The 72,089-nt window shown below is 39.4% G+C and overlaps 2 protein-coding genes across 2 annotated transcripts; one reads left to right on the top strand and one right to left on the bottom strand.

Moving 5' to 3' along the window:
* The first annotated feature begins 19,222 nt into the window (after window positions 1-19,222).
* Window positions 19,223-46,504, top strand: LOC134292171 (uncharacterized). The gene is made up of 2 exons (XM_062861061.1): window positions 19,223-21,732; window positions 34,225-46,504. The coding sequence occupies exon 2, from the start codon at window positions 43,786-43,788 to the stop codon at window positions 46,492-46,494; it is 2,709 nt and encodes a 902-aa protein (XP_062717045.1). The 5' UTR covers window positions 19,223-21,732; window positions 34,225-43,785; the 3' UTR covers window positions 46,495-46,504.
* Window positions 46,505-49,406: 2,902 nt separating this feature from the next.
* Window positions 49,407-62,154, bottom strand: LOC134292172 (uncharacterized). The gene is made up of 3 exons (XM_062861062.1): window positions 62,088-62,154; window positions 60,662-61,233; window positions 49,407-53,973 (listed from the first exon to the last, which is right to left on the bottom strand). Exon 3 carries the CDS (start codon window positions 51,790-51,792, stop codon window positions 49,408-49,410), a length of 2,385 nt encoding a protein of 794 aa, XP_062717046.1. The 5' UTR covers window positions 51,793-53,973; window positions 60,662-61,233; window positions 62,088-62,154; the 3' UTR covers window position 49,407.
* Between the last annotated feature and the right edge of the window lie 9,935 nt (window positions 62,155-72,089).

Raw genomic sequence — 72,089 nt, 5'->3', positions numbered from 1 at the left:
CAACCAAGCTTTTTTTTTTGAATTTACTAAAATTTAAATATCTCAAGTTACAATTCACAAATTTTCAATATCTTTTTGCAATAATAGGAAGCTGAATGTAATATGTTTTGAACATCTGATTTTTTTTTCGTCAGATTGGATATTGATAAGTGTAAGGAGCAATCGTCTTAAATTTTAGCAAAATATTCAATAAATCAAGATTTGTATTTTCTTTCAAAAAAAAAAATCTTTATCAGTTGTAGCAATGTTGATTCAAAATCGCCAGCTTTGTACGGGATATCGAAAATATTTTCAGCTCTACTGTATTTTTCTTTCCTTATCCTTTCAAACTTAGGGCATAATTTTACACTAAACATGATGTTCAGATGTAAACTAGCATTACAATGGAATGGAATCAATTAAAAGTTGAAAAAAAATTGTAACTATGCAGCAGACCTACAATAAATAGGTCGTGTTAATTTGAATTAAAAAAAAAATCAGTAAAAATATCAACATAAAAATGACCACGAATACAATGGATGAAATAGGCAACAATAGTGGAGCGAACAACGCTAGATTTGAATTTCCAATAAATTTGGCTATACAGTGTATTCCAGAATTTCATGGTAGTGCGTGTGAATTAGATGCTTTTATATATCAAATAAATTGTTTTTTGAAATCCATAAAACGGATAACTGATGCTAGTGAAAGGAAAAATGCAGAAACCATACTCATTCAAATTGCACTGTCTAAACTTAAAGGCCCAGCAGCGTTAAAATTTAAAAACATTCTTGCAAATACTTGGGATAAAGTGAAAGATAATCTCCAAAAAGTATTCGGAATTAGTTTACAATTGGAAGAACTGTTTAACAAAATAGAGACCCTTGAGCAAGGCAAGTGTGAAAGTTTTAAAAGCTACAAAGATCGCGTTCTTCAACTTAAGAAAAATATTGATGAATTTGAAAAAGATTATGTTAAAGATCCTACAATTGAGTCATACGCTCAAAGACATTTAAGAATACATTTTCTAGCGGGGTTGAAAGATAGAAATTTGAAATTTTTTGCAAAAACGAAAAAAGAAGAGTCATTGGAGGATTTGGTAGATTACCTACAAGAAGAATGCATCGAGGTAGAACAACAAGAGCGCGTCGAACAGAGATTGAGGGATTCACACATTGCAGAATCTTACAGGCAACAAAATGAAGAACAGAGATTCAGTAATCCACTAGGTATCGACCACAACTTTCATTACGATAAAAGTAGATTCAACCAGTCCCAAATTTTGCATGAGGGAAATTTCAACAATTATAGAAATCTGGGACAACAAGAAATTTATCGTGGTGATTACCAGACAAGTTTTAATGAAATAACACCTTATTGGACCAACAGAACTTTTGATGAACGCGACATGGGAATTCAAAACAACAACATTTACTATAATGAGCGAAAAAACTAAATAGCCGGAGGTTCGTTAATTGCGTCCGATCACTCCGTCAATCAGAAAATAATTTAGAAAGGCGCTTATATGCTGCAAGTAATAAGAAAATGATGCCCATGAACATAAATAAGAGTTATAACATACCACAAAAACAATTGGTTCAATTTGATAAATGCATTCCAGCACAAGAAAAAGCATTTATACATTGGACGGGCAACAATCAATTTATGTTAAATATACCCACTGTAGAAAGACCATACACAAAAATCAATTACATGATAGACACAGGCTCACAACTAAACATATTAAGATGGGATGCAGCCCCTAGAATCGGAGCAACAGACATAGATTATTCTGAATCTGAAAAGTTTTTGATTTCGGGATTCAATGAAAGTCAAACAAGAACGCTCGGATCTACTGAAGTTAGTTTAATAATTGGGAAGTCTAAGTATAAGATAAAATTTTATTTAGTTCACCACTTAAATGTACATGGTATCATAGGAGCAGAATTTTTGAAACAGCATACATTATATATTAGCCAGAACTTTGATTACATAGCCCTACGCAAGCCAGATAGTGTAGAATATAATATTAACAATATTACAACAACAAAGTACGTAATGGTATCAGATAAATCTTGTCAGACTGATTTACAAGATAATAGTAATTGTATACAATATGATAACAATGACAAAAGCTGTCAAGTAAATTTTGATATTGATGAAGTCATACATGATGAAATAGTTACACAGCCAATCGTACCGAAAAAAGATTATTCATGCAATATGTGCCTTTATGAGAAGTATTATGAAGACGAGGAATGCATAAATCAACATTTTGATGAAGAATATTATAATAATGGATGTTACAATAAGAATGTAGAGGCCGGGAATCAATATACGCCGGAGGATTTAGAATTAAACACAAGATCTAAGTCTCGTTACAGGTATCCATCCATAAACCTTATTCGGTAAGGGGGAGAAGTCGTAGCAATAAGGCGATCAAGCCGAGCCTGCGAAAGGAAACGGAGCAAACAGGAATTGAAAGAAAACGCACTGGAAAGAATTCTGTAGTGAGATTTTTTTGGAATTGGTAATACAGATGTTTATAGTGACCCTACAGAGGCTTTCCATTGCTACAACTCACATTTTAATATTTTACGGTTTTTGAGTAAAAAAATAACAGTTTATGACTATTAAGAAAGGTAACGGTAACAGAGCATGATTAATGTAATGGTGCAGTTTTATTTAAATACTATTGTAAAGGTTATATTTTGCACATACAAGAAAAAACAAATAATAATAACATGAAGACTAAAAGTTCAGTTTGCCATGGTAGATCAATATTTTACAAATTGATGGTTTCGATAGAATTTAAATACAACTTCCTCGAGAGATGACGGGGGAGGACAAGACGAGAAGGCAACACCTGGCGAGAGCAATCAGAGGAGCAGTTCAACAGTACCTCTATGAAAACGTTCCACAGCCAATTGGTACGATGACGAGAAATAACAGATCGGATGGAAAGTTGAAGGTCAAAGGTGCTGGTATGGCGGAGGAGAGAATTCAGCGAAAATAATTTTATCACCGGAGACGATTCAAGGTCAACTCGGGTGGCACATCGAGACAAATATTATCGTACATCTGCGAATCTGCTAATATGAACCAACACAATGCAGAGCATCGGGAAAAACAACAACAACAACGACAACAACAACAAAACAACAACAACAACAACAACAACAATTCATACAGACATATGATGAGAGAAGGACGTCTTCAAAGTTTTCCAAATTAACCGATATAATGTAATGTTCACCAACCGCATTACATTCACCATTGAAAAAGCACTTACTCTGTGCTTCATACAACAACAACAACAATTAACAGTAACCATAACCAGGAATGCAACATTTCGACATCATCAAAAGCTTTGGAATTTAAGTCAACTAATTACAAATTCTTTAAAGAGTGTGCAACACACTATGGGGAAAGTGGTGGCCAAAAATCGAAAAATTTACTTGCTTTGAATAACGTGTGTTATATACCATTTGATAGCCAGATAGTTCAAACCTAGATTCCCAAAATTTTAGCCCTCTGTGATGGAAACTCATTGCGCCACAGATATCAGACTTAGAAAAATAGTGAAAATTGTAGAAAAAATGCATTTTAAACAAATACAATTTTCTCAGTGAAAAAACGGTTTAATTTCGGAATTTAATCCACCGTTGGAAATGTTATTGTCTGAACTTTAAAATGGGTGTGTTGTTGGGGTTACACGGTTAATTTAAATGAGTAAAAAATGGGTAATTATTGACAAAAACAACATTTTTTGCCTAAGTTGGTCTATATCTAACAAGCAGGGTCGAGCAGTCTCAAGAGACCGCCTCCACAGCTTAGTTTGGGGTTCATACTATCTGCAGAACGCGAATCCAGCTGCGGATAGCTGCGGATGAGCATCATTTTGACACAAGCCCGAAAAATGGATTTTTTCTATTTTTTTTTTTGTTAATTACGATCATTGATTATGCGAGCACATACAAAAAAGTCGTACAAATTAAACAGTGCTTCAAGGGTGAAACTGTTAATTGTCAAATTAAGTCTTTAAAATGTTATACACTTAATTATTTTTATGTTAAAAATGGGTAAAACTGACCGAAAATTATCTTTCCATACACAAACTGTATTAACTCATCTGGACTGAAATGCTTCTTTTGTTCACGAAAATCTTGTTTATATTTTGAATACATATTTACCAACGGGGGAAGAAAAACCACATCTTATATATTTGTTTTACTTAAAATACCTACTTGTATTTAAAAGACGAGGGCAATATGTTCAAATCATAAGTTTGTTTTGAACTTAAACGCTAGCAACCTGAACATCGCACAGTAGTTAATTAAACGTAAACAAATCTAAAAATAATTGTTTGTGGTAATATTGAACATAGGAACATCGTGTTACCACAGACAAACAGACGTATCACTTGGAACAAAATGCGATAAAAATCATCGCTACGAAAACATAATCGCCCAATGCTTATTACGTTAAAAAGGGAAACGATCTGAGTACAGTGGGACGTCTGTTTGTCTGCGGTGTTACTTTAGATCTAAAAAAAATCTCAAATAGTCAATGCAACAAAAGCATTTGAATATATCAAGGCAAAATATAATTTTGTTCTTCCTAAAGGAGAACGACTACAGTAGACGATCGCTCGGTGCAAACGCTTTAACTGCAATGCTTTTTAAGTCCGCTAAGTGCAACAATTTTGCAGTTATTGCACCGCTATCCGTCATAATGAAATGTCAACATGCACATTGGCTGCATTCTGCAGCAACTGACAGTTCTATGACATCTACTAGTTTTTGCAGTTATTGAATTTTATTCGTTAAGTGAAACGTAAACATGTTGCAATTATCGAACGTCTACTGTACTTCAAAAGTTGAAGTACGTAGCACAATATTTTAACAATGCATAGAAAAAGGCTCACGCAAAAAAAAGCTTTGAAAAATACAATAACGATTGGCGCGACGCTTATTCGGAACTTGGAAACGATGTTATGTTTGGTGGTAATGTGGGCACTTTACAAAAATAGCATATAGACATAACGATTCGAATATGGTGAATTTGATTGACCATGTTCTCAAAAATCGTGAAATTGATATTGCTTGTGAATTTGATTAAGTTTCTAGAGACAGTGAAAATTATGTTCTATTTAGCACTTAGCAATATATTCATTTATATTCATTCCTGCAGTATAAAAAATGGAGACATATCATCAACTTTGTGAATGATGTTGATATGTGTTCAGTAAAATAATAGAAGCATATTAAAAAAATATCCAATCGACGAGTTTGAGCTTATATTACTGCCTATTGGACGCAGTGGCTTAATTTCCCCAACAGGGGAGGAAAAAAAGGGGGGAGGGGAGGGGAGGAGGCAAATTGGAGAGGGGGGGTGGGCTTCTGGTTGATAAACAATTCTTTACCATTATACCTGATTAACATTAAAAACATGGGGGGGGGCTGATTTACCTCGAAGGGGGGGGGGGGGGTGAGGGGAGTGCTTCCACCTCCGTCTCTCCTTATTTTATCTTATGCATGGCAATCTTATTCTAGTTTTGATTTGCCTTTGAACTGTCTTAAAAATTAAAAACAAACGTTTAAGTTTATGTTCACGAATAAGTAGTTCCTAACTGGGTTAAATACTAGTTACACCTTCCAGATGTGATGAAAATACATAATTTCGACTAATTTAATGCTAATCTTACTAGAATACTTTAAAATAATGCGGAAAAACCAAAAAAATATTTTTGGCCACCACTTTGTATGGAGCCGCCCCATAGTGCAACAGTCCCACAATTTGCACCAGGTCAAAGACAACAATATTCGCATCACTATTGAGATTGATCCAATACCAACAAAATTCAGAAGGAGGGCGATAATTAATCAACCACAACACCGTAAACGACAATGATAAACAATCCAGTTCGGAAGGCAACTTGAGACATTTTTCCGAGAAACAACAGAAACAACAGTAAATCTATTTTTTTTGTGTACGCAAACGATAACGCGGGAATTACAAGCATGAAATACGATTCGATCGAGGTAATATCCGGACACCAAAAATTTCATGGCCACCACAGGAGACAACATCAACTAAACCAACTACATCATCTCCAAGACAAACCAGAGAGCAACGATACCACTCATCTGAGACCTGAGACTAACCAAGCGATCTGGGCATTTAACAAGCAGAGGCACATATCAATGGCAGACGAACAACCCCTACGACGAATCAAGAGGAGCAACAGCGAGTACCAATGAAGTCAATCTCTTGAGGAAGAAGGTAAGGAAGTTAATGCGGTAAATTTACGATTCTTTTGGAAGTTGAAAAACTGTAACTTAAAACATTTTGAGACACTTACAGGGAAGATGAAGATTAGTATAGCAATTTCAGATTATATATTAACAATCATCGTTAGCATCGTCATTTAAATGCTGAGTTTTTTTTACGGGGGATACGTTTTACCCACATACTTACATTTGAACGTTAAATTTTATACACGTTCAAACTCCGCTAAGTGGGAGGGCATGCATAGACCTAAATATTCCCACACACTCCGATATTCAAAGTTCAAATATTCAACTGAAACAAAAATGCATTTTCACCCCACATTCCCAACAGCTACCCAGGGGATTTTAGATTCAATTTTCATCGTAGGCGCGGCATACTGGAAGCAACGAAAATCGCACCATTCGTTATTGACCTAGTTTTTATAACCCATCATCGTCCGGTGGTGGCCGGGTGCGATCGTGTTGCAACGCGTTAGGTCCGGTCGGTGTGATGCAATTTCAATTACGCTTGGGACAACGATGGGTAATGAACCCGAAAGAATGATATGGAACCGCGACATCCTATTGATCGCGCTGGAACAAAGATTGTTTTCACTTGGTTCGATTTTTTGAACCCCGGTGAACCGTAAAAGGAATGTTGAAAATCGAAACCGTATTGGCGGCATAGGGGCGCCGGAATTGTTTTGTACTCGATTTTGTTTTGACTTCGAGTAAAAGAATGTGGGGTATAATTTCAACGAACATCCGAGGCGGGGCTCGGCTAGGGTTCACTGTGCCCAAGTAAGGTACACTTCAATAACAAAGCGGGTGCTTTGTTTTGGAGACTTTGGTGCCAAATTCCAAAGACGATGAGGATGATGATGGTGACGATGATGATGATGGGGGGAATGATAATGACGTCGATGGTGGGGTTCAATTCTTTCACACACCCAAGCCTTGTATACGCTCAAGTGAGGCGGGGCTAGAAGATGTAGGCCTTGGTGTAAAGATTCTCAGTAGGTTTTGTGCGAACACGCCCAAGTCAGGCGTGGTTAGGAGATTTAAGTTTTTCGTTGGCATTAATATTCTTGGTAGGGCTTGGGATACGCCCAAGATAGAAGAGTCGTGATGTTTTCAAGAAGAAAAGGATTTTAATCACGATGAGGACAAGTAGGATAGGTAGAGGTCTAGGTTTTGGACTTATTAGTATTTTCATTTGGTAGGGTTTTGGATACGCCCAAGTTGGTTCGGGCATTGTTAGGAATTATCATGACATCTTCGGCAAGACGAGAATGATCGTAGGAATTTTAGACACGCCCAAGCTGGTTCGGGTATTGCTAGGAAATTTAGGCTATAAATACGGAGGCTTTGGCTTCAGTCGGGGCCAGTAGTCGGGGAGTTCGGTGACAACGTTAACGCAGGCAGCACATCGGATAAGTCTTGAGCTCCCATGTGGGACACCTCTAGATACTGTCCAAATAAAGGCTGTAGGTAGGACGTAGTAGTCGGGTCAAGAAGAAGCTGGAAGTGTCTCTAGTAGTTCGGTGAAGAAATACAGAAAATGTTAAGGTGATATAAGAAAAAGTGAATCGTTGTAATATAAGATAAGTGATGGTTTGTGATACTTCAATATAATTTATTAAAACTGTGTCGGACTGTAATGAAATGAAAGATATCACATTCCGTGTAGTGTTTAATGCAGCCCCTGGACGGTACAGGGCGCTTCAATACAATCGATCGAGAACAGTTATGGCAGATTATGCATGAATACGGATTCCCGGATAAACTGATACGGTTGATCAAGGCGACGATGGATCGAGTGATGTGCGTAGTTCGAGTATCAGGGACACTCTCGAGTCCCTTCGAATTTCGCAGAGGGTTACGGCAAGGTGATGGTCTTTCGTGCTTGCTGTTCAACATTGCTTTGGAGGGTGTAATAAGAAGAGCGGGAATAAACACGAGTGGTACGATTTTCACGAAGTCCGTTCAGCTGCTTGGTTTCGTTGATGATATTGATATTATTGCTCGTAAATTTGAGACGATGGCGGAAACGTACATCCGACTAAAGAGTGAAGCCAGGCGAATCGGATTAGTCATTAATGTGTCGAAGACAAAGTTCATGATGGCAAAGGGCTCCAGGAAGGAATCACCGCGCCCGCCACCCCGAATTCATATCGACGGTGATGAAATCGAGGCGGTTGAAGAATTCGTGTACCTGGGCTCACTGGTGACCGACGACACCAGCAGAGAAATTCAGAGGCGCATTGTGGCAGTAAATCGTGCCTACTTTGGACTCCGCAGAACTCTACGATCGAATAAAGTTCGCCGTAACACGAAGTTAACCATCTACAAAACGTTGATTAGACCGGTCGTCCTCTATGGGCACGAAACATGGACCCTACGTGCAGAGGACCAACGCGCCCTTGGAGTTTTCGAACGGAAGGTGTTGCGTACCATCTACGGCGGAGTGCAGATGGAAGACGGGACTTGGAGAAAGCGAATGAACCACGAGCTGCATCAGCTGCTGGGAGAACCAACCATCGTCCATACCGCGAAAATCGGGAGGCTACGGTGGGCGGGTCAAGTCATCAGGATGTCGGATAGCAACCCGACTAAAATGGTTCTCGAGAGTCATCCGACCGGTAAAAGAAGACGTGGAGCGCAGCGAGCTGGGTGGGTCGACCAAGTGGAGGACAATCTGCGGACCCTACGCAGAGTGTGGAACTGGAGACAAACAGCCATGGACCGAGTGGAATGGAGGCGGCTACTATGTACAGCAGAGGCCACCCCGGCCTTAGCCTGACCGGTAAGGTAAGTCGCCTGAACCATACTTTGACTTTAGAAATGCAAACTATGATCTACTGAAATATGAAGTGAACGGTGTAGATTGGCAAAACTTATTGCGTGATTATGAAATAGAGCAAGCTGTCAATATTTTCTATAGGACCATATACGGCACTCTTGAAAACACAGTTCCTTTGAAGCATAAGAAAAAATCAAATGCTAAGACGCCCGTGTGGTATGATAGGCAGATCATCAATCTCCGAAATGGAAAACAAAAGGCTCTCAGGCCCGGATTAAGGATTGTGGGGGCCCGGGGCCCCTCGGAGAGATGACCAAAAATGTTTTTCCTTATTTTCAAAACAGTACTTGAGTAATATGAAAAATAAAGCTAATGTTAGCAACCAAAAAAGGTTTTTGTGGGGGCCCCTAAAACGTGGGGGCTCGGGGCCCGGGCCCCCCCGGCCCCCCGCCCCCCCCCTTAGATCCGGCCCTGAAGGTATATGCCTATATGAAATAATACATATGAAAATCTTGCGACCTATATGGATACATGCAATCAGCTTAACTTAGAAATGAAAAAAGCTTACGAAGAGCATAATGCGTTGGTAGAAAATAATATTAAAACAGATCCTAAGCGATTCTTCGATTATGTTAAAGGTAAACAAAAGTCAAATAAATTACTATCAAAAATGAGTCTCGACAATAGAACTTGCAATACATCAAGTGAGATTGGCAACTTATTTGCTGACTTTTTTCAGAATAATTACACATCGCATAGTAACGCTGAGCGTGATTTTCAATATTTTTCATATTTACCTGATTTCGACAAAGATATTACTGTATCCAATATATCCTTAACAGAAATTATGAATGCGTTAGGATCTTTGGATGTTTCAAAAGGTGCTGGGCCTGATGGCTTACCACCTTTATTCTTAAAGAATCTATCAAATGAATTAGTAAAACCTTTATTTTGGCTGTTTAATTCATCTTTGGAAACGGGTATTCTCCCACCAGTTTGAAGGCAATCTTTCCTAATCCCAATTTTCAAAAACGGTAAAAAATCTGAAATAAGTACCTATCGTGAGATTGCTAGTATCAAGTATTCCACAGCTTTTTGAGTCCCTAATTAATGACAATTTATTTTCTCAGGTCAAGTCTTTAATAACTAGTCACCAAAATGGCTTTGTGAAAGGACGATCAACAACAACTAATTTACTTAATTTTATATCATTTACTCTAAACGTAATGGACAAAGGAAATTACATTGAAGCTTTATATACTGATTTTAGTAAAGCATTTGATAGAATTGACATTCACTTGATGCTTTTTAAATTATCTAAATAAGGTTTTAATCCTATGCTTCTGAGATGGATTGAGTCATACTTAACAAATAGAACGCAAAATGTAAGAATTGAGGAGAGTTTATCCAAAACAGTAAATATATCATCCGGAGTTCCACAAGGTTCGCATCTTGGTCCATTATTATTTATTTTGTTTGTGAACGATGTTGAATACGTTGTTAAGCGAATTCGCCTTTCCATATACGCTGACGATATGAAACTATTCATGGAAATACGTAAACCATCTGACATCAGTATATTCCAAAATGAAATTAACATTTTCTTAACTGGTGTAACAAAAATCTTTTAGAACTTAATGTTAAAAAATGTAATTCAATTGCGTACACAAGAAAATTGAATTTAACTCTTGAAACAATAACCCTAGGTGAAAAAAAGTGTAGAACGATGCAACCAGATTAGAGCTTTAGGTGTTATTCTGAACTCAAAACTAACTCAAAACTAACTATAATAATATTATATATAAGGCAAAAAAACATGCTTGGGTTCATCAAACGTTTTAGTTTGCTCTTTAACGACCCTTACACAATTAAAACGCTTTATGTTACGTATGTAAGACCTTTACTTTAATACTGTAGTATTGTGTGGGCTCCACATGAAAGAACTCATATAAACCGTATAGAGTCGGTACAAAAACAGTGTTTATTGTTTGCTTTGAGAAAACTAGGTTGGGCGGCGAACTCACCACTAACATCTTATGAGTCACGATGTGCATTGATTGATCTAAGTGCCCTTGAAAAACGAAGAAAGTTTGCAATGGTTGCATTTTTTTAAATAAAGTATGCTCTCCGGAAATTCTTGAAAACATAAACTTAGCCTCTTCATTAAGCACAGCCTATGACTAGGGATGATATAGGGTGGGGCGGGGCAAGATGGGTCACCTAAGCATGGATCACCATAACTTTGTAAGTACAAATAATATGGGTTTGTATTCGTCCGCTACTCTTTAATACACTAGTTAGCTATGCTAAAAGTCGATAAAAAAAAATTATTAAATACAAAATATGATGCTAAACAAATAGTTTTAAAATATGATCGATTTTGCGCCGTGAAAAAAGTGCGGGGCAAGATGGGTCACCTTTTAAGTAATTCACATTTTCTCAACGAAAAACGTCAAAATATAAGATTTGTTCCGCATTCACATATGCATCATATCTATACTGAGTAAACAAGAGCAACTAGTAAACATTTTATAAATTTATTTGGAATATAAAAAAACTTTACAATTTGAGTGGTCATAAAGCGACTTGAAAATCGATGTTTTCACTAAAAAAATATCGTAATTTTATATTATAATTTTAAGCGTTCATTCCGCTTGATTGAAGTCATTTATGAGATAGTCTTGTAATAAAAAAAAAATAACTTTTGAATGTTCCAAAAATACATTCAAAATTGAAGATGACCCATCTTGCCCGAGGCCGTTTATATGGAGAACACAATCAGGTTTTTTTACGCGGGGAATACGTACCGCGTAAAAAAGTCTCACCATTTCTCGACGAATCATGCAAAAATAAGACGATGATTTTTTTTTTGTATGGAGTTTAAGAAAAATGGCTAAAACCCATTTTATTTAATATTTCCAATGGGAGTGAATATTTTTTCAATCAAAGCCCCAAACTTTTGTTTATTCATGCTGGTCATCTATCAAAATTATTAACCTAATCAAAACATGAGTAATGCGCCCGAAAATGGCACTGACCCATCTTGCCCCGCCCCACCCTATGTAGCCGATGTGGTTAGCGAACGGGTAGTCATGGTGAGAGTGATAGGTTCGATTCTTGCTCGGACCAGGAACTTTTTGTAATGGAAAATTCCTTAACTACTGCGGGCATAAAGTATCTTCTTGCCTGTCACACGATATACAAATGCAAAGTGGTCATTGGCAGAGAAGGCTCTCAATTAATAACTGCAGAAATGCGTAAAGAAGCTGAGAAACAGGCTTTGTCTCAGATGGGACGTTACGCCATAAAATAGAAGAAGTACCGTCGATGGGGGTGACAATGGGTCTGGGGGGTGAGATTGGGTCAAAACGGAGAAGCATAAAAATTGAAATAGCTAATCTACTATCCCTAATTTATATTGAAAACTTTATATTATTTCAAAGAGGAGATGTTTTTACACGTCATGATGCAGAATAAGATTTTTTGCAATAATCGTTTTTTGTTAAATTTGTGGCTAAACTTATACGATGAAACTACTAATAAATCACTCTGAAAAAGTTTCTCCTCCGTAATGTTTCGCACAAGTACCTAACCATAAATTTTCTTATAAGTGGTTAGCTGTGGGTATTGCCTAGTTGATGCAACGAAAAAAGCGGGCTGTCATTGCTCTTTTTATTTAAAAATTCAATATTTTCGACCCTGTGTCTAAATATTAAGAATGGGGGTAAGATTGGGTCAAGCAAGTTATCGAGTGCACATAACCTTAACTAAAAATTCAACTTGTTTTCCAGTCCCCATTTGACGTTAGAGTGGTGTCATGTTTACCGTATCTTCATTAAATCACGCTTTTTTCGAAAATATGTCGAACAAGTGTCAAGCGAGTGTGTTCATACGCTTAGTGCCTAAAATCATTTATAACAATAAACCCATGCGTCTGGACAGTTCTCTAATCATCAGCTAATATTTAGTGTACTGCAATATCGTAAGCTCACATAACAGACTTAATGGCGTTCTTCTTTTCCACTCATTTTTGAAATTTTAGGGAAATATCGTGAAACTGTCAGTCGGTAGTGGAATCCAGGAAATGCCAGGGTTATAAAATCGGTAACATAGCACAATGTCGGAATGCGAACGAACGTTGAATTCCGGCATACGAGGTTGGTTATTGAGTATTTAACTTGAACTTTATGAATTAAGAGTGACATATACTGCCCCTATTCGCATAACAGTCCCATATTTGCTGAGTTTCCTATTCACATGGGACTGTTGTGCGAATGGGGGCAGTATAAGGGTCATTCAAAAATACATAAAAATACTAAAGATAGAAGAATAAGTCTACCGTTGTGCTAGGACTCGCTAGGAAATTTATTTAAAAATCCGTTTAAATATTATTGCGGGAGAGGATCTAACAATGTGAGCTGTTGCGTAACATAATATTTGAACGACCCTCTATCTTGAGATGGAGTGATTTGCTTTGGCAATATAGAGGCCAATGATCATATACATAAGAGTTTTTACCCTCCGTTATAAACATTTCTTATGCAGTAGGGTGACGGTCGAATTTTGGATCCCTAGAGGACATTAGTTTGAATATAAGCTAAAATCAAACAAATTTAGAGGGTGTTACAAATAATGATGATGTTGGTATGACCTTAAAAGCCTCCACTGTCCATCAAAAATACACACAAGGTCATTTCTGCCTGAAAATTTGATGAAAACAACTGATTTTTGAAGCATCAGTTTTCACTGTTTTGGACACCCCAATGTATTTTGGACCCTCTTAAGTATATATTTTGGACAGCCGGTGTTTAAACCAGCTTGAAACTGTTATCGAAGAATTTGCTACTTGGATATGCGGGTTCATATCCTAATTACTTGATTGACAAAGGCTGATTAGACGAATTTTGCGAATTTAATGCGCTAGAATGATAAACGTTTTTGTTTACATCTGCAAGTTTTCCCAGCACCACATTCTCTTTCCGTAAACAAACCGCGACCATCACACGGATGACGAGATTGACAAAAAATAATTTCAAGGCAAATAATGATATTTCCCGCGAGGAAATGATTGCTGCTCGGGCAGGACAATCTAATTTAGCGAATGATTCTAAAAAGTTTCGTCATCTCTTTATTTAATCTGTGAAAATTATGATAATACGACTCAGGGGGTCCAAAATATATGGGGGTCCAAATTATATTGGTTACCCTATACTAAAAATATCTGTATTTAATCAATCTTTCAATGCACCCCCCCCCCCCCCCCTCCTTGTAATCCCCCCACCACTCATGGAGGTTGAAACTTTAAATGAGGATGATTATGGTGGCTAAAAATGACGATACAGCATACAAATGTTATTTTATCAAATTTCAACCATTTTTTCGGTTGTGTTAGCCATTTTAGGTGGATTAATCATCTCTTAAAATTGCCTAAGTTTTTTTCATCGTGGTTACATTGTATTTTAAGTAGGTTTACTAGACTAGTTATTGATCATAAAATTAACTTATATTCTTAGATAGGCGATTTCAAATACTTTGACCCATTCTCACCCCCTATAAGGGGTGAGATTGGGTCAATTTTCAATCATTTGTAGTTTAGTAAGCAATTCATATAATGTGATACTTTCTTGCTAAACTATCGTTACCACATGGGAGAGTATGCATACCAAATAAAAAAATATTCCGACTTCAATTGCATTTGTTATTTAACAAACAATCTTTGAGTATCCTTTTTTGACCCATTCTCACCCCCAACGACGGTACTATAACTCCTTTCCTGCGTTTTCGCAAATTCAGCCTTTTGTGCATTTAGCCTTTTGAAATTCAGCCTTATGTTACTTTCAGCCTTTTGTGTTCAGCCTTTTGTGCATTCAGCCTTCTGAAATTCAGCCTTATGTTAGCATCCCGAGTCTTTCATTCCTGCGGACTAGATTTCTATCGCTACACTTTTTCTATCCCACAGTGACACTAATAAGCGTAACATCAGCGAACTCTACTGCTACAAGAATCAATACCATTGCACAATGGGAAAAATAGGTATAAAACGCGAATAAATTCAATATCTCTGCTTGGAGTGGATGGATTCAAACGAAATTTGAAACAAACGGCGAAAATCTCTACAGTTTCAGATAAGTAGGGCGTCATTCACCGCACGATGCTGGAAATCAGTGTTTCGGGCCCATTTTAACCCACTCTCTCTCATTTTCACCTTTTTGGAAAAATCCTGGAGTGCAAAATAAATGATTTATTCAATTCGTGTCTGTGTTAAAACCTCCGTAGTATCAAATGGAGCTGGTTTGGCTCACCGCACGGCATTAAAAATTTGAATATTATCAAATAACCCCGATATACCCTATTTCTTTAAATTTTCACAATCGATAAGATAAGGAGCAATCTTATGTCATATTTCCGATACTATGGAAGATTCTACATAAACACGAGTTAACACTTATGTGGCCGGTAGGGTACTCGGGTACCTTTTTCAATTTCAAATCTCGATATTTTAATGGTTATTGTGACTAGGATGTTGGAACTCTGTTAGATCTTAGAACTCGTGAATATACATCTAGTAATGGGGTTAACCGAATTTTAAAGTAAGGAGGGGCAGGGGGAGGGGCTCCTGCCTTTTTTATTACGTGTCTCGTGATACCGGTGGACATACGAGTAATGGTACAGGTGGCTTGCCCGAGAGAGTGCCCGATTTCCGAGAGATCAGAGAATATGTCACCTCATTTGATCCAAAAGTGCCATCGTGTCCCAGTGCTGAGGTATGGGTGAATAATATAGATGAAATCGGTGACGTGTATGCGTGGACTGCTGCATTGCGCCTTCATTGTGCCCGGTTGAGTTTGACCGGTTGTGCGAAATTATGGTTTGAGGGCTGCCATACAACCATCAAGAGCTGGACGGATTTCAAGAGGGAAATTGTCAACGGTTTTCCATCGACAAAAAATCCAATCTATTATCATAACTTACTCTCATCTCGTAAATGGAAGAGTGGTGAAACAGTAGAGGAGTACGTATACGAGATGCTGGCGATGGCCCGGAAAGGAGGGTTCACTGAAGAGACGATCGTGATGTACAACACCAGTGGGCTCAAGGCGTACATTAAATTAAATTAAATCGGTGACGTGTATGCGTGGACTGCTGCATTGCGCCTTCATTGTGCCCGTTTGAGTTTGACCGGTTGTGCGAAATTATGGTTTGAGGGCTGCCATACAACCATCAAGAGCTGGACGGATTTCAAGAGGGAAATTGTCAACGGTTTTCCATCGACAAAAAATCCAATCTATTATCATAATTTACTCTCATCTCGTAAATGGAAGAGTGGTGAAACAGTAGAGGAGTACGTATACGAGATGCTGGCGATGGCCCGGAAAGGAGGGTTCACTGAAGAGACGATCGTGATGTACATAACCAGTGGGCTCAAGGCGTACATTAAACGATCTGGAATGACGATTGGTAAAGTGGCTACAGTGCAGGGATTATTGGAAGAACTACGTTGGGTTGACAGTGTAGATGCTGTAGCGGTTAGCCGGTGCTGCAGCATTCATGAGTGAGGGACGTCGTAAAATTGAAGCTGTGGGAGAATCTTGCTTTTATTGCCGCGAGTCGAGGCATATTGCCAGAAATTGCCCGAAAGTGAAGTGCCATTTGTGTAAACGAGAAGGATACATGAAGAGGGACTGTAGAAGCCAAAGTAGCAAAAGGGAGCTCGTGAACAAAACCCGAATATGATGCGAGTGGTAGATCAGAAGAGTATGTTCGTGAAAGATGTAGTGGTAGCTGGGCTCACGCTGAAGGCCCTGGTGGACACCGGCGGAAAAGTCTCGACTATCCAGGAGAAATTCGCCAAAAGGGTTGGCGAACTAAAGCCAAGTCATAAGGTGCTACGAGGTTTTGGAAAAAAAGGAACCCACATGGGTTCAGGATACGGCTATCATACTTGGAGAAGATGCAATTCAGCAGAATCGGTTGGTAATGATGAAGCGAAGAGGTGATGTATCGTTCGAGTGGGAAAGAGAGTCGGAGCCTAGGCCGGAGCTGACACCCGTTGTGCGTGATTCGGAGAGCAGAGAAGGTTCATCGGTAGCCCGGATGTATTCGATTGCAGTTGATTCGAAGGAGAAGTTTGATCATCAATGTGTTAACGACGCGTAGTGCGTCATCAGCATCATTGAAATCTCGCTCGAAATTTCAAAGTGATAAAACTCAGTTACCAAAGCGCAAATTTGGATGAAAATGTATCATCCCATATGCTCACTCATGGTGAGTGTGATGATACTTTTTCTACTGCGTGACTGTAGAATTGCCCGTTTTTTATCACTTCAAAAACGCGAGGCAAACAATCATTGAAAATTGAAAAGTCAATGATTCCTATGAAAATTCTGTGATGCACCAAGTCACCTTAATAGCGATGGAGAGGACTCACACAACCAGAAGCTGCTTCGGCTAATAGAAGAGTACAGAGTATGCTTCGCCCTCAATCTGAAAGAGATGGGATATGCCAAGTCTACGGAGATGGAGATCAACCTGTCGAGTGAAGAACCACTGTATGTGAAACCGAGAAAATTGGAATATGCTAGAGAAAATGTGTTGGGCGAAATCGGTAGTGAGTTACTGGATGCTGGAATAATCGCTGAAACGGAGTCACCTTATAATAGCCAGGTGGTGCTTGCCCCGAAGAAAAACAATCAGTTCCGAATGGCCATCCCGCTGATTGTTTTTCTTCGGTTTTTTCATACCGGCTGTTAAATGCGAAGACAATTAAGGATAAATACCCAATGCCGGATATCGAATCGTGCTTGCAGAAGCTGTCCGGGGCTCGATTGTTCATCACAATCGATTTATACAGTGGCTACTATCAAATCCCGCTAGATACGGAAAGCCAGCATTACATGGCGTTTTCTACCACCGATGGCCATTACCGATTTCTACGGATGCCGTTTGGTCTAGCAAATGGTTGTGCAGTTTTCCAACGGGCCATGAACAGAGTGGTGCAAGTACTAAAGAAGAAGAAAATTGTGATAGTCGCGTATATTGATGACCTGATCATTCCTGGTGAAAATGAAGAAGATTTGCTGGTGAAGTTCGAAGAGCTACGGGACGAAGGCTTTACCATCAATTTGAGCAAAAGTTATTTTTTCAAACAATCGGTATGCTTCCTGGGATTTGAAGTGAGTGCGAATGGTGTTCGGCCTGGTGAGCTGAAGACCAAAGCTGTGTCAGAGTTTCCTACTCCAAACTCCGTGCATTCAGTGCAACAGTTTCTGGGGCTATCCGGATTTTTCAGACGGTTTGTGCAGAACTACAGCATAATTGCCGAACCGTTGTACAGGCTACTGCGAAAAGAGGCTGAATTTGTGTGGCAAGTAGAACAGGAGAGTGCGTTCCGAAAAATTAAACAGTTGTTAGTGGAACGACCTTTGTTGGTATTATATGATCCTAAGGCTGATCTCGAGCTTCACACTGATGCTTCTGATGTGGGGTTGGCTGGAATACTGTTGCAGAAAAGTGAAGATGTGTGGAAACCTGTCGGATACTTTAGTCGAAAGACGTCTAAGACCAAAGCTGCCTACCACAGTTACGAGCTGGAATTATTGGCTGTGATTGCGAGCGCGGAGAGATTCAGACAGTATTTGATCGGGAGATTCTTCGTACTCCGTACGGATTGTTCAGCGATACGAGATACGTATGCCAAGATAGAGATGAATCCAAGAATTGCTCGTTATTTTTTTAAAATGTTGGAATACGACTTCCAAATTGAGCACCGTAGTGGTTCGAGTATGCAGCACGTAGATGCTCTTAGCAGAGCACCAGTAGAGAACCCGAGTGAAGTGGAAACGGTCGCAGAAACTATCATGGTGTTGGAGATCTCGAATACAGACTTCCTTGTGACCAGGGAGAATAACCGGGAGGGAGCACCGGCGAACAAACGCGCTGAAAAAAGTGTTTCGCGAAGTACTAGACGGGTGCAGCCACCGCCAGGGGCGCTAGTGTTGTTTACCGATTATGTGGTAAATTCGTTTTTAAGTGTACACTTTACGATGCTGGCAGTTTTGACGTTGGCGCGGAACATAAACAAAAACAAACGTACCACAATAACCGAAAGAGGCAGAACCGAAAAAGGTACAGATTATGCCAATTTTGTAATTGTGATTTATTTTTAATCATTCTTAATAGTTATTCTCCCTCATTTTTAGCTTGCGGTACGATCGCCGAGAATAATAAATATCTCTTCCCCGAAGAAAGGGTTCGTTCGGTTGCTCCTGCCTCGATTGAGAATGCCCACGCCGATATGATCCGCCCACAACCGTGGCCCTGGAGCGGATTCTGCTGCGTTATCTTCGACGGTTCAAAAATCAATACGAAATTGAGAAGCGGAGAAAAACTCACACCAATTTGAACCCAGCCGGGCCACTACACTTCAAAGTGCACTGAATTGCTAAACCGCAACAACCACGATGCCTACCTCGGACCCCTGAAAGTTTAAAAAATGCCAACCGGTGTTCCCTCGGATCGATCGCCACATGGATTCGACCGTTAATCTCTACCTCGACTAGTAGGGAGGCAGCTTCGCTGTGACCATTATGAAAACGCCGGACTACCGAGGAGAAAACATTCCTGAGAATTGTTCCTTCTTCACTTTGTCCTATCCAAACAATCAATGGAGGATTCTGGTGCAGTGCAACCAAGTAGTGTGGCCAAAATCATCTTCATTCGAAATAGAACTGCCGGAGTCTCACGTTTCGGAAAAATCTGGACGAAGCACCAGAAGAGGGTGCCGAAATAGAAACGATAGAGAAGAAATGTGCCAACATATTATCGGAGTTTTCCAACGCGGTTGCGATCGGTTTCGCCGAGGATGTTTTCATCAGAGATAATCTGTTCTGCGACTACTGCCAACCAACAGGATATGGTGAAGATCTTCGAGAATGCGACCAAGTCAAAACGATTACTGTGAGTAATAAAAAGGACCTCTGCGTTGATATTACCGAAACGGATTTGTTTGTTAATGTAAACATAAAACATTTCCGGAAAATAATGAAATTTACTAGATATATAAAGTGCTTATCCGCATCGGGATATTCGACCTGTGTGCTTTTTGAATGTTTTCAGATTTGTTTCAATAAATTAATAACGGCATTCAAAGAGACAAAACATTTCCCGGTCTTGTACCATCCGGATCTCTTGCGAACACCAGCTTTATATGGTTGTTGTCCGAGATCCTCACAACATGCCATGCCCAACGTATCCTTCCAACTTTTGCCACCTTCCGGTTCGCCATAGAGTGTAGCGAGCTCGTGGTTCATTCTTCGCCGCCACATACCATTCTCCTGCACACCGCCAAAGATGGTCCTAAGCAAATTGCGCTCGAACACTTCGAGTAATTGCATAGTTCAGGTTTCGTGCCGGTAGAAAACCACAGATCTTATCAGCTTCAGCGTTTTGTATTGTCCGTGCAGTTGAAAATCGGAATTTTCGACACGCGAAAATCGAATTTTCTCCTAAACCGTGCGTCGGACGTACGTCGGGCAAAGTGCGCTGTATGAAGGGCCAGATCCGCTGCCCAGCGCACTACGTCCGAAGTTAGGTTTCACGTATGGATTTGGAGAAAAACCGAATGTCGTGTGTGGGAAAACTTCGGGTTTCAACCGCTACGACAATATATGGTACATTTGATGCGAGGGTGAATCTTTTTCGACCGCAAATTCTTGCGAAGCTCATAGTTTGCCCGACATGCACTGATGATGCGCCTTCGTTTTTCAAGGCTAACGTTGTTGCCTGCCGTTTATAAGGAGGGTTTCTCAAGGAATCCATTTTGAGATTCCTTTGGGAAATCTTTCAGGAATTTTCTGTGATTCCTCCAGGAGTTTTTTCTGGATTTTTTTTTGATTTTTTTTCTAGGACTCTTCCAGTAATTTCTTCTGCTATTCCTCGAAAAATTCTTCTTTGATTCGTCCTAGGAGTTCCTTCTGGTATTTCCACAGGACTTCTTTCTGAGATTCTTCCTGAGGTTCCTTCAGGAATTCATTCGATGATGTTGTCAAGAGTTTCTCCTTGGATTTCTTAAGGAATCAATTCTGATATTTCTTCGAAATCTCTTTGTAATTTATACAAGAATTCCTTCCGGGATTATTCCTAAAGTGCTTTCTAAGTGTAGAATTTGCTTATAAGTTGAAATACACGTTAATAAAAACAAAAATTAAAAGGATGCTTTCTGAGATCCCTCCAAGAGTTCCTTCTGGGATTCGCCCAGGACTTCTTTCTGCGATGTGTAATGTGAAATACAACAATGAATCAGCAGAAGATTATTTTACTATAGTCCTTAATCCTTATACGTGAGAGCTCTTAAGCTCGATAATGTTCGGATACCGCAAGGCAAAGAAAGTCTTTCTCCAATTGATTCCTCTAGGGATTCCCCAAGTACTTCTTCCTGAAATTCATCCAGAAATTTCTTCTGAGGTTCAAGAGTTTCTTCTACAACTCCCCCAAAAATCATTCTGAAATTCCTCAATAAGTTTTGTTAAATACCCACTCTGAATTTAATCAAAATAAACCGAATTCGGATAGGTCGTCTGTGGAGAGTGCACTCTGCTCGAAAGCTCTAGCTGGCTGTAGGTGCAGATTCTTAAAAATACTACGAATTCTATGTTAAGAATCCATCTGCGATTTATTCAGGTGAAGCGCCCTGTACCGTCCAGGGGCTGCATTAAACACAACACGGAATGTGATATCTTTCATTTCATAACAGTCCGACTATATCTTTTTAATAAACTATATTGAAGTATCACAAACCATCACTTAACTTATATTACAACGATTCACTTTTTCTTATATCACCTTTCTGTATTTCTTCACCGAACTACTAAGTTTAACAATCTAGAGACATTTCTACCTTCTTCTTGACCACTACTGAGTCCTACCTGCAGCCTTAGGACAGTATCTAGAGGTGTCCCACATGGGAGCTCAAGACTTATCCGATGTGCTGCCTGCGTTAACGTTGTCACCGAACTCTCGACAACTGGCCCCGACTGAAGCCAAAGCCTCCGTATTTATAGCCTAAATTTCCTAGCAATACCCGAACCAGCTTGGGCGTGTCTAAAATTCCTACAATCATTCTCGTCTTGCCGAAGATGTCATGATAATTCCTAACAATGCCCGAACCAACTTGGGCGTATCCAAAAACCCTACCAAATGAAAATACTAATAAGTCCAAAACCTAGACCTCTACCTATCCTACTTGTCCTCATCGTGATTAAAATCCTTCTCTTCTTGAAAACATCACGACTCTTCTATCTTGGGCGTATCCCAACCCCTACCAAGAATATTAATGCCAACGAAAAACTTAAATCTCCTAACCACGCCCGACTTGGGCGTGTTCGCACAAAACCTACTGAGAATCATTACACAAAGGCCTACATCTTCTAGCCCCGCCTCACTTGAGCGTATACAAGGCTTGGGTGTGTGAAAGAATTGAACCCCACCATCGACGTCATTATCATTCTCCCCATCATCATCATCGTCACCATCATCATCCTCATCGTCTTTGGAATTTGGCACCAATTTCTTCAAAACAAAGCAACCGCCTTGTTATTCAAATGTACCCTTGCTTGTGCACAATGAACCCTAGCCGGGTCCCGGCCACGGATGTTGGTTGAAATTGTACTCCACATTCTTTTACTCGAAGTCAAAACAAATCGAGTGCAAAACAAGTCCGGCGCCGTATGCCGCCAATACGGTGTCTCAATTTCAGAACATTCCAGCTAAGGTTCACCTGAGTTCAGAACCTTAGCCGGCCAATTCGGCGCCTTGATTTCGAAACAAAAATAAACAATCTTTGTTCCAGCGCGATCAATATGATGTCGCGGTTCCATATCATTCTTTCGGGTTTATTACCCATCGTTGTCCCAAGCGTAATTGAAATTGCATCACACCGACCGGACCTAACGCGTTGCAACACGATCGCACCCGGCCACCACCGGACGATGATGGGTCATAAAAACAAAGTCAGTAACGAATGGTGCGATTTTCGTTGCTTCCAATATGCCGCGCGTGAGGTAGGTAGACCCTACGATGAAAATTGAATCTAAAATCCCCCGGGCAGCTGTTGGGAATGTGGGGTGAAAAATGCATTTTTGTTTCAGTTGAATTGACTTTGAATATCGGAAGGCGTGGGAATATTTAGGTCTTTGCATGCCCTCCCACTTAGCGGAGTTTGAACGCGTATAAAATTTCACGTTCAAATGTTAGTATGTGGGTAAAATGTATCCCCCGTAAAAAAAAAACTCAGCATTTAAATGATGATGCTAACGATGATTGTTAATATATAATCTGAAATTGCTATACTAATCTTCATCTTCCCTGTAAGTGTCTCAAAATGTTTTACATTACAGTTTTTTTCAACTTCCAAAAGAATCGTAAATTTACCGCATTAACTTACATTCTTCCTCAAGAGATTGACTTCATTGGTACTCGCTGCTGCTCCTCTTGGTTCGTCGTAGGGGTTCGGCTGCCATTGATATTTACCTCTTCTTGTTAAATGTCCAGATCAATTGGTTAGTTTCAGGTCTCAGATGAATGGTATCGTTGCTTCTCTGTTGTACTGGTTTGTCTTGAAGATGATGTAGTTGATTCAGTTGATGTCGTCTCCTGTGGGAACGTGACCATGAAGCTTTGGTATCCGGATATTACCTCGGTTGAATCGTATTTCCCTGCTGGTAATTCCCGCGCTGTCGTTTGCAGACAGAAGAATTAGTTTTACTGTTGCTTTCTGTTGTTTCTCGAAAAAGTGTCATAAGTTGCCTTCCGAACTGGATTGTTTATCATTGTCGTTTACGGTGTTGTGGTTGATTACTTATCGCCCGCCTTCTGAATTTTGTTGGTATTGGATCAATCTCAATAGTGATGCGAATATTGTTGTCTTTGACCTGGTGCAAATTGTGGAACTGTTGCACATTCTTTAAAGAGTTTGTAATTAGTTGGCTTAAATTCCAAACCTTTTGATGAGGTCGAAATGTTGCATTCCTGGTTATGGTTACTGTCAATTGTTGTTGTAAGAAGCACGGAGTAAGTGCTTTTTCAATGGTGAATGTAATGCGGTTGGTGAACATTACATTATGTCGATTAATTTGGGAAACTTTGAAGACGTCCTTCTCTCATCATATGTCTTGTTGTTGTTGTTGTTGTTTTTGTTGTTGTTGTTTTTGTTGTTGTTGTTTTGTTGTTGTTGTCGGTGTTTTTTTGTAGTTTTTCATATTATTAGCTAGCTTAGTTCATATTAGCAGATTCGCAGATGTACAATAATATTTGTCTCGATGTGCCACCTGAGTTGACCTTGAATCGTCTCCGGTGAAAAATTATGTTCGCTGAATTCTCTCCTCCGCCATACCAGCACCTTTGACCTTCAACTTTCCATCCGATCTGTTATTTCTCGTCATCGTACCAATTGGCTGTGGTACGTTTTCATAGAGGTACTGTTGAACTGCCCCTCTGATTGCTCTCGCCAGGTGTTGCCTTCTTGTCTTGTCCTCCCGCGTCATCTCTCGAGGAAGTTGTATTTTTAATTCTGTCGAAACCATCGATTTATAAAATATTGATCTACCATGGCAAACTGAACTTTTAGTCTTCATGTTATTATTATTTGTTTTTCTTGTATGTGCAAAATATAACCTTTACAATAGTATTAAAAAAAACTGCACCATTACATTAATCATGCTCTGTTAACGTTACTTTTCTTAATAGTCATAAACTGTTTTTTTTTTTTCAAAAACCGTAAAATATTAAAATGTGAGTTGTAGCAATGGAAAGCTTCTGCAGGATCACTATAAATATCTGTATTACCAATTCCAAAAAAATCTCACTGCAGAATTCTCTCCAGTGCGTTTTCTTTCAATTCCTGTTTGCTCCGTTTCCTTTCGCAGGCTCGGCTTGATCGCCTTATTGCTACGACTTCTCCCCCTTACCGAATAAGGTTTTTGGATGGATACCTGTAACGAGACTTAGATCTTGTGTTTAATTCATGATTTGATAAAATATAAATATATTTATGTTAATTTATAGTTTTTGTTTCTTGACGCCACCTAATGATTCCGAATCTATAAATATTACTTCATTTTTCATTCACATATTATTATTATTTTTTTTTTCAAATTAGTTATTCATTCATCATTCACACTCAACATTCACAAGCATTCTGGGGGGCCCTCCCTTGTCCTCATCATTCAATTTTCATCCGATCTCGTATATACTTTCAAAAATGTTATGTAACATGGTCATTTCTATATAGGAGCGTCCTCCGTAGTTTCATTTGGGTCTAAATTGTTTTTAAATTGTTTTTTTTTTTTGTTTCTGTTTGTTGTCATTGATTCTTTTTATTATTAAAATTCTCAATCACCAATTTATGTCTTTTTTCCTTTAATTAAATCTGCTTCTTTATTCAAGAATCTCTCTAGTTATTATTTTTCTTCTTATACATTCCCCGCTATTGTTACCCGATATACTCTATATAACCCAGTGGTTTTTCCCCTTTCATATCTTATACGATTGCTTTGTATTTCCCATCATATTTTTTCCAATATATCAAATGCCCAATTCTTAATCCCCCAATTTTTATATACCCTTTTCAATTAATTATTTTGCTTAGTTATGTTTACTCATCCCAAATTACCCCTTTTCAGCTCTTCGGTACATTCAAATCGTTCTTGCATTCAAACTCATGCCGAATTGATGGACGCATTTTTGTTATAATTCAGCTGTACAAAATTTCCCGAAAACTTATTTTCATTATCCTGATTCATTTATCATCATCATTTCTTTATGTCTCTCCATATTCTCATAAAATTTATTTATTTACGGCTATTATCATATTTTTTTTTTTATTCTATTTTTTTATCAATTCCTTTTGAGTTGTTACGATATAATTTCAATTAAGTTAATTCGTATGCTCTCCAATCGTTAACCGCTTTGTTGTGAACCTTACAACAATTATATATGTTAATTGTTTATTTAATATAATAATTCAATTAATATTCCTAGCTATCCTACGCAAGCCTCTATCCTAACATATTATTCCTAAGGTATTTTTTTAACAACATATTTAGTAACTAATATTTACAAAAATCATTCGTAATTAGGAAATAACTGTTTTTTCAATATTTACATCAATTTATACATTGCCGACTACGCATTGCTAATCAATCATTATACTTTTTTAACCTATTATTGTGGACTTTTTCAAATTTGTTCCCATTTTTAATAATTGTGGTTTGTTCGCTGGGTAGGTCAGCTACTGCGTATGGGCCTCTCCATTTACTTTGAAGTTTTTGACCTGTTCCTGTTGGGATTGCTTGTACTAAAACCAATTCGCCCCACATAGGTTGCCATTCTTCGGTTTTCTTGTCATAAATAATTTTACGTTTCTCTTTGGAAATAATCAAATTTCTTTTGGCGTTTTCATGCAAATTTTTAAGAATTTGTTTCATTTCGCAAAAATAGTCATTATATGTTAGATCTGAATTTGTTGGAGTATATATGGAGGTAGGAATCCTTGCCTTTCTTCCATATAAAAGTTCGAATGGACTGTAGTTGGATGAGGTGTTATTTGTAGTATTGTATTCAAAAGTAAAGTAATCAAGATGTTGGTCCCATTTTTGCGGGTTTCCTCCGACAAATTGTCGCAGATATGTTTTTAATTCTCTGTTTGATCGTTCTACTAAATTTGCTTGTGGGTGATAAGCACTTGTATTGATTTTTTTGATTTTCAAAATTTTGCATGCGTGTTTAAAAAACTTGCTCATGAAATTTGCTCCTTGGTCTGTCACCAGTTCTAACGGAGTACCGAATTTACAAATGAATTTTTCGACAAAAGTTTTGGATACAGTCTCCGCTTCTTGATTGTCCATTCGAGCTACTACCAAAAATCTCGTAAGGTCGTCCTGCATGACCAGCGCGTATTTGTTGCCCCATTCGGATTCTGGGAGAACTACAATATCCATATATAATTTTTCAAATGGTTCGGATGACGTTGTGGTTACTTTTAAAGGAATTCTATTGGATTTACAAATTTTATTTTTCTGGCATGAATCACATTGTTTTACGTAATTTTCGATATCCCTTCTCATGTTTTTCCAATTAAAAATGAGACCAATGCGTTTCCGCATTCGCCTTGCTCCAACATGTCCGCCTAAGGGAGCATCATGAAACTCTCGAAGAATTGTTTCTATATCTTCATTACGTACTTCAGTGCGTTCCGAATCTGCGTTATAAAGGCTTAACGTAATTTGATTTTTCAAAGCTAAAAATTGAATCATCTCAAGTACTTCAAATTGTTTAATCTTTCTGAACGAAATCAAATGAATATTTTTGGATGCTGTTATCGGCGCTTTATTTTGATTGAAGCAGTTGCTAAGTTTGTAAAAGAGTGTTTTGGTATTAATCATTGAATTACTTTTGCCTTCCACAATAATTCCGAATAAATTACTATCTGGAATAGAAACAACTCCATCTTCGCAAAAATCTTTCAGTCCATGGGGTAAATCAATAATTTTTGAAATTTCAGTAAATGCTGATCTGCTATTCAAAATTACAATGTTACAATCAGCATCTGCATTTTTCAAATTCCTAGAAATTTTCAATCGATTTACATCAATTGGATTATTCTTGGACATCTCTAAAAATTCATCATATGCGCTTGCCGCAAATGTGTCATTAGTGTGCGTGTTATTGCATAAATCGAAAACGTCGGCCATAATGGTTTCTTCAACTTCAGCCTCGTCCGATATCGCACTCGTACTTGCTGGAGGTAAATTTGACACCTCGTTTATGCCGCGTAGGCATGCTCGTAGGTCAGAACCCGTGCAATTATTATTTACGCTATCATTCATATAGGTCATCTTTTGCGTTTTTGTTTTGGTTCCCTCTCTTTCATGGTCCCGGTCAGCGATCGCGCCCCCGTTACTGCGGCACGGAACGGTGTCTTTTTTCATCAGCTGTTTGTTTGGATGATCGCGGTCGCGGTGCTTTTGATTGGATACGTTTTCTTGTTCTGCCAATTTCTTTTGCTGTCGTGTGACCACAGCAATTAATTTCGACCTTGCGGTTTTAATTTCATCGGCTGGATGACTCTGCTCTTCTGATTCATTGTCTGGATTTAGCCTAGAGAGAAAATCCGCTACAACGTTATCCTTTCCTTGTTTGTATCGAATATCGCATTCCAATCCTTGCAATTTCAAACGCAAACGTGTGAGGACTGATGAAGTTTCTTTTAGATGCCATATTGAGATCAATGGTCTATGATCTGTGTAAACAATAAATCTCTGATTGTAGATATAATGACGGAAATAGTTCACTGCCCATACTATGGCTAGTAATTCTTTCTCAATTGTATGATATTTTCGTTCGGCTCCAATAAGTCCCCTACTAGCGTAAGCTATGGGTCTGTCAATTGATTTTTCATTCGATAAAACTGCGCCAATAGCGTATTCACTGGCATCTGTCGTTAAAACAAATGTGTCCTTGTAATTTGGTCTCACTAGCAAAGAGTCAGACGTTAAAAAGTTTTTCAATTCTTCAAATGCTTTCTGGCACTCTGAGGTCCAGTTAAATTTTACATTTTTCTTCAATAGATCATTCAGAGGTTTTCGTTTTTCTGCAATTCCCGGTATAAACTTACCATAAAAGTTTACTGTTCCTAGGAATGATCGCACTCCTTTTACAGTTTTTGGTATTGCCATTTCTCGTATAGCCTTAATATTACCATCAAGCGGACGAATACCATTTTTATCAACTGTATGTCCTAAAAATTTCAATTCGGTTTTCAAAATTTGGCATTTTGTTGGTTCAATTTTTAAATTATGTCTACGAAGAGCTTTCAAAACTTTAATCAGATTCTCGTTATGCTCTTGAATTGTTCTTCCAAAAACAATGATATCATCCAAATAAACGATTGCTTTAACATCTTCAATTTCAAATAAAACTGTGTTCATCAGTCTTTGAAAAGTCGAGGGACTGTTTCTAAGCCCCATAGGCATTCTCGTGAATTCAAAATGACCTTTGGGTGTAGAAAATGCAGTTTTTGCAGCATCTCTTGGGTCTATAGGAACTTGATAAAATCCAGATTTCAGATCAATTGTTGAAAAGTATTTGCTATCGCCTAGGCTATCCAATATTTCATTTATTTGTGGAATCGGATATACAAATGGTTTAGTTATCAAATTCAATGCCCTAAAATCTACCACAATTCTATGCTTTTTGTTTCCTTCTTCGTCTAAATCTTTCTTTGGTATGCATAAAACAGGTGCATTCCAAGGACTTTTACTGGGCCTAATAATCCCTTGCCGACGCATTTCTTCAATTTCCTCATTAATTTGTTTCTTTGTTGATTCAGGGAACCTAAACTGCCTTTTATTTATTGGCACATTAGATGATGTTTCAATTTCGTGTACTGCTGCATCTGTTATCGTCAGGTGATCCCCTTTCAAATAAAATACATCACTATACCTTGCCATTATATTTTCCACTGCGTCGTAATTGGCGCTTTTCAAATGCTTCAAATCAATTGTATCTAGCAATTTTTCGATACGATTTTTACCTTGTATTTGTTCATAATTCAAATTATCTGTCAAACTTAGATCTTGGTTTGAATCTAAATCCTCCGGCGTATATTGATTCCCGGCCTCTACATTCTTATTCCAACATCCATTATTATCATATTCTTCTTCAAAATGTTGATTTATACATTCCTCGTCCTCATAATACTTCTCATAAAGGCACATCTTGCATGAATAATCTTTTTTCGGTACGATTGGCTGTGTAACTATTTCCTCATTTATGACTTCATCAATATCAAAATTTACTTGACAGCTTTTGTCATTGTTATCATACTGTATACAATTACTATTATCTTGTAGATCAGTCTGACAAGATTTATCTGATACCATTACGTACTTTGTTGTTGTAATATTGTTAATATTATATTCTACACTATCTGGCTTGCGTAGGGCTATGTAATCAAAGTTCTGGCTAATATATAATGTATGCTGTTTCAAAAATTCTGCTCCTATGATACCATGTACATTTAAGTGGTGAACTAAATAAAATTTTATCTTATACTTAGACTTCCCAATTATTAAACTAACTTCAGTAGATCCGAGCGTTCTTGTTTGACTTTCATTGAATCCCGAAATCAAAAACTTTTCAGATTCAGAATAATCTATGTCTGTTGCTCCGATTCTAGGGGCTGCATCCCATCTTAATATGTTTAGTTGTGAGCCTGTGTCTATCATGTAATTGATTTTTGTGTATGGTCTTTCTACAGTGGGTATATTTAACATAAATTGATTATTGCCCGTCCAATGTATAAATACTTTTTCTTGTGCTGGAATGCATTTATCAAATTGAACCATTTGTTTTTGTGGTATGTTATAACTCTTATTTATGTTCATGGGCATCATTTTCTTATTACTTGCAGCATATAAGCGCCTTTCTAAATTATTTTCTGATTGACGGAGTGATCGGACGCAATTAACGAACCTCCGGTTATTTAGTTTTTTCGCTCATCATAGCAAATGTTATTGTTTTGAATTCCCATGTTGCGTTCATCAGTTCTGTTGGTTCTGTTGGTCCAATAAGGCATCTGGTAATCACCACGGTAAATTTCTTGTTGTCCTAGATATCTATAATTGTTAAAATCTTTTTCATAACCTATTTCGCTCTGGTTGAATCTACTTTTATCGTAATGGAAGTTGTGATCAATACATTGTGGATTACTGAATTTCTGTTTTTCATTTTGTTGCCTGTAAAATTCTGCGGTGTGGGAATCCCTCAATCTCTGCTCGATGCGTTCTTGTTGTTCCACATCGATGCATTCTTCTTGTAGGTAATCTACCAAATCTTCCAATGAGTCTTCTTTTTTCGTTTTTGCAAAAATTTTCAAATTTATATCTTCCAATCCCGCTAGAAAATGTATTCTTAAATGTCTTTGAGCGTATGACTCAATTGTAGGATCTTTAATATAATCTTTTTCGAATTCATCAATATTCCTCTTAAGTTGAAGAACGCGATCTTTATAGTTTTTAAAACTTTCACACTTGCCTTGTTCAAGGGTCTCTATTTTATTAAACAGTTCTTCCAATTGTAAACTAATTCCGAATTCTTTTTGGAGATTATCTTTCACTTTATCCCAAGTATTTGCAAGAATGTTTTTAAATTTTAACGCTGCTGGGCCTTTAAGTTTAGACAGTGCAATTTGAATGAGTACGGTTTCTGCATTTTTTCTTTCACTAGCATCAGTTATCCGTTTTATGGGTTTCAAAAAACAATTTATTTGATATATGAAAGCATCTAATTCACACGCACTACCATGAAATTCTGGAATACACTGTATAGCAAAGTTTATTGGAAATTCAAATCTAGCGTTGTTCGCTCCACTATTGTTGCCTATTTCATCCATTGTATTCGTGGTCATTTTTATGTTGATATTTTTACTGATTTTTTTTTTTTATTCAAATTAACACGACCTATTTGTCGCCGGTCTGCTGCATAGTAACAAATTTTTTTTGTCAACTTTTAATTGATTCCATTCCATTGTAATGCTAGTTTACAGCTGAAAATCATGTTTAGTGTAAAATTATGCCCTCAGTTTGAAAGCATAAGGAAAGAAAAATACAGTAGAGCTGAAAATATTTTCGATATACCGTACAAAGCTGGCGTTTTTGAATCAACATTGCTACAACTGATAAAGATTTTTTTTGAAAGAAAAATACAAATCTTGTTTTATTTATTGAATATTTCGCTACAATTCAAGGAGATTGTACCCAACATTCATCAATATCTAATCTGACGAGAAAAAAAATAATCAGATATTCAAAACATATTACATTCAGCTTCCTATTATTGCAAAAAAGATATTTAAATTTGGTGAATTGTAACTTGAGATTTTCGAATTTTAGTAAATTCTAAAAAAAAAACTTGGTTGCGATTGTCTCGTATAATAAAAAAACTGTACTTCTTAGTTTTCTTATTTTAAACACGGTCTCAAAATCAGCACGTAATTATGCATCAATAATTTTAATCGTTAACAGAAGTCCGCGACTTTCCTTTGATTATGTTAACTAGTGTTATTTGTTCGTATTTTTCATCCACTTGTTCTTCTTGAAATCATTATTCTTGTTATATTTTTCCATTATTTATTGAAAATCACTATGATTTCCTTTTTTAGAATAACTTCTTTATGTTTCCCACAACAGTATTTCAATTAAAACGTTTTTGTTTATATCGTAAAAATTTTTCATCATTTCCAACCAACTCACAAAAAATTTAAACCATCTCAAAACACTTAATCATTTAAAAGGTTAATACTCACGATACCATCAAATAATGCAGGCTGAATGATGTCCATTGGTCCAGACACTCGGTTACATACACAGGTTGTTGCGTTGCCATTTCCAATTCGGTGCTACGTTGTATTCCACTATCACTTGCGCTGCCACGAATTTCATCTTTTCCATCCAGTCTGTAACATTGTTTTCTTCTTAATTGTTCAAAACTGTTCAATGTTTATGGTTTGCACTGATTCTGACACTGATTTCTTCTTCCAGTCAGAAAATTGGCGTCCCGCTGTTCTAATTAGCGAACAGTTTTTCGCTGTCACCATATTGAAGCGCCCTGTACCGTCCAGGGGCTGCATTAAACACAACACGGAATGTGATATCTTTCATTTCATAACAGTCCGACTATATCTTTTTAATAAACTATATTGAAGTATCACAAACCATCACTTAACTTATATTACAACGATTCACTTTTTCTTATATCACCTTTCTGTATTTCTTCACCGAACTACTAAGTTTAACAATCTAGAGACATTTCTACCTTCTTCTTGACCACTACTGAGTCCTACCTGCAGCCTTAGGACAGTATCTAGAGGTGTCCCACATGGGAGCTCAAGACTTATCCGATGTGCTGCCTGCGTTAACGTTGTCACCGAACTCTCGACAACTGGCCCCGACTGAAGCCAAAGCCTCCGTATTTATAGCCTAAATTTCCTAGCAATACCCGAACCAGCTTGGGCGTGTCTAAAATTCCTACAATCATTCTCGTCTTGCCGAAGATGTCATGATAATTCCTAACAATGCCCGAACCAACTTGGGCGTATCCAAAAACCCTACCAAATGAAAATACTAATAAGTCCAAAACCTAGACCTCTACCTATCCTACTTGTCCTCATCGTGATTAAAATCCTTCTCTTCTTGAAAACATCACGACTCTTCTATCTTGGGCGTATCCCAACCCCTACCAAGAATATTAATGCCAACGAAAAACTTAAATCTCCTAACCACGCCCGACTTGGGCGTGTTCGCACAAAACCTACTGAGAATCATTACACAAAGGCCTACATCTTCTAGCCCCGCCTCACTTGAGCGTATACAAGGCTTGGGTGTGTGAAAGAATTGAACCCCACCATCGACGTCATTATCATTCTCCCCATCATCATCATCGTCACCATCATCATCCTCATCGTCTTTGGAATTTGGCACCAATTTCTTCAAAACAAAGCAACCGCCTTGTTATTCAAATGTACCCTTGCTTGTGCACAATGAACCCTAGCCGGGTCCCGGCCACGGATGTTGGTTGAAATTGTACTCCACATTCTTTTACTCGAAGTCAAAACAAATCGAGTGCAAAACAAGTCCGGCGCCGTATGCCGCCAATACGGTGTCTCAATTTCAGAACATTCCAGCTAAGGTTCACCTGAGTTCAGAACCTTAGCCGGCCAATTCGGCGCCTTGATTTCGAAACAAAAATAAACAATCTTTGTTCCAGCGCGATCAATATGATGTCGCGGTTCCATATCATTCTTTCGGGTTTATTACCCATCGTTGTCCCAAGCGTAATTGAAATTGCATCACACCGACCGGACCTAACGCGTTGCAACACGATCGCACCCGGCCACCACCGGACGATGATGGGTCATAAAAACAAAGTCAGTAACGAATGGTGCGATTTTCGTTGCTTCCAATATGCCGCGCGTGAGGTAGGTAGACCCTACGATGAAAATTGAATCTAAAATCCCCCGGGCAGCTGTTGGGAATGTGGGGTGAAAAATGCATTTTTGTTTCAGTTGAATTGACTTTGAATATCGGAAGGCGTGGGAATATTTAGGTCTTTGCACAGGAATTCCTTCTGAAATTCGTCCAGGGACTCATTGCAGGATTCCTACAGGAATACCTCCAGTAATTCCTGCAAATCCTCTCGTGGAATTAATCCTAGGATTCCTCCATGAATTCCTTCTAGGATTCATAAAGGAATTGCTTCTGGGATTCTTTCTGAAATTCCACCTGTGATTTCTCCAGGAATTCATCTTGGGATTCTTTCAAAAATTCTTCCTGAAATTGCTTCTGGAATTCCTTCTAGCATTGTTCTTGAAATTTCTCCTTAGATTCCTCCATGGATTCCTTCTAGGATTCTTACCAATAATTCATCTGGGATTCCGTCAGGTTTTCTCAAGGGATTCCTCCTGAGATTTCTCAGAGAAATCCTCCTAGGATTCTTTCAGGAATTCCTACCGAGATTCCTTATGGAATTTCTCCCGCGATTCCTCGAAAAATTCCTCCACGAATCCTTCCAAGAATTTCGCCCGGGATTCGTCCAGGAATTTTTCCTTGGATTTCTCTAGAAATTCCTTCAGGAATCACTTCTGGGATTCCTCCAGAAATTCCTCGATGGAATAGCCTCAAGTATTCCTTCATGAATTTATCCTAGGATTCTTTTTCTAAGAATCTTTCAAGAATTGCCCCTGGAATTCCTCCTGATATTCCACCATGAATTCCTTCTGGGATTCCACAGAAATTGCACCTGTGATTCGTCTAAAATTCCTCCTGGGATTCCTCCAGGAATTCCTTTCGAGATTCGTCCCAGAATTTTCCCGGTATTCCTCGAGGATTTCTTCCAGGAATTCCTCCACGAATTCCTCATGAGATTTCTGTAGAAATTCCTACCAGGATTCTCCCAGGAATTCCTCTAGGAATTTCTCTTGGCATTGCTCCAGGATTTTTTTTCTTGGACTCCTCCAGGAATTTCTCCTGGAATACCTTCAGAAATTCCTCCTGGGATTTCTTCAGGGATTCCTCTTGAGATTCCACCAGAAGATCCTCTTGAGATTCATTTAAGAATTTCTCTTGGTATTCTTCCAAGATTTGTTCTTGGGATTCCTCCAGAAACTTGTCTTGAGATTCTTCCAGTAATTGTTTTTGGGATTCCTCCAGGAATTCCTCTTGGGACTTCTTCAAGAAATTTCCCACGAGATTTCTCAAGAAATTTCTATTCCAGGTATTCCTCTTGGCATTTTTCCTGGAATTCTTCTTAGGATTCCTCAAGAAATACCTTTTGGGATTTCTCTAGGAATTGCTCATGGGATTTTTCTAGGCATTCTTCCTGGGATATTTCTTGAAACTCCTCCTAGGATTCTTCCAAGAATTTCTCCCGGGATTCCTTCAGAAATTCCTCCTGCGATTTCTCCATGCATTCCTTCTAGGATTCTCTGTCTTCTCTCTTCTAGGCGTAACGTCCTCACTGGGACAAAGCCTGCTTCTCAGCTTAGTGTTCGAACCCGTCACCCTCAGCATGGTCATGCTGAATACCCGTGCGTTTACCGCCTCGGCTATATGGGCCCTATGGAATGCTATTCAGCTTAAAAATAAGCTTCGATAAAATCGAAAAAAAAATGAAATTTGACCTCAAAAGCGATTAATTATTAAAGAAATATTAGTACCTGTGGACCAATTTCTTTAGTAATATTTTTATGTATTTTACTTACTATGAGACTTGAACTCGGGTTTTCCTCGTTGAAAGCCGGTGCCTTACCAATGCTCCATGCATGCGTTGTTGAGCACTGAGGGATTTTAGTCAAAGTGCTGATTTCATTTATTAGAGCTCAAACAGGTTCGCATGCGAACTTGAAGTTGTCTGCGTGAACCAGAATTAACCGCAAAGTTCAAAAGAAGTTTACGTGGAACTTCTTGTGAACTTGCACAGTTTGACATTTTCAGTTTGTTTTGGTCGGCAAGTGGTAAAAGTGCAAAGCAATAAATTAGTGCCTAATTCGGTCGTTGGCACCAGCTTATCAGTTTTTAATGACCATGATTGCGTTGATTATCATCGCGTGGACACTGGAAGTGAGAGTGATCGTCAAGAAGCAAATCTGGATGGGTTTATTCGCAGCCGAGAAAATAAACTCCTGCGGAATTGTGGTCCCATACAGGAGCCGAGACGGGAGCAGTCTTTTAGCTACATATTACAGATTTCTTTCGTTAATTACAGTTAGGTACTGATGAAATATAATAGTGAAACAAAGTGTACTTGCGAAATTCACGCAAGATGTGGCCGACGAGCTCAATTCCGAGTAATTTAATTGAATGCGAACTTCTCCCGAGCTACGCTGTCTCCGAAGTTCAAAAGAAGTTCACATTTGGTACGGCTAATATTTATACGAACTTTAAGTAGTAAGTTCAAAACAAGTTCGGAACGGAACATTTCAAGTTGATATTATATGTCTAATTGAACCAAATTTGAACTTTGTAGGAACACAAAAATCCAACAAGAGTTCGATTAAAATTTGATTGAATTTTGTTCTAAAGTTCAAAGTAAGTTCTTTCTGAACCTCTTTTCGACTTTAATGTCGTTTTGAAGAGAAATCAAAAGCATGTTCATGTACTTCCAAGTTCATAAATAATACAGGTGTAACTTTTTTGAGAATCAAGTTCGACGAAGCCAGAATTGAACTAAATTCGAACTTCTGAGTTCGCTCTTCAAGTGAAATCCGAACTTTTGGTTGCTTGGGAGTACATCAAATAGCAGCTTTTGTAATAATGTCTTCTTCTTTATGACTTGACGTTCGAATTGGAACTTGGCCTGCCTCTTTTCAACTTAGTGTTCTTTAGAGCACTTCCACAGTTATTAATTGAAGGGGTTTCTTTGCCTGCCATTGCATGAATTTGTGTATTGTGAGGCAAGTACAATGATACACTATGCCCAAGAAGTCCAGAAAATTTTCCCGACCGGAACGGGAATCGAATCCGCCGTTTCCGGATTGGCGATCTATAGCCTTAACCACTAGGCCACCTAAAGATCCTTTTTTGATAACACGATGATCGATTCGTAAGAACATAGCAGACCATATTTTAGATAACCGGTAATGTCCCGAAACCAGTTCTGGGTGTCCCACTGGAAGTGGTCAAATGTAAAAGTGATCTGTACCCATGCATAAGATAAATCAAATCGTGTTTTTTTTTGGTAACCTAATGAACGTTAGCAATGAAATAGTCTCAGACTATATTTGGTCGGCGTTAAGTCAGAGAGGACTACGCAATTTTTTGGGCTGGTAAAGATAACCCAAGCAGAAGGGAATAACACCAGCATAAGGAGGTGTGTTATTTGGGCAAAATAACTGAATAATAAAATCGATTATTTTAAAGTTATTACCATAACATATTGTGTTATAAACTTGTCTGTTATAAGCGGCAAAATAACAAATTCCATAACAAAAAAATGTTCCTGAAAAACCATTTCAATAACTTGTTTTGTTAGTTTCAATAACAACTTAATAACAGTGAATTCGGAAAATATTTCAATAACAAATTTTGATATCAATATGTTATTGATAACAATCGGAGAGCAAAATTTGCTATGATATCAAACTCGTTACTAAATAATTTATGATATTTATTATATAAAATTATTCGCTTTGTCTCACAAACCCGCCAGTAACATGAGGTTCATCACTCTGACGTAAGAAATATTTTCAAATGATCGAAAAATACTATATTCAGCTTTTAATTCATTCTAAGAGATTTGAAGTCGCAAGATAATCGTACTTTAGTATTTTCTATATTATCAAATACGACGAGCTTCGATTTCCACCTGTAATTTATAAACTGTTATACTTTAATTGTTTTCGGAACACGTGTAACCTTTGTTTTTTTTTCAGCATAGAAACTGAAGAATTTTTAGAATGCTCATCAGTTTTGCAGAAATGTTTAGGAATATTGGAAATATTGTACAGATTATTACAATTTTCCTGGAAAGATTATTTGAATTCCTCCGATTTTTCCCTGGATTCAAGAATTATGTCGAATATTCCTCCTGGATTCTACAAGAATTCCTCCAAAAAATTGCTATAATTTCTCTTGAACTTCCTCTGATGATTCTTACAGGACTTTCACCAGAAATTTTTGCAATATTTTTTTCTAAAATTCCTCTATTTATTTCTTTAAGGATTCCGTCAAAATCTCCTTTTATGTTTATCAAATGACTTTGTCATAAAATTCTTCCAAAAATTTGTCAACAGATTTGGTCATAAACTTTTCCATAAATGACTCCAAAAATCTTCCAGAAATTTCTCCGAGAGTTCTTTGACGGAATCTTTCATGGTTTTTTAGAGACTCCTCTAGAAATTCCTCCAGAATCCTGCATAGAATCTCTTCAAGGGTTTCTTCAGAATTTCCTGTGACCATTAGTCCTGAAGTTCATCTTAAGGTTTCTCTGAAAATTTCTTTGAGGATTTCACCATGAGTTTTACCGAAGGAAATTTCTCTAGTTTTTTCTTGTAAATTCTTTCAGAAATTCTTTCCAGGATTCTTCCATGAATTGCTTCTGGAATTCTCCTAGCAATTCATTCTAGCATTTTCCAGGAATTCTTCCTTGGATTCCTCCATGAATGTCTCCAGAGATTCTTCCGTAAATTCCTCCTAGGATTCCTTCTGAGATTTTCCAGGAATTTATTCTTGTAATCTTTGAGGAATTCCTCCTGCACTTCCTCCAGGTATTTCTCCTGGGTTTTCTCCAGTAAATCCACTTGGTATTGCTCCAGGGATTCCTCTTGGGATTTCTTAAGGAATTCTCCCTGAGATTTTTCTAGTAATACCTTCCGGGATTTCTCGTGAAATTCCCTCAAAAATTTATTCGATGATTCCTTGAGAATTTCCTCCTTTTATTCCTCCACGGAATTCTTCTGTTTCCAGCATTTTTTCCTGGGATTTCTTTCTAGAATTCCTTCAGAGAATTCCTCTCTGGATTCAATCAGGAATTCCCCCGGGATTCCTCCAGGAGTTCATCCTGCAGTTCCTGCAATTCTTCTAGTGATCTAGCAGAAATTCTTCCCAGGATTCTTCCAAGAAATTCTGCTGGAATTTTTCTAGGATATTTTTCTTCGATTCCTCCAGGCATTCTTACTAGGATTCCTCCAAGAATTGATCTTTTAAATCTGGGATTTCTTCTAGGAATCCCCGGAAGATTTCCTGGTGAATTCCCTAGAGTAATTCCTAAAGGAATCCCAGAAGGCGCTGTCTATAAACTACGTAGACTCATTTTTGCTGGAAAAATTCCAGGAAGATTTTCTGGAGGAATCCTGGTGGATTCCCAGGATGAGTTCCTGGTGAAAGTTTTGGAAGAATTCCTCAAGAATTTTTGAAAGTATTCATGGAGGATTCCCAAAAAACAAGAAAAAATAACCGAAGAAACCTCAGGAGAAATTTCTAGAGAAATTGTAGGAAGAATTTCTATAAGAAGCCTAGTAAGAAATCTTAGAGGAATCCCAGGAGAAATTTCTGGAAAATCCCCCCGCATTTTGTGAATAAATCGCAGGGAAATTTTTATGAAATCCCTAGAGGATTTCATGGAAGAATCCTTGGAAAAACTTTCGGAAGATTTCATGGAGGAATACATGGGAAAATCCCTGGAGAAATTCGTGGAGAAATCTCTGGAAAAAATCCTGAAGCAATTCCTGATGGAATCTCAGGAGAAATTCCTGGAAGCAATTCATTGAGCAATTCATAAAGGAATCTCAGGAGAAATCTCTGGAAATTTTTTTGGAGGAATTCCTAAAAAAATCCTGAGGGTATTCCTGGAGAATTTCCTGGAAGAATTTCTGAAGAAAGATCCTAGAAGATTTTCTGAAAAAAAATCCTATAGAAATTGCTGACATAATTTCTAAAGGATGTTTAGGGGCAATTCCTGGATCAATTACTAGAGAAATTGCTGAAGGAGTTCCTGAAGAAATTCTTGGGGTAATTCCTGGAAAATTTCCTGAAGGAGTTTCTGGACAAATTCCTGGATTAAATCTTGGAGGAATCTTTGGAGGAATTCTTGCAACTATTACTGGATGAGTTTCTGGGGAAACCTCTAGAGGAACTCTGGGCGAAATTTCTGAAAAATTCCCTGAGAAATTCCTGGAGGAATTTGTAGAAAAATTTCTGGAGAAATTCCTGGAGAAAGCCTCCAAGGAATATTTGAAGAAATTCGTGGGGGAAAACTTGGAGAAATGTCGGGGAAAATCCCTGAAGAAGTTCCTGCAGAAATTTAAAGCGGAATTCCCAGAGGAATCCCTGCAACGATTCCTAGAGGAAAATCTGGAAGAATTCTTGGAGAAATTACTAAAAAAAATCTAGAAGGTATTCCTAGAGAAAATCCTGGACAAATTTCTGAAGGAACCCCTGAAGGATTTCCTAGAAAAATTACTAGATGATTTGCTGACATAATTTATGATAGAATTCCTTGATTAATTCCTGGTGAAATTCCTAAAGGAATCCCTGAAGAAATTCCTGGAAGAATCCCTGAAGAAATACCTGGAGTAATTCCTCGAGGAGACCCTGGAGAAATCCCTGGATGAAATCCTGGAGGAATGCCTGCATGGATTTCTGAAGGAATCCTAGGAAGAATTCCTGAAGCAATTCCAGGAGAAATTCCTGGAGGAGCTCCGGGGGGATCCCTGCGAAAATTCTGGAGGAGTCCCAGAAGCAATTCCTGGAGGAATATCTAGTAGAATTCCTGGAGGAATTGCTGTAAAAGCTTCTGGAGAAATCTCTGCAAGAATCCAAGAAGGAATCCCTGGAAGAATGCGAGGAAAATTTCCTGGAAGAATGCCTAGGAGAATTCTTGGAGGATTCCCAGACGTAATTCCCGGAGAAATCTCTGGATGAATTCCTGTAGGAGTCTCTGGAAAAAAATCCTTGGAGGAATCCCTTGAAGATTCCCTGGATAAATTTCTGTAGGAATCCCTGGTGGAATTTTTGGAAGAATCCCGGAAGTAATTGGCTTCTTTAGCGGTTTGAGATAATTCCATATTCAGAATCTGCATGCCAAACTGAGTCGAAATCCAAATTTTCATGAATTTTGGTGGTCGGGAACCTATTTAAAAATAAATTTGAAATTTGTATGGGAGCGATTTGTTGAATCACCCCTCACCGCATTTTGTACTGGACGGAGCTGTCAAGCAGTTGCCCAGCTGTCAAAAGGTGATTTCAAAAAATGTGATTGATGTGAAATTGATTTTAGGTTTCAAAATAAAGTACTAAAAATTAGAAAAAAATCATAGTGGCTCAGAAAAAGGTGTTCTTTCGTTTAAAAATAAAAAATCGATGATTTTTTTCTGAATTTAAAAACCCAATTACTGGAGGAATAATTATCCAGAGATTCCTGGAGGAAGTCCTGAAGGAATGCATTGAGGAAACCCTGAAGGGTTGTTGGAGGGATCTCTGAAAAAAACTTGTAGGAATTCTTAAAGGGATCTCTGAAAGAAATCCTAGAGGAATGTCTGTAGGAATCTTCAGAGGAACTCCTGGAGAAATCTCCAGTGGAATTTCTAGAGGAATCTAGACTAGTCTAGTCTAGTCTACACATACACAGCCATCACTTGGAAGAATCCTGGAAAATGATAGAATCGACTACTTCCAGGCCCGGATTAAGGATTGTGGGGGCCCGGGGCCCGAGCGGATGTGGAGGCCCTTCTGAGAGATGACCAAAAATGTTTTTCCTTATTTTCGAACAGTACTTGAGCAATATGAAAAATAAAGCTAATGTTAGCAAGCAAAAAAGGTTTTTGTGGGGGCCCCAAAAATGTGGGGGCCCGGGGCCCGGGCCCCCCCGGCCCCCCCCTTAGATCCGGCCCTGACTACTTCCATCATTTTTCTTGTCATTATCAATGCTTGCAGTGAATCAAAGATTCATTACAAGTATTGAAGCGGCCAGGCCTACTGTGAAGCGTCATTGAATATTAAATTAAAACCATAGAACGGGGACATCTCGTACCAACCGCTCCGTATAGTATGTTATATAAAATGTAAGCAAAAACGTTGGGAGTGCCGTTGCTAAGAAAGTTAGTATCACTCCCTTAGGCTCCTCTTCCTGGGATGGGGCATAGGATTTTCCCCTTATGCCCTGGCTCGAAACAAAGCCTAGGTTTAAGCGCCATTGCTCGCTCTCTGAAACGAAATAAAAATATGATGATCCCTTCCCCGCTTGTACCGAAAAACAAATTGTAAGTGATTGAATTACGAAACGTTTACAGGCCCCATACTATCAACATCAAGACATCTCAAAGAAATTAGAAAGATCTCACCAAATAATCAAACGTCCGACGTCTTTTTCCATACAGCGTGACACCTTTGACAGGTATGAAGTAAACAATGTTCAATTTGTGGAAAAGGCAATGAATCCTCTAAATTGCCCGTAAATAGGCCCATTGAGAAATAGTTAACTTTGATGAAAGGGAAACTACTGAAAAAGGATAGAGGAGCAGAGGACGTCACAAAATTCAAGAAAAACTGGGTCAACGTATGCAAAACCATCGTCGGAACGGTTGTCCAAAACCTTATGAAGCACGCCAAGAAGAAAGTGCGAGAGGTGGCAAGTTCCACGAAAAATTATATATATGTACAATCATGTCATGGGCTTTTCTAACGGTCAATGAACAATGTAATTGAATTTAATTAACAAAATAAATAAAACATTTTAAAATACAGCAATTTTAAGGTGTACTCATAATTAACGATACAGTCCTTAAGCGGAAAGACAAATTTCGTTTTTCAGTGCTTAACGATTCCTTATCATGTAACCTTCAAAACATAGCACTAGATTTTATCGAGTTCTTTTTGTAGCTTAAGTAATAAAGCTTTTAATGCCAGTACTTCAATGCGAACATTTACCCCATACTTGGGGCAAAAGTTCACACATGATAAAAGATAGTTTAACAACAAAAAAAAAAGAGACACGGACACGTTCAATGCTTCCAGTGAGTTTTTAAGCTCTTTGAAGGAAGCACTACACTAGACAATTCAGATCCCATTGTGATCCACTAGCCTCTGCCCAGCAACTCCTATCCCTACCTCCACGCGGTACCGGCCGGAAACTATGAGCAACCTTAGGGAAGATCGGGTAACCAACCCCGGTGGGAACTTTGGTCGTAGGCTGACAGGGAAGGGGGGGGTTTGCTTCGGCAAACCTGAGCGTCTGTTCTCCAGGAGGAGCGGCTCACAACAGCGTCTGATCCCCATGTTAGGGGCGGCTGATCTACGTCCGAGTGCCAGGGAAGGACTCTAAGCTCAACTGTGCACTATGGTCCTCCGGAAAGTAGGGGGTTGGTGTCAGGCCCTACGAGCCAGCCGTAAAAAAACCATTGTAACGGAAAATCAGCAACAGAATAATACGAACCGAGACCAACGGCAACGACCCCAGCGAACAAAAAGGACTTGCGATTGGAAACTCGGTACGTGGAACTGCCGATCTCTCAACTTCATTGGGAGCACCCGCATACTCGCCGATCTACTGAAGGACCGCGGGTTCGGCATCGTAGCGCTGCAGGAGGTGTGTTGGACAGGATCCATGGTGCGAACGTTTAGAGGTAATCATACCATCTACTAGAGCTGTGGCAACACATGCGAGCTGGGAACAGCTTTCATCGTGATGGGTGATATGCAGAGGCGCGTGATCGGTTGGTGGCCGATCGACGAAAGAATGTGCAGGTTGAGGATCAAGGGCCGATTCTTCAACTTCAGCATAATAAACGTGCACAGCCCACACACCGGAAGTACTGATGATGTCAAGGACGCATTTTACGCGCAGCTCGAACGCGAGTACCACCGCTGCCCAAGCCACGACGTCAAGATCATCATAGGAGATTTGAACGTTCAGGTAGGCCACGAGGAGGAATTCAGACCGACGATTGGTAAGTTCAGCGCCCACCAGCAAACGAACGAAAACGGCCTACGACTGATTGATTTCGCCGCCTCCAAAAATATGGCCATACGTAGCACCTTTTTCCAACACAGCCTCCCTTATCGTTACACCTGGAGATCACCACAGCAGACGGAATCTCAAATCGACCACGTTCTGATTGACGGACGGCACTTCTCCGACATTATCGACGTCAGGACCTATCGTGGCGCCAACATCGACTCCGACCACTATCTGGTGATGGTCAAACTGCGCCCAAAACTCTCCGTCATCAACAATGTACGGTACCGGCGACCGCCACGGTACAACCTAGAGCGACTGAAGCAACCGGATGTCGCCTCAGCATACGCGCAGAATCTCGAAGCCGCGTTGCCAGACGAGGGCGAGCTCGATGAGGCCCCTCTAGAGGACTGCTGGAGTACAGTGAAAGCAGCCATCAACGACGCAGCCGAGAGCACCATCGGGTACGTGGAACGGAATCGACGGAACGAATGGTTCGACGAAGAGTGCAGAACGGTTTTGGAGGAGAAGAACGCAGCGAGGGCGGTAATGCTGCAGCAAGGGACTCGACAGAACGTGGAACGTTACAAACAGAAGCGGAAACAGCAGACCCGCCTCTTTCGGGAGAAAAAGCGCCGCCTGGAAGAAGCGGAGTGTGAAGAAATGGAACTGCTGTGCCGTTCCCAAGAAACACGGAAGTTCTATCAGAAGCTCAACGCATCCCGCAACGGCTTCGTGCCACGAGCCGAAATATGCAGGGATAAAGACGGAGGCCTCTTGACGGACGGACGTGAGGTGATCGAAAGGTGGAAGCAGCACTTCGATCAGCACCTGAACGGCGTGGAGAACGTAGGCACGGGAGCCCATGGCAACGGAAAGAACGACGACGCCAGTGCAGCGGAGGACGGAAATGAACCAACTCCCACGCTGAGGGAAGTTAAGGATGTCATTCACCAGCTCAAAACCAACAAAGCAGCTGGTAAGGATGGTATCGCAGCTGAACTCATCAAGATGGGCCCAGAAAAGTTGGCCACCTGTCTGCATCGGCTAATAGTCAGGATCTGGGAAACCGAACAGCTACCGGAGGAGTGGAAGGAAGGGGTAATCTGCCCCATTCACAAGAAAGGCGACCATTTGGAATGTGAGAACTTCAGGGCGATCACTATTTTGAATGCTGCCTACAAAGTGCTATCCCAGATTATCTTCCGTCGTCTGTCACCTAAAACGAATGAGTTCGTGGGAAGTTATCAAGCCGGCTTCATCGACGGCCGGTCGACAACGGACCAGATCTTTACCGTACGGCAAATCCTCCAGAAATGCCGTGAATACCAGGTCCCAACGCACCACCCGTTCATCGACTTCAAAGCGGCATACGATAGTATCGACCGCGCAGAGCTATGGAGAATCATGGACGAAAACGGCTTTCCTGGGAAGCTGACTAGACTGATTAAAGCAACGATGGACGGTGTGCAAAACTGCGTAAGAGTTTCGGATGAACTATCCAGTTCATTCGTATCTCGCCGGGGACTGCGACAAGGTGACGGACTCTCATGTCTACTCTTCAACATCGCGCTGGAAGGTGTGATGCGACGAGCCGGGCTCAACAGCCGGGGAACGATTTTCACAAAATCCGGTCAATTTGTGTGCTTTGCGGACGACATGGACATTATCGCTAGAACATTTGGAACGGTGGCAGAACTGTACACCCGCCTGAAACGCGAAGCAGCAAAGGTCGGACTGGTGGTGAATGCCTCAAAAACAAAGTACATGCTGGTAGGCGGAACCGAACACGACCGGATCCGTTTGGGTAGTAATGTTACGATAGACGGGGATACTTTCGAGGTGGTGGAGGAATTCGTCTACCTCGGATCCTTACTGACGGCTGACAACAACGTGAGCCGAGAAATTTGGAGACGCATCATCAGCGGAATTCGGGCCTACTACGGGCTCCAGAAGAAACTGCGGTCGAAAAAGATTCACCCACGCACCAAATGCACCATGTACAAAACGCTAATAAGACCGGTGATCCTCTACGGGCACGAGACATGGACCATGCTCGAGGAGGACCTACAAGCACTCGGAGTTTTCGAGCGACGCGTGCTAAGAACGATCTTCGGCGGTGTGCAGGAGAACGGTGTGTGGCGGAGAAGGATGAACCACGAGCTCGCTGCACCTTACGGCGAACCCAGCATCCAGAAGGTGGCCAAAGCCGGAAGGATACGGTGGGCAGGGCATGTTGCAAGAATGCCGGACAACAACCCTGCAAAGCTGGTGTTTGCAACGGATCCGGTTGGCACAAGAAGGCGTGGAGCGCAGAGAGCACGATGGGCGGACCAGGTGGAGCGTGACTTGGCGAGCATTGGGCGCGACCGAGGATGGAGAGCGGCAGCCACAAACCGAGTATTGTGGCGTACTATTGTTGATTATGTCTTGTCTTAATGATGTTGAACAAATAAATGTATGTACTACACTAGACAACAGAATAGCATGCAACGCCTAGCGACACAGCTGCACACTTTTCCTTACAGCTGCGGCGGGATTTGAACCCGCGCTCCTCAGCACGATGCGGCTAAGAGCTTGGCGACACTAGCCGCACCACCACACACTATAAGATATCAGGCGGACAAAAATAGAAAAAGTGACCCTCACAAAATCTTTTTGTTATATTTTTTGTCGAATGTTACCAATTAAGAAAAGCGCAAAGTTTCAAATCTCTAGCACTTTGCATTTCTGAGATATGAAATGTCAAAGTTTAAAATTTACGAAAAAGTTCTATTTTTTATATATAACAATAGCAATTGTATTGCTTTCTCCAAGTAGTGTATGGACAGTTCCATATGAAAACCAAAAAAATTGTAATAATCTATTGATTTGCAATCAAAGTACGGATCGATTTAATTTCAAATTTACTTTAAATTAATAAGTATATACGCCCTTTTGAAAAGTTAAGCTAGAAATACTGAAAAAGCAAATTACCGAAATATTTTGATAGTGTAGACCACAGAAAACGAAAAGAAATTATAAAAATATTTTCGTCCGCCTGGTTGTATGAAAATCGCCCATAGTGCCAGCAGAAAAATACGCTATATCACAATAATGTTTGCATATATCCCTTTCGGGACGAAGAACAAAAAATTGAAATTTCCATAAAAATGGTTCAATTTTGGCTCTCCAGAACTCCTAGATTTTGTTCCTCATTTTGAAGAACTACTCTATATCTTTTAATTTTTAGCATTGACTGCCTAGATAAATCAGAAATTAAAAAATGTGACAGATAAATCTTTTTCCTGTTTTACGGTTTTTGTCCACTTTTTGTTCAACATGTTGTGGTAAATCTTCCATGCAACGTAATCAAAAGTTTGTTTGCATAAATAAATACAAGTGATGGATCAATAATTAACACAGTTTACATTCCATGAAAAAGACTTAATAGATGCAAATACAAAACTGTTATTGCTCAACAGCACGATTGCGCTGGTTCGTCACGGAAGGGATGTATGGGCGCAAAACTCAGAAGTAACCGTATAGGCACTTCAGATATGTCTAGGTTGGGAAAGAGTACATTTCAATATTATAAGGAGACCTGAATGAGACTTTTTTACACGTGTATAGGTATTCAGCTTTGTTGGTAAAGATTTGAGGCTCACGTTAAGTTCAACAGGTTTCATAAAATCTCCCATGACTTGGAGAACAAAGAGCCGAGAAGACATAAATTCTTTTATATGAGGGTGCCCAGCCTTCCAGCTCCTAAGTCCCATATATCAAAAGCCCCTCCGCCTTTCACTTAAAATACGAAAAACTCCTTCAACCATCTTTTCGGGGCACGGGCCTGAAGGGTGCAAATATCGAAAAAATCACGAAGGTGATTTCTTATATTCAGTAGGGCAGAAGCAATTCCTAATCGCAAATTTAAGAAAAAAAGAACTAGGTTTTTTTTATATTTGAGAATGCGCTCACACTGGGAGTTAAGAAAAATAAGTTGACCTCAAGAGCTGGCTTCTCAATGAGTAACTTGGAGTAATCACAATGACACCACTGACCTACACTTGTAAATCCGGCGCTGCCCATCCAAAAGTTCCATACAACCAAACGACAACTCGTATGAATATGCAAGCAAGAATCGACAGACGACAGGCCATCCGTCCAACCATGTCTTGCGTGATCTTATGTACGCAGCAAGCAGCGCCTTCTGTTCTTTCAGCCATGTACTGAGTGATCCCCGGAACCAACCGACAATAATCATCATCATCGTCACTGACGATGACCACAGCTCCTATGTGCAAGAAATTTTCCACCGTCATCTTGATCGCAACTCAGCTATGGCAGCATCCATTTATTACGTAACGCTAAAATCGATATTTTTAGACCCCACCTCCCTCTAGAGCGTTACGTTATTTGTGGACGGCGCCTATCTACTCTTCTCCTTCCATTCCATTCATTCAATATAGGGTTTGTGTTGCATCATTAATCTCACGCTCCCTGTTGAGGCGCCGCAGTGCCTCAAACGGGGTTTTCTTTCTCGCAAGAAAGAAACACAAGGTTTACACTTAAACCACTTTATTCTACTTAACTTTGCGTTGTCGAAGCCACGCAAACGCTTTTACACTTCTACTTCGCGTTGTCGAAGCCACGCGAACGCTTGTACTCTTCGAATATATCACTTGTCACTTCTTGACCGTTTGCCGGGTCAATTCAAACTATTTCGTAGTACGAAGTTGGTGCTCTCCTTATATAGCACCTCAACGTGGATCTAGAATATTCTCCAACTTTCCCGAATAAAACATTCCAGAATACTCTAATCATCTGGCAGCACTGCCTGGTGAAAGTCACCCACGAGTCACTCACGCGCGGCATGCACGCGTTCGTCCAACTGGGTGCCGCCGCGATGACGCGCGCTCGCTTACAGCTGTCATCATCAATCATCGTCGGTGGTGAGCGGTCCCGCGCTGTCGCCGTGTTTACATTTGTGGGAGCTGGAGAGGCGTTGCTCAGTCTTATGGGGTAAACGGGGCACCAAAGAGTTTATGGGAAAGTGGGTCACTTTCGCCACCGGAGCGTCCAATGGGCGCGTACATACTGCCCCCGGGCTGGAAGCATTCCTTTCGAAGCAACGGCATCGTATGACGGTTGGCTTCTCTCCAATCCATTTGAAGCGGTAGTTGACTCGTCAGAATCTTTCCGAACATCGAACGGCTCTCGTCGTGATGGTTGGATTTTTCCTTCTCCAGTCAAGTCAAGGATTCGTTGGCGATGTACGGTTTCCATCGGCCACTTGGAATTCTCCTTCCGGATGCAGTACAGACAGCTATATCGGAATTTCAACTGCCCTTCGACAGCTTGCCGAACGGATTGCTAGCCAAACAATGCGCATTCTGTTTCCATTTTCCTCGTACTGTTGAGTATTGGCTGGTGATGCACTATCTCGGTAGGCAGCATGACGCAATACATCTCTTTCACGGTGGACATTGCAGCTCCAGCATGCCCTGCCCTGGCTGGACTGAATCGCTCGACGATCATTTCAGAGCTAGATCTCGAATCATTCACAAAAGTGGTCTTTGATCTTTGCAGGTCTCTGAACTTTCCCGTCTTGCAGTTGCTGTCAAAGACCATGACACGTGCAGCAGTGTCCAGAGTCAACTTCACGATGTCTAGGGTTCCACACTCCATGGTCTCCGCCTCTGTGCCTTTGGGAAACATCGCTGGGTTCGTCGATATTTTCACATATGGCGACAACTTGGAGGGTTCAACCTGAACAGACTCCACTTGGTCGAAAACAGGGTCGAGGACTGTCACAAGTGAGAGCTTCCCGTGTAGCAGCATACGTGCTTCGTCCAGAACGATCTCCCATTGGATTGCAGCCGTTGCACTACTCAATGGCTTTACGTGTGACGGCTTATCCTGAGCGATCTTCACGTGTCTCGAATTTTCTGCAGTGGATTCTGGCAGATCATCATTGCGCGGCTTATAAACGGACTCTGGTTCCACGGCGGATGTCGCAGTGCGCAGAGGGTATTCTACGCAGGACAAATCAGAGAGCTCCTCCTGAGCAGACACTGACTCTCTCGTGCTTGCCGTGGAGACGATGGTACATGAGGCGTGGTTCGTCAGCTCCATTCCGGACGATCTAGTCTGCATTCTCGTGGTGAAGTCAGATCCTACGACGAATGTCGCAGTGTGAACGGGCTGTTCCACACTGAACGGACCAGAAATCTTCTCCTGAGCAAGCTCTGGGTACTTCACGGCTGCCACTGTCATAGTCTCAGTGCTAGTCTCCACTCGACGTAGCTGCTTGAAACTGGTCAGCTTGGAATGCTCCTTCCGAATGGATTCCGGATGATCGACGGGTGTCGTAGAATGCACGTTTGCATACGGTTCTACTCTTGGCTGATTGGAGTTCTTCTGAGCGGGCTCCGAGCGGTGTCGATGATCCACTTCCTGCTGTCGACCAGGGGCTCCTGACTCGTCAGACTTCACGGTGTGACTTGGTGAGCCGAATTGCTCCACCCGAGCGAACTCCAACTGGCGATGGTTCTGGATACTTACCGGCTTGCAGTGCTCCTTCTGAGCGTTCTTCGGTTGGTGGTCTGATCGCACTCTCTGAGTCGATGGTACTATTCTGAGCGCATCGGAGAGCTCCTCGCTACAACAGTGCGATTGTTGGCGAATCCGCAATCTTCCTGAAGATCTCCAATCCTTGCTGGCCAGTTGGAATACCTGTACGGGGATCGCATTGCCACTCGATAGCTGCACACAGGACTGGCTGAATAGCTTCGTCGGTATGAACTCTGCCCGGAGGGAAGTCCGCTTCCAATCCGCGCCTTGTCGATCTTCAGTGCTAGGTACGCCACATCTCGTCGTGTGACGCGGTTCCTTCGTACAGGACGACCTATTGTGTTCCCTGTGAACGTTCTTCCGTTCGTCCTTGGACGTCTCAGAGATTGCCGGCGGCTCTAGACTGGATGAGTCGTAGAGTTCTTCTAAGACGGACTTCTCCTGATGCCGATTATGGAAGCCATCAAACGCTCGGCACTCTATCGACTGCGACTTGGCTGGTGGCTGTGTAGGTGTCACAGTGTCATTTGTTGGCGTTACACTGGACCGATTGGAATGCTCTTCCTGAATGGTTTCCACGTTGCTGCCGGTCGTCGCAACGTGATGTGACGGTACCACGTTTAACTTGTCAGATTGCTCCTCTTGAGTAGGCTCTGACAGCTGCATGCTTTGAAAGCTTTCCAAAACAAGCCGCTCATTTTCGCTGAAATCATACTTACCAGCCAAGCTCCCGGATAGCTGCTCAATCCTTAGCAGCGCTTCGGTGTGCAGCCGATAGAAGTCCATCTGCAGCTCTTCCTGTTCCTTGAACTCCAATGCAGGGATCCGGTCCAAGATCTCCTGGTGAAACTTGGCGTACTCCTGGTAGTACGTGCCTAGCTTCTTCTCGTACACCCGCAGGAGCGATGATATTATCTTCGGCGGGTCGTGCTCTGCCTCTACCAGGTTTCCCAAGATGTGCCGAGTCTTCCGCGAGACCTGTTCACGGAGATGGAAGAGTAGCTGTGTCTCATGCATGGCGGGTGCCTCAAATTCCGGTGTGCGGTGTCTCATCTTCACTTCGAAGGTCGTTGGTTGATCGACAAGCTCCCTCTTCGGTGGCCACGCAGGAATACACCGACAGTACCGTTCCACTTTGGCTGGCGGAGATCCTCGACTGGTCACCTTGTTGACCAGGGAAACCATTTTGTTAGGGTCAACACCTCACCTGGCGGATGATCTTGTCCTTGGTGACGAGCAAAGGCTGTCCCGCTTCCACTGATACCTCCTTGATCAGTAGAATGCCTTGACGGTACCGTTTGCAAAGCTCGCTGACCGGTAAACACCTGTCTTCTTGGTGGTCTTGCCAGCGACAAGAATGACACATCCAGTGCCGATCGTTCACTGACCGGCGGTAGTTTTTCTCGCTCGTTGACCGAGGGAAAAACTTCTTCTGGAGCCGATGACCTCGGTGATCGGCAGGAAATGTTCTCGTTGGTGCCTTTGCCGGCGGCAAAGATGTCAACCGTAATGCTCGTCGTAATCTGACCAGCAGAATTCCTCGGCTGGTCGCCTCAATGACCAGCAGGACGCTTCGCTGCGGCCGACAGACTCTTCGATACACTGGTGTCCTCACCGGCGGTAAGGATGTCACCCTTGATGCCGATCTCTCGTTGACCGGTACGGAACTCCTCAGCTGGTCGCCTCGATGACCAGCAGGACGCTTCACCAAGACCGACTGACTCGTCAATCGGCAGGATTCCTTCGACGGGATGGTGTCTATCCCGGCGGCAAAGCAGTCACCGTTGGTGCCGATCTCCTATGACCGACGGGGATCCTCGGTTGGTCGTCTTGTTGATCAGGGGAACAACGCACTACAACACCTCGTAGACCGGCGGAAAATCTTCCAGGGGGAAGGGTCTCGGTTCCACTGATCTCTCCTCGATCTGCAGAATGCCTCGCTGGGACCGACCGACTCGTCGATCGGTAGAATTCTTCCAAAGGGATGGTGTCTTTGCCGGCGGCAAAGAAGTCACCGTTGGTGCCGATCGTCCATAGATCAGCAGGGATTCCTCGACTGGTCGCCTCGTTGACCAGGGGAACAACTCGCTGGTGCCGATCTCTTCGCTGACCGGCAGAAAATCCTTCAGGGAAAGGGTCTCGTTTCCACTAATCGCTCCTCGACCAGCAGAATGCTTCGCTGATACCGACCGACTCGTCGATCGGTAGAAGTCCTCCGATGGGATGATGTCTTTGCCGACGGCAAAGAAGACACCGTTGGTGCCGATCGTCCACAGACCGGCAGGGTTTCCTCAGCTGGTCGCCTCGATGACCAGCAGGACACTTCGACGGTGAACCGGGGACTGTAGGCCGGTTCCACTCCACAGGCACGGTATCCGGTTCGGACGGACCAAATGTTGAGACGCCGCAGTGCCTCAAGCGAGGAGCTCTAGGATTCCTGGCGGGACGGAGTCTCGCAAGACCTGGGGTACCAGAAATCCTCCTTTGATCCGGTTCGAAGGACCAAAATATTGAGGCGCCGCAGTGCCTCAAGCGGGTAGTTCTCGGATTCCTGGCGGGATGGAGTCTCGCAAGACCTGGGGTACCAGAAATCCTCCGTTGATCCGGCTCGAAGGACCAAATGTTGAGGCGCCGCAGTGCCTCAAGCGAGTAGTTCTCGGATTCCTGGCGGGATGGAGTCTCGCAAGACCTGGGGTACCAGAAATCCTCCGTTGATCCGGTTTGAAGAACCAAATGTTTGGGGCTTCACAGTGCCTCAAACGGGGAATTTCTTTCTCGCAAGAAAGAAAAACACACAGGAAGTACTTTTACACTAAGCATTTTATTTCCTTCTAACTTTGCGTTGTCGAAGCCACGCAAACGCTTTTGCACTTCTACTTCGCGTTGTCGAAGCCAAGCGAACGCTTGTACTCTTCGAATATATCACTTGTCACTTCTTGACCGTTTGCCGGGTCAATTCAAACTATTTCGTAGTACGAAGTTGGTGCTCTCCTTATATAGCACCTCAACGTGGATCTAGAATATGCTCCAACTTTCCCGAATAAAACATTCCAGAATACTCTAATCATCTGGCTGCACTGCCTGGTGAAAGTCACCCACGAGTCACTCACGCGCGGCATGCACGCGTTCGTCCAACTGGGTGCCGCCGCGATGATGCGCGCTCGCTTACAGCTGTCATCATTAATCATCATCGCAATCATCGTCGGTGGTGAGCGGTCCCGCGCTGTCGCCGTGTTTACATATGTGGGAGCTGGAGAGGCGTTTCTCAGCCTTATTGGGGAAAACGGGTCACCAAAGAGTTTATGGGAAAGTGGGTCACTTTCGCCACCGGAGCGTCCAATGGGCGCGTACACTCCCATATTCATCCTATTCGAAAAGGCAGCCGGTTGAATGCACCCATAAAATATTTAAAATGCACCATAAACAATATAAAAGTGCTCCATAGAAAAAGAAGCCATGTACCAATAAAATAAATATAATTCTCCATAGGGTAATTGTTCCCATCGTTGTGGTAGTACCTATTGTTGCGGTAATGGCAATTGAGCACTTTTTCGACTGAAATGTTACCAAAAGGTATTTTTAATAGATGTATGGTGCTTAAATTATGAGATTGCACCATTTGTTTGCTTATGATTTGCCCAAAAACCTATTTTAAAAAAATATTTTCCTAAATGTGTTTGCTGCTGTGTTCCTATTGTTGCGGTAGTGTTCCTAATGTTGCGGTATTCCATATGATTTCAATGGGATACCGCAACAATAGGAACAAAATACCGCAACATTAGGAACACATACCGCAACATTAGGAACACAATGTTCTTTCAGATAAAAACGAATAAAATGCTCATAACAACATCAAAGTGGCAATATTTCGTTATTTTCCCGTAGATTAAGGATGGATTTTATTATTTTCAATTCAATTCATGTAAAAAGTTTGCTTGGGGCGATACAATTGTGGTTTAAACATGAACCCAGCGCTTAACTCCTCCATGATCGGATCAATTACCCTAGATAGACAGGAATGTACCATTAAACAGCTGAAATTGTACCGGTAAACCAACAAATTTTCTGACTGAAGTTGACAGCACCAATAAATAATGACATGGTGCTCCATAAACTCATAAGAATGTTCCATGAACAACCAAGAATGTACCCATAGTTTATACATTGGTGCTCCATAGATATATCAGTTTTGCTCCATAAAAAATTAAAATTGCTCCATAGAAAAATAAAGTTGCACCATAAATATTATCTTATCTCACTATACATGTTAATCCTATAAATAATGCTAGCTCGTTAAACCCAGTTACCTGGGTGGTTGGACATATGATTTTAAGCTTCAACCTAAAAAGCAAAAAAGACAGTACTCGAACTGTAACTTGAATGATATCAATAATTGGAAAATATTTCAAAATAAAGGTAGCATCAAAAGCATCATTTGGCGTACCACACATCTATGAAGCACGACGGAAAAGACGAAAAAAAAACTAGGTGTGTTATTGACCGGGCAAGCGCTTGCTGTCCGAACTCGCTAACGCTCGTCGGACTGAAAAAAGGGATAACATCTCTGTTTGTATTATACCGGGCAAATTCTTGCATCTGTGGTTTGCCTAGAATCGAAACGACACAGTTGCGGCGAAGGTTCTACCCCATTACCCCGAATGCCATTACCCCGAACGCCATTACCCCGAACGCCACTACCCCGAAAGCCATCACCCCGAATCGGCCATTACCCCGAAAGCCGTTACCCCGAATGGGCCATTACCCCGAACGCCACTACCCCGAATGGGCCACTACCCCGAACGCCATTACCCCGAAAGCATATTTTTAGATGGGTTATTCTGATGATGGGTATTTTATTTTTTTATTAATTTAATAACATTACTGACAGCTTTAATACCAGAAGATATCATTGTAAAGAATAACCTTAAAACAAAATAATGGAGTAATACGTATTAGAGATGATCTTGTATGAGATAGAGCTGTCAGCAAAGGTCCTTCAAATACTGGCTATCGATATTGGCTCATTAGGCCGAAAGACATTTAGCCAAAGTATCACTAATAAGTCTAATGATCATTAGGCGAGATCAAATAATACAAATTGCAGAATAGGCCCGGAAAGAACATTTTATTGTTAGAAAAAGAAAAAAATCTTTTAAGGAGGAATAGACGATTTGATAATAAAACTCTACAACAGTGTAACTTTAAAAAAACATTCCTTAAATGTGAAAAAAATGATTGATAGGTTGGCCGCCAATAAGGTCTGCAAGGATATAACAAGAAAGAACAGCATATAAATTAAAGAAGGGCAAATCTTCTATTAGACCATTCATAAACTACGTAGACCGAATTTTGGTCACCTCGGTCCTCTCCCCCTCCTCATCGTAGAATTTTAAAAGACAATTTCACCGTCTTCGGCCAGAGGCCGCACAGACTGTACATGTACAATACTGTACTGTACTATAGACAATAGACAACACGTATAACACTCAGTGACTCAGTGGAGTATTTTCTGTTTTGACGAAAAGTTTCCTCGACCGAAGCGGGAATCGATCCCACACTCCGAGGCATGCGAGATACCTAATCGACTAATGCCGCTAACCGCTCGGCCACGAAGTCCACGATTTGTTCATACAAAAATTTGAAAATTTGTATAGAGCTTAGAATTTGGATAGACCCTCTCCTACTTACATAGTTTATGCACGGCCCCTATACATAAATCTGCACAGGGAAACATGGCTACCAAACAACTCTGTAACAATATAAGTCGAAAGAACAGCCCAACTCTAAAAGAAGGAAAAACACCAGATGGAATTAATAGAGATATGTCACCAATCAACCCGGTAACGACGTAACTAGAAAGAACAGCCTATAAATTGAAGAAGGGAAAATCTCATATACAGTAAGCAGCTTTCACTCCCAGTAAACTATATAAGTGCAGCTAGAAGAACAGCCTTTCATGAAAAGAAAAGCTACAGTTTTGTCGCCAGAAAAAAAAATAGGTAATTTGGTCCAACGATGCTGGATCTACCTTGCTAAGTGAACTGAACTGAATATCTGAAATTCAGTCCAGTACTACAAACTTGAAAAAAATATTCAGAAAACAATTTTAGGGCTTGATGTTTTGGAAACTGATTATCAAAATCAAAAGAAAATCAAAAGAAATCTAGTTGCCAGTTTGGTCGCAAGTCAATTCTGAAAAATTTTACTTGAAAGAATTGCCTATTATTCAAAGAAGATCAAATCCGCTATGGAGTTAGTTATTCATCTGCAAATAAACTACATAACACTCAAACTCGAAAGAACAGCTTCTGATGAAAAGAAGGAAACATTTCTATAAAGAAATTAACAGTTTGGCTACCAAACAACTCTGCAATAGTACACGGTTGGCAACTGCAAACTCAAAAGAACAGCCTATTTAAAAAAAAGGCAAATATTTGGAGAAGTGTAGTTTGATAACCAGCACAATCGTTTGCCACCAGTTTACAATCGTGCTTGACGCCAACAAACTTTTAAAAGAAGGGAAAATGTCAGTTTGAAATACTTGTAGTTTTTATAGCCATAGCTATAAGTTCAAAAGAGCAGGCTAAAAGCTAAAAGTTCAAAAGAGTGTAATTTACATTCACCTCGTGGAGAGTTGCCTCTGCAGCTCCCTCACGATTTCGGTATGCGTGTGCGACCCATGCTCTATTCGGCAAAGTTTTAGAAGAAATCACAAGGTAAAAGTCGTCCATACATTGTTTCTTGATTGCACGCTTCTGAGTTGAGAAAACTGCAAGTGAGTGTAACTCTTTCCAAGTGAGTGTTCCCATCCTTGAGAGCAGCTAGTTTAAAATATGGAAAATTCGTCTTTACTTGTCTTCTTAATTTCATTGCGTTTGCTGCTTTCGTTTTCACGAACCTTACTTTAGCATGAAGCACAACATACGGAAACCTAAGAAAAACGGAACCTATTTTAAACAATGTGCTCCCATTGTCATGCTTTCTAAAACGAAGTAAATAAGAGCTATTTGATTTGTGTTTTATTTTTATATTTTTACTAGCTGTACCCGGCAAACTTTGTCTTGCCTACTGCGTTTTTTTGACGTTTCGAGTCCCTAGCCAAGCGCCCAAGTCCCCGTTCAAAATGTATGAAAACCCGATTTTCAAAAACTCTCAATTTTCCCATGTTTTGTGCCTCATAAACCTTCCTTGGGTGAAATCTAACAGAACAAAACTTAGACCACCCAAATTGGACCACCCGTTCGCAAGTTATGCGCGGTCCCACGTATGCCACTGCATTTTTATATATATAGATTTACTCGTTTCAAAAAGAAAACGGAAAAAAATCGGTTCCTAAATCTTCTGTTTAAGAATAGAATTAACATAGGGGCATAAAATGGAGAAGAGTATTCATACCTACACTAGTAACTGATTACCCTTTTCTAACTTATAACCATCTTCATCAACTTCTAATCGGTCACCACTTTTTTGGTGATCTCCTGAACGATTCGGGGTAATGGCCCTTTCGGGGTAGTGGCTTTCGGGGTAATGGCTTTCGGGGAAATGGCTTTCGGGGTAATGACCCAATTGGGGTAATGGCTTTCGGGGTAGTGGCCTATTCGGGGTAATGGCATTCGGGGTAGTGGCGTTCGGGGTAATGGCGTTCGGGGTAATGGGGTGGAGCCATATCAATGGAGCACCAATGTATAAACTATGGGTGCAAATTTATTTTTCTATGGAGCAATCTTATTTTTCTATGGAGCAAAATGATATATCTATGGAGCATCTATGCATAAACTATGGGTACATTCTTGGTTGTTTATTGAACATTCTTATGAGTTTATGGAGCACCAAGTCATTATTTATTGGTTCGATCTGTCAATTTCAGTCAGAAAATTTGTTAGTTTACCGGTACAATTTCAGCTGTATAATGGTACATTCCTGTCTATCTATGCAGAATTATATTTATTTTATTGGTACATGGCTTCTTTTTCTATGGAGCACTTTTGTAATTGGCTTCCTTAACGGTGTTGAGATAATTCGATATTCTGAATCTGCATGTCAAACTGAGCCGAAATCCAAATTTTCATGAATTTCGGAGCCCGGGAACCTATTTAAAAATCAATTTGAAGTTTTTATGGGAGCGATTTGTCGAATCACCCCTTGTCGCAGTTTGTACTGGGCGGAGCTGTCAAACAGTTACCCAGCTGTCAAAAGGTGATTTCAAAAAAATTCTTTGAAATTGATTTTAGGTACCAAAATAAGGTTCTAAAAATCTGAAAAAATCATAGTGGCTCAGAAAAAGGTGCTCTTTCGTACAAAATCGAAAAGTCAATATATTTTTCTTAATTTAAAAACCCAATTTCTATGGTGCCTTCTAGTATTATTATTGTAGCAAAAACCTTTTGCCATTGGAAAACAAGCGATTACGGCACCGATTGATTCCGTTCTTTTTGTTTTCATGGGTGCTCACTTCTAACAAAAAATACAAAAATAAGAAACAAAACAAACAGCGCTTCAATCCTTTGTTTTTCGTAGGATGAAAATGGGAGCCACATGCTTAAGAAGGGAACCAATACGCTACTTTTCGACAACAGATTCAACTTTTAACCTCCGACCAAAGGAAACCGCATTAAACCACCGCCGAGAAAAGACGTTTTTGATTCGCGCTGACTTGCACACAATCACGATCCGAAATAAATTCGAAATACAATAGTTGTAGTAGTTAATTGAAAACACAGAAATAAAAACGAAAAATGTGAAAAACTGCGTTTTCCACCCAGTGAAGTCGCAGTCCACCTACCAATCGAGCTACCGGTCCTGAATCCGTCCGCCCCGCGAAATCCTCGTTCTACGCTGGAACACCCTCTGATCTGAGATCACCTGAAAATCCCTGCAACGAGTCAGGAACCCTGGACTCTCCAGAAACCTCTGAAAAAGCTTTTTCAAAATTCGCCTAAAATCCCCTGAAACTTATTGAAGCCAATTGAAACGTCAGTGTAAATACGACCCATGAAACTTGTGGAAACACCTTAGAAATCCTATGAAAGCCCTTAAGGTTGAAGAAGTCGCCATTGATACAATCGTCAGCATTGAAAAGTCGAAGGCTGTTCTCGTTCAAAACCGAAAATTTCGCGAAGTGTAGAATTGGCATTAGTTAAAATAAAAAAAAACAAAAAAAAACGAAAATTTCGCAGTTCAAGTGTATTCACAGTATTACGGTTGGATAACGGAGTACATTTTCAATGCAAACATTTTAGCTTTGAACGGGAAATCTGCTTTTGATATTACAATGATGACGATTATTAGGGAAGTGGAATTATCTAGGCAGGGCTTCTATTTTAGGAACTTTTTTGCTATAAACCAATTACCACAATTCTTGGAACGCAAGAAACGTATAGTAATACAAAATGTGCACAAAATTTCAAGTCAATTGGTTTTGAATAATCTGAGTTATAGCGAAAAACTGCTAAAAAAACCAGCCACAGCCCTAGTGGATCACTACTCTATCAATGACCCTAAGTCCTCCTCAGAATCCATTTTTAATCCTACCTGAGATCCCCTAATGCTCCCCCAAAGTTAGCTGCCCTCGTTCGCCAATTCACCTGTCCCTTCCTTAGATTTTCATCCTGCATAAGGATCAATATATGTGACTATTGTTCAAAATGCCTGTCATGATTTCTAATAATTCATGGTGCAAAAATCTCGATTATTTTCGAACTTTCATGTACCTCAGCTGATTTTTTTTTTCAAAATTATTAATATTTGGGCAATATTTTCATAATCGGAAGACTAAAAATATTTTATCGGCGAATATTTTCCCATACATTTGTATGGGACGTATTTCGACTTAAACTGTATTTATGAATTTTAGTATGAAAAAATGTCAAAAACTTAGATAAATCAAAAATTTTCCGATGGAATATTTTCAAACTTTTCAATTTTAAAATGTAGGCGAAATGTTGACCATCTCTGAATAAAGATCTGAAATAATCGAAATTTTAACACCGTGCCATCCTGTATTGTATCTTGCCAGAGCAACGAAAACATGTACGTACATTTAAGTGATACTTACTGATCTCGGGAAATATCGCCATCATCATTTGGAAACATAACAAACTGGTAAAGTCTCTGTAGCAATAAGCTTTCTAAGCAAATTCTTGCTTCGATGGTTTGCCTTTCGGTCATGCAGCTCAAAACGATGTCTGAACGAAGTTCGTCCATTAATGTTTTCAGAAAAACATTCAGTAAGTCTTTTCTCTCGTCCGATACCGTTAACTGTACAAATTCGTTGTGAAATTTTTGTAAGGTTTGTCCCTTTTTTTCCACAAAATATTTCACACAAGTCATAATTATCTGACGCTTTAGGAGTTGGCTGTCCAGTTGAAGGTGCTCTTGGAGCGATTCAATATTATCAATTGCAGATAACAATGTATGATGGCAATCAATCAAGTATCCGATGTAAGCTTTACGAATCAGTACATCATTTTGCAAATCTTTTACCAATATGTTTTGAAACTCCGCATCTGTCAACTGTAAACAACGCAGAAGTTCCGAAATACCAGACAATTGCTGTAAGTTCTGATTGTTGAGGGATTGTGCTTGAAGAACCCTTAGATACATCAACAGAGGTGTTGTTGAGGAGGTCTGTAAAGAAAAAAAAATATTTAGATTGAATTGTAAGCACTTTACACTTACGATCAAGTGTTTTAGATCATAGCCTAAAAATATGGTTATTTTCCTATTATATTTATTATTATTATACCCGCAATCCCAAGTTATCTATTGTATATTGTGAAATTTCCAAATATCGTCTTATATTTTGAAAAATAATTCCTTTTTCATTAAGATTTTTATATAGAAATTTTAACACAAAAATTAAGAAAATAAACGTCTGAACTATGCACCGTTATTTATGAACAGCAACTATAAGGTCATTATGCAACACAAAACAAATATCACCCAAAGAGATTGTCTTTCGGGACAGAATTTTTGTAGTTTTGATTGAGCATGAGCATGTGATCGTATACTCCGTAGTTGCTACTCCGTTATTGACCAGCAGCCGTGTGCATTATCACCATCTTCATAACACAAAAAAGCCGCAACATCAACACAACATTGCCCTTCTTCCTCCATCAACGCTACAGCCGACCGTCTCTACACACAAAAGAAAGTTGCGGTAGAAATTACCATTTCAGGGGGTTAAATTGACTGCAAAGCACCCACAATTTTCAGCAGACAACATTACAGTATTATTTCAGCAATGAAAGCAGTTAATTTTACCATGGCATAATTTTCACGCTTCTTAGTATTTTCTACCATGTTTGTAGTATTACTAGGTCCCAATGTTTTACCATGCTAGTAGTAAAATTAACGGATTATGCATTACCGTGGCCATAGTAAAATTGACCACGACTGAAGTTAGTTTACATATGCCCTGGTACTACTTTATAGGTTCTTTTTTCGTTGAAATATAAACAAAAAAATAACATTTTTCATACATTTTACTTATGCGGAATCTTGTCCGTAATTCGCCAGACATTGTTGAATAAGATTCTTCACTATCCACTGGATAGTAGGGTGTCCCAAAATAGAAAAAGTGTCAAAAAGTTAACTTGCTCACCCTTAGAATGATAGATTAGGGTCCTAGCAACAATAGTTCCATACATGAAAACTCAATCAAAAAATATTTAGAGGTTGCACGCATCGATTTTATGAAAAATGGACGATTTTTCGTATTTTTACCAAAAAAATGCTAATATGAGTTGAAAAATAAAAGAAATAAAAGTCATCAATCAAAGTAAATCATAGTTCTGGGTCCCGCAAACAAAGTTTGGAGGGAGTTTAGGTCATCAAAGCTGATTTTATATATTTGGCAAAGGTTAAAATGTCAAAAAATCGCGATTTTTTTCACCAAATTTTTCAAAAATGCTCAATTTATAAGGATTTTAAAATTTTTCCTGCGATTCACAATTCCCTTATTTTATAGCAAATTTTGTGTAGATTATTTCGGCTGAAGACAGTTTTGAGCTATCTCCTTCATGAGTTGAGATATTGGCATAATAATGATAACACAATCAATGAAAAAAATCGGATTTTCTTATGTTATTTGTTTTTGTTCATTAGTTTCTATGACTACTATGCATAAAAAGCAAATGACAAGTTTTTGACATGTTATGTTATGCAAGTATACATTTTTGAAGATTTTCAGATACAATAGGGTTACTTTGATAATTTTACATTGATTGTGCTTACCGGTTCAAAGAAAGACTCAAAAGTGGTTTGCTGTGATATTTTAATAATATAAGTGATCGCAAGTCAGACAATCAAATTCAATGTGTGATGTTCTATATGATATATTTTGAGTGATGTGTAGATCGCTCAACAATGTTATCCTTTTTCAAGTAGATTTTGGTGCTCTTGTTAAGGCTCAAATGAGAAACGCACAATATCCAAAACTGAAAAAGCACTTTTCTCCAGAATGACGAAAAAGCGAACAAAACCAACGTGTCCGATTGTCATAATTGGCTAAATAAACAATCGTACATTCTTATTTTGTTTGATTTGTGGATCATTTTAAGAAAAAGTGCTTTTTCAGTTCTGGAATTTCTGCCATTCTCAATTGAGCCTTAAGCAAACATATAGGTTCTTTCTAGTTATACCAGAACTAATGCTCTAACAGCGAAAACATCTAAAATGAAAATAAAATAGCTAATAAAAACTGTAAGAAAGAAAAATATAATTTTATAGTTTCAACCAATTGACATAAAAAATTAAATATGTGCATGGAAATGCAGATATTTTCACGAATATAAGGATATTTTTTCTTTTTATTCGCGAATTTTAACTAAAGCTAGTTCTTTACACAATATTGATTTCTATTATATAATTTGATTTTAAAAGCAAACCATAAGCGCACATATTTGCAGCTAGAGTTGGATTTCAGAAAGCATCAGGATGTTTAGATTCCACTATTATTAAAAAAAATTAAACTTAGTGGCTGGCCTAATATGTTACAAGAGGTGTTAACCTAAGAAATGTCAATGTTGAAATCTTTCTGCTGCGCTGCTTACTTGTTAAAACATAATTTTCAACCAAAATTACAAGTTTTGAATCGGTGGCTTGCTACTGCTATCTGATCACCAGATGAAATGTAAGAAAAAAAATCTTTTCGTATTCACAAAGCGGGTGTGAAAAGTTATGTTCAGCATATGTAGATATGAAACGATGTTAAACTCTCAAAACATTTACATATTGTTACTGTCATGCAGCATGAATCAGTAATGATCAAAGCAACTCAATAATTCCTGAAATTTTTCGAAAATGTACATTTGAACGTACTATAATTCCTTAAATTTGTCGTGTTTTGTTTAATTGCATGGTAGTCATGGAAACTAGTGAACAAAATCGACTAACGTAAGAAAACGTGATTTTTTCGTTGATTGTGTTATCAGTATTATATCGATATCTCAGCTCATGAAGGAGATAGCTCAAAACTGTCTTCAGCCGAAATAATCTACACAAAATTTGCTATCAAATATGGGAATTGTGAATCGCAGGAAAAAATTCAAAATCCTTATAAATTGAGCATTTTTGAAAAATTTGGTGAAAATAATCGCGATTTTTTGATATTTTAACCTTTGCCAAATATATAAAATCAGCTTTGATGACCTAAACTCCCTCCAAACTTTGTTTGCGGGACCCAGAACTATGATTTACTTTGATTGCTGACTTTTATTTCTTTGATTTTTCAACTCATATTAGCATTTTTTTGGTAAAAATACCAAAAATCGTCCATTTTTCATAAAATCGATGCGTGCAACCTCTAAATATTTTTTGATTGAGTTTTCATGTATGGAACTATTGTTGCTAGGACCCTAATCTATCATTCTAAGGGTGAGCAAGTTAACTTTTTGACACTTTTTCTATTTTGGGACACCCTACTATCCAGTCTTCGTTGTCGGATTATGACCGGATCGCAGTTTGGAATCTTTGTCAAGCAATATTTTCGAAGTCATCATACGTGGTTTGCTGCCTCCCTTGGTGCACCGTCTTCTCTAGACGATCAAAAACAACTTTCCGAAGTTTTATTTTTATTTAGCAGTTCTGAGCGATTCCAAGCAACAGCATCAAAATTAAGGAAAATTTTTAATTCATGATTTTCTATTGAACTGAAACTTTGCACAGTTTTTCAGTTCCATCTAAATCGCCATTTTTCGATATCAAATTTTTATTTAGAGCCACGACTAACTTTTCAAAAGGGTGTATGTAAAAATGGTTCAAAAATATTCAAAAATATGCACAGCCAAAACGGATTGTTCGATTGTTATGAATTTTTCAGCAAAGTTAGATAGCTAAATGGTGATTTCTAAGAAAATATACACTGTGAAAAAAAATCTATTTTATCATTGAAAAACATCATTTTTGTCACAAAAACTCAAATATCTCAAAACCCTATCTTTTTACCAACTTGAATTTTGTAGGGAAAACGGTCCATTGTATTAGCAATCTACCATAAAAATTTGGTGATGGTAAACTAATAAACAAAAAAGTTATAACATTTCAAAAATTGCACAATTTTTACATTTAGTAAAAAAAATTTTTCTGTGTAAATTATTTCGGCCGGGAATCGCGATTTGATGCTGATTTTATTGTTCAGCAAAGTTAGATAACTAAATGGCGATTCCTAAGAAAATATACACTGTGAAAAAAATCTTTTTTAACATTAAAAAATATCATTTTTGTCACAAAAACTCAAATATCTCAAAACCCTATCTTTTTACCAACGTAATTTTTTAGAGAAAACGGTCCATTGTATTAGCAATCTACCATGAAAATAAACAAAAAAATTATGACAATTCAAACATTTCACAATTTTCACATTTAGTAATAATTTTTTTTAGTGTAAATTATTTCGGCCGGAAATTGAAGTTTGATGCTGATTTTATTGTTAATGGCCTTGCGTGAGTAAAACAAGTTGTTTTTATTATATATTATATATACATATAATATACTATGTGCCGTAATGTTCCGATTTTATCACGCCCTCCGCGCATTAGTCGTTTATTCATTAATTTGCTGTTTCATTTGAGGACAAGTGTTTTCCCTCTTCTTCAAGATGAATGTTGAAAGCGTGTTTTGCAACGTTAAAAATATTGAAATGGGTATAGATGTTGAAGAATATTACAGGGCATTTTTGAAAAGGGGCGTAATTAAATTGTTTAAACAGATGTCGCTGATGGCAATTTCTCAGTTGTTGTCGTTTTCGAACTTCCTGCGCCCTGCTTTACCGATGATATACAGATGGCTCGTTTGTCAAATTTTAGACGGCAGGACGTGCAAATGCGTAATTTTGTACACAATGTGGACATTTGGGCATAACCAGTCTCTTTCAGTTTATCTATGGTGCTTTCGGTGAGATTTCGTAACTCTTTTGAACATTTTTTTTCATCAAACGGTCTACAAGAAAGCGACTGTTCATCTTGTTCGTTAGATTATAATAAACAAAATCACTTATTCATTTTAACTTACTTGTTTGGTGTTGGTGGCTGAAGAAAAAAAAAATACTATACAATTTTTAATATTCATAGCGGTAGTATTTTTTTGTTTTTTTCGTGAGCATTGTCAGGTATGTATACAGACAAACAAACGTAACACTGGCGAAATTTTCATTGACCACGCCTTCAACGATCATTTTGAATCTTGGTTGTGGCTTTCATAACAAGAAGAGCGCCCATCGTTTTTCTTTGCGTTTGACGTTTCACACTAGCGCCTTCTGATGACGATATTGCACAACGCAGTGTTTCGTGAAACATTTCCACCAGGTGGTGATAGTGTGAACTGGGCGATGAATTTTCACTAAAATTGTTCTAGGCGTTTCGTCTGTTTGTCTGTGGTATGTACCTCTTATGCATTTGTTGTTGTTGAAGTTACTCGCATTCTTCCGATCATAAAGTCTGTTCTCTACACACTTAATTTTGATTACCGAGTTCGGTAATTTTTTGACGAGATTAAAACTGCTGAGCACCGAACTCGTTCAGCAAAAATGCATTGTTTACCTTTTCCATACGATTTTGACAGTTGTTTTACTGAGCCTCAGTAAAATCGATTACCGAAACTACCGAGATCGTACTGCTGTTATAATCTCGTCAAAAAAGTACCGAACAGGCAATTCAGAAATAAGTGTGTAAGAGGGATTTTTTTGCGGATAAACTAGACGTATACGCGTATAAAAAACTTTTATTATACAGCTTTTGTCTTAAAAATAAATTCAATTCCATTTTTCTTATAATCAACAGCTTTTCAACACTATCAAGGGATTTTTTCACCAGTCACGTACAATAAAAAGTATGACAATCTCAATATTTTTGATCACAACACTGGATCGCGTCTAAGTTTCAAATAGATACTATAGTAATTACGAATAATCAAACTAAAGTATCATGAAAACAACTTGTTTAATTCAGGCGGTAGCCTTTACAATAAAATCAGCATCAAAATATAATTCTCGAAATAATTTACACAGAAAAAAAATTTTTTTTGTTACTAAATGTAAAAATTGTGAAATGTTTGAAATGTCATAACTTTTTTGTTTATCAGTTTACCATCACCAAAATTTTATGGTAGATAGCTGATATAATGGGCCATTTCCCCTAAAAAATTGAAGTTGGTAAAAAGATAGGGTTTTGAGATATTTGAGTTTTTGTGACAAATATCATATTTTTTCAAAGTAGAAAAAGAAATTTTGTACAGTGTATATTTTCTAAGGAATCATCATTTAGTTATCTAACTTTGCTGAAAAATTTATAACAATCGAACAATCCGTTTTTGCTGTACAGCTTTTAGAATATTTTAGAACTATTTTCGCATACACCCTTTTGAAAAGTTAGTCGTGAGTGAATATGAAGGTTTAATATCAAAAAATGGCGATTTATATGAAATTGAAAAACTGTGCAAAGTTTCAGATACCGTCGTTGGGGGTGAGAATGGGTCAAAAAATGATACTCAAAGATTGTTTGTTAAATAACAAATAAAAATGAAGTCGGAATAACTTTTTATTTGGTATGTATACTCTTCTATGTGGTAATGATAGTTTAGCAAGAAAGTATCACGTTATATGAATTTCATACTAAACTACAAATGATTGAAAATTGACCCAATCTCACCCCTTAGAGGGGGTGAGAATGGGTCAAAGTATTCGAAATCTGAGAATATAAGTTAATTTTATTGATCATATCTAGTAAACCTACTTAAAACACAATGTTATCACAGCGAATAAATATTTAGGTAATTTTAAAAGATGATTAATCCACCTAAAAGGCCTAATACAACCGAAAAAATGGTTGAAATGTGATAAAATAACGTTTGTATGCTGTATCGCCATTTTTAGCCATCATAATCATCCTCACTTAGAGTTTCAACCTTCATGAGAGGAGGGGGGATTACAATGAAAGAGGGCGCATTGAAAGATTGATTGTAAAAAAACATGATAGTTTTAACCAAACCCTCCGTTATAAACTCTTATGTACATGATCAGTGGCCTCTATATTGCTAAAGCAAATCACTCCATCTCGAGATAGAGGAACGCTATTAAGTCTATTTTGTGAGCTTACGATAAAGCAGTACTCTGAAGATTAGCTGATGATTAGAGGAGCTGTCCAAATGCATGGGTGTATTGCTATATATGATTTTTGGCGCTAATCGTATTAACACACTCGTTTGACACTTCTCGACATATTTTCGAAAGAAAGCGTGCTTTTATGAAGATACGGTAAACATGGCACCACTCTAACGTCAAATGGGGACTGGATAACAAGTTGAATTTTTAGTAAAGTTATGTGCACTCGATAACTTGCTTGACCCAATCTCACCCCCATTCCTCATATTTAGACATAGGGTCAAAAATATTGAATTTTTAAATAAAAAGAGCAATGACATCCCGCTTTTTTCATTTCATCAACCAGGTAATACCTACAGCTAATCACTTATTAGAAAATATATGGTTAGGTACTTGTGTTAAACATTACGAAGCAGAAATTTTTTCAGAGTGATTTACTAGTAGTTTCATCGTATAAGTTTAGCCACAAATTTAACAAAAAACGATTATTGCTAAACATCTTATTCTGCATTATGACGTGTAAAAACATCTCCTCTTTGAAATAATATAAAGTTTTCAATATAAATTAGCGATAGTTGATGAGCTATTTCAAATTTTATGTTTCTCCGTTTTAACCCAATCTCACCCCCCAGTCCCATTGTCATCCCCATCGACGGTATTTTTGAAATGGTCGCTCAGGATCGACTGACATGACTCCGTGGAATTCCTCTTCTGTAATTTGAATTTCGCCATTATGAATCATTTCTAGGTATATTTTAAGCGCTTACCTAAAAAATTGAAGAAAAATCCACTTGGAGATTAAATCGCCTGCTTCTCACCTGCGAACGAAATCAAAAATATTTCCAGATTTGCTTTTATCAGCATGAAATAGACTCACCTTTACGTCTGCGTTTGCCAAACTGCTAATTGGTTTTCCACTTTTTAAGGAATATTTACTAAATTTAAACTGAATTAATCAATAAATTTTAAAAAGGTTCATGCAAACAAATTTGACTGCTCTTTTCATTCCACAAAATGGCCAAACGTCAGTTCAACTAGCAGAATAGAAACCATGGGTGTGGTAAATTTAAGTACAAGCATTGTCTGCTGAAAAACGCTGGTACAACACGCTTGAGTTGACAAGAAATGTGGTAAAATAAAATCCGTCATGGTAGCAATGCTTCATACTAATCACGCCCATGGTAAAGTTTACTACAAAAATAGTACTTCTGATACCAAAATGCATAGTATTTTTAACTGCAATAAGTAGTTATCGCCACTTTACTATTTCTGCCTGAACAATAGTATTTTTTACTACAAATCAGTCAAAGCGACCATGTTGTCTGTTATTATCGCCATAATTAGCCATGGTAAATTTGAACACACTTCTGTGGTAGTGTTTACTATACAATTTTTTTCTGTGTATGTTGCTAACGAACACATTTGAGATGAACACATTGATACGGTGGCTCCCGCCGCCACACTCTTTCTCTGCAAATCTCTGCAATGCGTAGAACAAAAACTCGCTTCGGTGTTTCATCGTGTGGTTCGAAAACAAGAAACGATCGCTGCTGCTGGGTGTGGTTGACTCTGCATTGAACAAGGGTTGGCTTGAGTGGCTTTTGCGTGAATCGATTATGTTTTGATGGACTGCGTTCGTCGTATGAAGTGATGGTTAAAGCGAGTGTCGTTCGACATTAACCATCCTGAAACTGCACAACCCTGTTGACCAGTGCTAGCGGAAATGCACAGCACAGAGAACCAATAGATGAGGCTTGAGATTAGCACAACATCATCAATGTACACGTTCGGAGAGCTCTAACTTTAATATGTCAATAATGGCGCCGGCCACGTCCTTACGGTCAACCGTTGCTACTAGAGGTTGTATATACTACTGTGCCCTCCATATTTGTCCAGGAAGGAGTTTTTGTTAAAGCATTGTCCAGTTAGAATTCAGACGCAAAGGATAATTTATTGTGACGCTCTAAATGATCATAATATTTTTTTACAGTAGTCTGATCATAAACAAGTCCTCTATTGATGGTGAAAATTTTATCGATTTTCTTGCTACGAGTGAAAAGTTATTTCAGATTGAAGACAAGCGAAGGAAAAAAATATTGTACAAACACGCTGAAAATTTGGCGTGGTTAGGTACAACAGTCACGAAAAATGTTAATATCTCCAAAACCATTATGTGTGATGTGCTCAGATGTTGTTGACCATGCCATGAGGAAGTATCTCAGGAAGATTGAAGTTTATGTTCATGGATAAATCTGCTTTGAATTCCAAGATTTGGCAGGGATTTAGAGCTCTGGGCATCATTTTCTCACATCACGATTTTGACACCAAATGTGTACAAAGATGATAACCTCAAGAATCGCGTGCTGCGTTTCAAAAATGCACACAAGGGATCTGAGCTACTTTGGTGATCTATCACGACAGCTTGAGATATGCAGTGGTGTCATCACTGTTGGTGTTACCGGCAACACTGATAACCGCGAAACGACAGTTAAACCACCGTCCGTTCCCTCGCAACTGAGCGACTGTCGCTGAGCGGAGTGACAGATCAGACAGCAGCTGATAGAAAAAAGACAGACAGATTCATTTGGATTTCGCTAGTGCACAATTAGGCCGCGTATTTGGCAAGCATTCCAAGTGAATTCAGTGGATTATTTCGATAGTTAAAAGTGAGTTTGATGAACTATTTGTTTCCATTGTCATGATGAATTTATTCTGTTATAGTCAGTCTAAAATTACAGTAGTTTCGGACAAAGTCAGCACCGCACAGTAAGTCAGAATCATTTTCATATTCGCAATTCGTAACCTGAAATGGAACAATAATGTATTTTCTGTAGATTGCACTGTCCACGTTATTTCCGGATACCGGCACAGCAGAAAAGTGACCGAAAAATATTGAACTTGTAAGTATTTACTCTTAACTGTTTAGGGGCTGTCCATTAATTACGTAAGGGATTTTTTGCAATTTTTCGGCACCCCCTCCCCCCCTTGTAAGATTTTTTGTATGAGAACCCAAAAATTTGTGTATGGCGCGTAAGATATCTCAAGCCCCCCCCTCCCCCTATAAACCCTTACGTAATTAATGGACGGCCCCTTACTGACAACCGACCAAACTCGACTGAATTTGATTAAATAAAATTACAGCTTTGTAGCTGCTAAGTCTGCAACTGAAAAAACGGTGTTTGTTCTGGCGATCGTGAACATTCTACAAAGAATTTCATCCGAAGTTGGATGATTGTTTGTTGCCCATCGTTGGTCCCTGCCGAGGAGAACAACCGGGAAGACGTCCGCCGCCTGAACGACCCACGATTGAAGGCCATCATCATCAAACCGCCGCCGCCGGAGGTTTGATTGCAGTAAAACAAGTCAGTATACAGTTTTCTTTTTGCTACCATTTCGGATCCCGCACCACAGTAGTGGCCCGTGCAGTTTGACAGTTTAGTAAGCTTTTTGGTAGACAGTTGAGCTAGGGCAATTAGATTTAATTATGCCGAAAAAGAGCAAGAATGTTACCAACACGGGGGGAATTGATAACCCATGCAAAAAACGCAATCAAATATTGGGAGATGATAATTGGGTCTGTTGCGATGTGTGCGAATCATGGGTACATTTTCAGTGCGCGGGTGTAAATCAGTCAATCTCGGATAAAAGTTGGAAGTGCGGTGACTGTCTAGCCGATTGGGACGGCACCGACGTTACATAGAAATCGAGAGTGTCGTTCAATGAATCTTCTGTGAGTAAGAGTAGTAGTCGTGCATCTCAATGGTTGCAGCTTAGCCTGCAGCACCTAGAGAATCAACGGAGGCTAAACAAGTTGCGGGCGGAAGAAGAGCTGCAGATGAAGCAGAAAGAAGAAGAAGCTCGAGTGCAGGTGCAACAAAGGGAAGCA

The sequence above is a fragment of the Aedes albopictus genome, chromosome 3 (genome assembly GCF_035046485.1).
Source record: "Aedes albopictus strain Foshan chromosome 3, AalbF5, whole genome shotgun sequence".
In the NCBI taxonomy this organism is placed as follows: domain Eukaryota; kingdom Metazoa; phylum Arthropoda; class Insecta; order Diptera; family Culicidae; genus Aedes; species Aedes albopictus.
The sequence above is the reverse complement of the archived record's forward strand: the minus strand, read 5'-3'. Positions and strand labels throughout refer to the sequence as shown.

Coding starts and splice junctions, on each gene's coding strand:
- LOC134292171 (XM_062861061.1), top strand. CDS start 43,786: ATGGGTGATATGCAGAGGCGCGTGATCGGTTGGTGGCCGATCGACGAA.
- LOC134292172 (XM_062861062.1), bottom strand. CDS start 51,792: ATGGTTTCCCTGGTCAACAAGGTGACCAGTCGAGGATCTCCGCCAGCC.